The sequence below is a fragment of the Canis lupus genome, chromosome 10, assembly GCF_011100685.1.
Source record: "Canis lupus familiaris isolate Mischka breed German Shepherd chromosome 10, alternate assembly UU_Cfam_GSD_1.0, whole genome shotgun sequence".
NCBI classification, from domain to species: domain Eukaryota; kingdom Metazoa; phylum Chordata; class Mammalia; order Carnivora; family Canidae; genus Canis; species Canis lupus.
In genome coordinates this window covers 68,426,812-68,487,759 of record NC_049231.1, presented here as the reverse complement: position 1 = coordinate 68,487,759, position 60,948 = coordinate 68,426,812, and the positions used below count along the sequence as shown (strand labels likewise).

Sequence of the window (60,948 nt, the reverse complement as noted above, 5' to 3'; positions counted from 1 at the left end):
TAAGTTTAGGTCAAAGTGAAATGATTAGGTCTTTCAAGCAACCACTCGCAGGACTTGGACACTAAAGCTTTAAGAGATGGGAACTCAGCGGAACCACCGAGAAAAACAGGGTATATTCCTGCGGGTTCCATGAAGACCAGATCCAAGGGCGGCACCAAGATGGATACATCATCGTGTTTGAGAGGAGAGAGGAAGTTTGCAGAGCATTTCCATATAGAGGTTATAGCAGAAGACTGTGCTTACAGCTGGTGCTCAATAAATGAAATGCCAAGAATAAGGCCCTTAAAGGTTGTGTGAGGGCTTGATGTGAGCCGATATGTGAGGTTCTGGTGCTTTGCTGTAGCCGGTGGGTTCTCTGCGTAGTTCACGGAGCTCTGAGGATGACGACTTGGAGGTGGGGAGCGAGAAGTAGTGTGGACGGTCATGGCTTCTAGGTTATGCTTCTGAAACATCTGCTTATTTTTGTTGTTTCAAACTAGTGCTTTCAGTCCTGATACTTCCCATATGGCCCCGTTCTAGAGGGGTGGAGAATGTAGGGCAAAGTCAGGGAGTCTTTTCTACTGAAAATCTCCCCTTTCGCCCCTTGAAGAAGGTGAGGAACCTGAGTAGAGAGTGTGATGTCGGGGTTAAGACAGAGCAACCGCCATACATGACCGGTGAGGAAAAGTTTCAAATCCAAATATTTATTATGTAGTGAATACAATTATTTAAGGTCACAAGAACTTTACACTATTCTTTTTCTTTCTCCTTAAAAATGCCATTAAAATTTATGTATTTATTTATTTAAGAGAGAGAGAGAGAGAGAGAATGAGCATGAGCATGATGTGGGTGGGGTCAGGGAATCTCAAGTGAGATTTCAAGCAGATTCTACAGCAAGCACAGAACCCAACTGGGGCCTTGATCCTATGACCCTAAGGTCATGACCCCAGTCGAAATCATGAGTTGGATGCTCAACTGACCGAGCCACCCAGACGTCCCTTAAAAATGACATTTTGATTTGATCATGTAGCTATTAACTCTGAAAGAAGCTGATATTGGAAACATTGACTTGGAACTAGATTTTTCTGTTGCTTTTATTAAAAAAACAAAACAAAACAAAACAAAAAAAAACCAAAGGAATAGTGCAAAGAATCTCCAGTGTGAACTTCAGCCGTGAGATCTGAACCAACGATGCTCTAGGGAGCAAAGAAAAATGGAAATATCTTCACATCAATGTTGACTTAAATAGTAGTGATGGAGTCCTTTGCAAAGAAGCGAGACGCCCCAGCGTTTACTCAAGTGTGTCTGTTCTGTCCAAATCAGTTATGAGGGCAGTTATGGAGTTTCTTTAAAAATGTCCCTGCTTCTCAGTGGCCTTGATTCTCAGGGTGAAATCTTGCGGTGAAATCTTTTCCAGATCCTCTTCCCTGTAAGGGGCTGAGTGAGAGGAATCATGGAACGTGTTTGGAAATAGAGCTTCAGAACTCCTTCGGCCTCAGAGGACTTGCTCGGGGCAACATCTAACAAAACAAATTATGAAACACCCACTGCGGAAGAAGAAGAAGCGCTCCTTTAAGGTATGTTTAATTGAGCCAGTAACACACACGGAGGAACAGCCCAAAGCACTTGCGTTTCAATCTCCTGGCTCACTTCCTGGGCATACTGGGCATGTCCTAACAGCCTCATAAAACACAACCAATTGTCTCTTATTTCGTAATTAGCATCTTGTAAAGTTGACAGTGTGGTTATGATTGGATCGAGCCAGAAACGAATTCCCACTTTTACCTGCACAGAACATAGCCTCCTCACGGGAACTAAAGGAATAGCGTGCACAGGAGAGGAGGAGCTGCCCACTACGTGAAGACGAAGCATAAATGTTATCAGGAGCTCCTTAAAACCTTTAGAGAAGAAAATAACAAAAGTAAGCCGGATCTTAGCTCTATGCATGATTCCTTAGTCTGCTTAGTCAGCTGCCTCCTCCTTCACAGAAGACTGGCTGGGTACAAGCAGAGTCAGAAGAATCAAGTCCCAGGTGCAAGTTTACCTTCTTTTCATAGATTATTTCGTTTAATCCTACCAACCAACCACCAGGAAGATACGACGACCGTCTCCTTTTACGGGTGAGGGAAACGAAACACAGAGAGGGAACGTAGCTCGTCGGAGTTCACAAAGTCATTAAGTTCTGTGCTGGGGTTACAACCTGAAATTCTGACTTTGTGGTTGTGCTTCGTACCACTACACCACACTACACTGCCTTTTCTTCTGCTAAACTCTTTTTTTTTCTTTCTTTCTTTCTTTTAAGGAAGATTTCTGTCCAGTGTGGGGCTTGAACTCATGACCCCAAGATCAAGAGTTGCATGCCCTGCCAACTGAGCCAGCCGGGTGCCCCTCTGCTAAACCCTTAAAGCAATGTTTCTCAAGTTGGGCTCCAAAGACACATTTTCAGGGACTCTGGAATTCTGTGAGAATTAGCATTTTCTATGATCTTATCTTTTGTTTTAATCTGAAAAAAAAATTAACATAAGCATGTTTGCGGAATCACATCATAATTGGGTATGGGCCTATGTTGTAACTTCTTTTTGCCTATGTAAATTCCTGCCTCCTGTGAAGCCACAGACTTGGCGAGAGAAGGATTTAGTCATTAAGGTCACATGCCTCTGACGGTCTTATGATATACTCCACGGAAGGAAGAAAATCTCTAAATACAGTCTGTATCCCATGTTGGGGTCTTTTCCTTTTTTTCATTGGCTGTCAATTCTCAGTGGCTGTTTTGGTTCCCTAATTTTTTATGTATTTTCAGTGTAGGAGAAGTGGAGATATGGGATTCTCTGCCTTCCCAATATTATCTGTATTCCTACAGTTATGATGTTGAAAAATTACGAGGATTCCGTTGGGATAGGTGCTTTAAAAGAGAAAGTTTGTCTTAAGGCGCTAAGTGAGGCCCTTGGGAAAACTGGTACAGCCTTCATATGTTTCTGAACAAATGAATCTCTTTGTGGTTATGTTGTCAAAGTGAGAAAAGAATGTCATGTCATGCCACCTAAGTAATTTTGAAATAAACTTTTCATTTTGTAATATGTTAGATTTATAGAATAGCCACAACTATAGTAGAGTTCTTGTCTATTTCTTACCAGTTTCCACTAACGGCAATTCTCAACTTACACATTTGTCAAAACTAAGATATTGATACTTACACATTTTTTAAATTAATAATTAATTATTTATTTATTAATTTATTAAGATTTTATTTATTTATTCATGTCAGACACACAGAGAGAGGAAGAGACACAGGCAGAGGGAGAGGCAGGCTCCATGCAGGGAGCCCGATGCAGGACTCGATCCCGGGACCCGGGGATTATGACCTGAGCCAAAGGCAGATGCTCAATCACTCAGCCACCCAGGCAGCCCTTACACATTACTTTTAACTAAATTCCAGATTTTATACAGATTTCACCAATTTTTACCATTTTTTTTCTGTTCCAGGATCCAATTCAGGAGACCACACTGCATTTATCTTCTAATAATTGTGTCAGAAATATTAAATAATTATTTTAAAGATTTACTTATTTGTTTGAGAGAGAGAGTGTGCTTGAGCAGTGGGAGGGGCAGAGGGAGAGGAGAAGCAGACTCCCTACTGAGTGTGGAGCCTGACACAGGATTTGATCTCACAACCCGGAGATCATGACTTCGGCTGAAACCATGAGTTGGAAGCTTAAGCAACTGAGACACTCAGGTGCCCCTGTCAGAGGTATTTTAAACAAAAATCTCAACTAATATTTGATTCTTTCTTCATTCTAAGAATTAGTATGTTGCAGTTATACAACAAACGTTTTGTTAATATATCATGAAATAAATGTTTAATAATACCCTTTCTTCCAATTTTCAAATCGGAGTACAAATCAAAACATTTCTTACACAATTTACTACCAAATTTTACTTAAGTATGGAAATTTAATTTTAACTAGTCTTTTCCTCTTACTATGTTTAGATAACTAGTTGGATAGAGGGGTTTCTTTAAAATACATAAGACAAAAAAAATAAAATAAAAAAATAAAATACATAAGACAGGCTATTAGGATCTATAGATAAAAAGAGTAAGTTTGATGTCTGTATAACCAGAACTATGTACAATGTGCACATCCATTCTTTGAGCTAAAAATTAACAAATTGATAAAACAAAAATAGTTTTGATGCATTACAGAACCTTCAGATGAATACCTGGACAGTAAAGCACTGTCAGATGGTAATCACTCTCTGCCTGCCTCTTGATACACAAATGTATACCTTCAAACAGATATGCAGTGTTATGATAAAAAAAGTAAAGTTTCTTTTTTTTTTAAGATTTTATTTTATTTACTCATGAGAGATACAGAGCGAGAGAGAGAGAGAGAGGCAGAGACACAGGCAGAGGGAGAAGCAGGCCCCATGCAGGGAGCCCGACGTGGGACTCGATCCCCGGACTCCAGGATCACGCCCTGGGCCAAAGGCGGTGCTAAACTGCTGCGCCACCGGGGCTGCCCTAAAGTTTTCATTTATTTCAGCAGTATTATATTTCACCACTATCACCTTTATAATATTATGAAATAAACCTCACTGAATATGTAGCTTACATATCAGGGGTAAGGTACTTAATACAGTTTTTTTTTTTAACCTTTACATTTTTTTGGTTTAATAAATAACTTGTCATATCCAGGAAAATGAACACTTTCCAAGAAGCCGAACTCACTCCTCTTCCTCTTTATATATTTTTTACTGAACTGTGGCAGTTAGCTAGTGTACTATATGGCAGACAGCTCTATGCATTTATGTCTTTGCTGTCTGAAGAATTCAGCTAAGTTGGCCTACCTCCTGATCTTGACCTGAACTCACGTGTCTGGGCTCGGGCTATGAGGCAGCTGGTTTGGCTGGGCTTAGTGGGATAACTGGGTTCTGCTCCACATGACTCTCACTTTCCTCCTGGGCTAATGGACTAGCTGGGTCTATCCTCCTCATTTTGATGGTAGAAGCACAAAGCAAGCCCAGGTTTTCATGCTTCCTCTTGCATCACATACACTATTGCTCCATTGGCCAAAACAAAGCAAGTGGCCAAACTTCTAATCAAAGGGTGAGAAAAGATATCCTACATCCTGATGGGAGGAATAGCAAAGTCACCTGGAAAAAGGCACAGAGACAGAGACGGCTGCAAATGTATTGATCAACCACCAGCTTCTTTCAAGGATTTAGCCGTCTCGTAACGGGGGCCTATGTCACAATGTTGGAAACTCAGTACAGCCTGGGTTTGTAAGGAATACATACAGAAACATTTCAAAGCCTGAAATTGCAAAATACAGCACCTAACTTCTGTCATAAAGTTTAGCAAAAGCAATCAGTAGGGTGGAAATCATGATTTACAGGTTTTATAGACCCGGTTAGCACTTAACTGAATCACACATGCCCACATCACTGATGAGGACTGATTTCTCAGTCTTGGACCACCTAAGAATGCCCTTTCCTTTTATATCCTTGATCGTCATTCCGGAAAATTCAGGTTATTCTTCATGTGGGAATGGCAGGAGGCAGAGGGCTACATGCAATTCAGAGAATGGATTCATTCTGAGTAATAAACGTATTTATTTTCTTCATGCCTATAAACATTGACTTTTTTTGAAGGATGTTATTATGTGGCAAGGTTTCAGGGTATTTTTAAGAGGTATGACAGGAATCAATTTCTTAAATAAGCACTGAATTATCACAGCTACTTTTTTTCCAAATGGATAATTCTAGGGAGGTTTAAAAATCCTGTCTTTACTCCATTTTGTGATGTAAATAATTTAGGATAATAAAGCAGAGTGAGGTGAAGATGAGTGTTATGGTCTGAATTTTTGTGTCTTCCCCAATCATATGCTGAAATCCTAATGCCCAAGGTGATGGTGCTAGAAGCTGGGGCCTTTGGGAGGTGATGAGGTCATGATGGAGGAGTCCTTATGATGGGATTAGGACTTTTAAACAAGGTCTGAGAAAACTCCCTTCTGCCTTCCCCAAGTGAGAAGACAAGAAGTTGACAGCTTCACCCAACCTTACTGACACCCTGATCTCAGACTTTCAGATTCCATAATTGTGGGAAGTAGTTGTCCATTGTTTATAAGGCACCCAGTCTGTGGCATTTTGTTATGAGAGGACTAGGACAATACGGGAAAAAAAATGTAACTTTTCTGTGTACTTAGCATGACTTATGAGCTGACAACCTAGCTTAAATTTTCCCACCCCACCCGATGTTTCAAATGAATCAAGTACTCACAACACTCAGAAAACAAAACAACAGCAATAACGACCAAAAAAAAAAAAAAAAAAAAAAAGGGAAGAAAGAAAGAAAGCACAAAAAAATAGAAGAGGAAGCGGCTTATTTATTTGGGTTAATTAGACAAGCAGTAAAGATAGTGATGGCATCAATTGCTTATCACCTAGACTCTCCTACCCTTGGTTTCAAGATAGAATATTTTTACCATCTGGGCATTGTTCCTCAGGGTGTCATGAAAACACTAATGACTTCCCCTGAACTAGCCTAATTTGCTCCTAAATTCTTGTAATTTCTCTGTTTCTTAGAGCAGGAGTCAAATCAGGCAGAGTTAGATTGCAGATTGTCTTCTGAACTAGCAAGTCAGCCCCAAATGGGGCTGGGCTTACATGCGGGCATTTCCATCCCTCAGTACTTACCTGTCTGAGCACAGCTTACTCTCCATCAGTCCCTCTCCTGCAAGGCTGGAGGATGGAGTGGAGTTCTCAGGGAGCTGAGTGGTAAAGCTGCCTCACTTGCTTGTTTATTCTCAATATCCAGCCTGAGAAGTAGAGAGAGAGTGATTTAGCCACTTTTTGGCTCAATGACTAAGCTAGTCAATGAGATAATCAATTGATCCCATTGATTAACGAACGAGAACAAACTTCCAAACGCTGATGCGGACCCAGTTCACGGTTGTTTTTGTTTTTTTTATAATTTTTTTTAACTTTTATTTATTTATAATAGGCACACAGTGAGAGAGAGAGAGAGGCAGAGACACAGGCAGAGGGAGAAGCAGGCTCCATGCACGGGGAGCCTGACGTGGGATTCGATCCCGGGTCTCCAGGACCACGCCCTGGGCCAAAGGCAGGCGCCAAACTGCTGGGCCACCCAGGGATCCCTCACGGTTGTTTTTGAATTCATGATTTACGAAACAAAGAAACAAAGCTTGCTACTGGAATGTAAACCTTAGTATGGCCTGCACTTTACTTTTCAAAATTGAAGGAGGCGATGGGGATGGCACTGGGCGATATTCTGCACAGTAATATTTCATACGTATAGACCATAACCTGTGGTGTTTTTTTCATCCCGGGTCCTTAAAGGTCACAAACAAGACACGAGTCTTGTAAATAAACCACCCAGAAAGTGAAAGGGCTGCATTTCAGAGAAGGCTCTTCCTCTCTGGTCTCCCATCCATCATGCTTTTGTATCTCCCTCCCTTGCTTCTCCCTCCTTCTCTCTTTTTCTTTTCTAAATTTATAGACATGTTGCAAGAATAATACAATGAACTGTCTCGTATTGTTCACCTAGATTCACCGATTATAAACCAAACACTTGGGGCGCCTGGGTGGCTCAGCTGGTTAAGTGTTCGACTCTTGGTTTTGGCTCAGGTCACAATCTCATGGATCTTGAGATCAAGTCCCACGTTGGGCTCCATGCTCAGCGGGGAGTCAGCTTGAAGATTCTCTCTCTCTAACTCCACCCCCCACTCTCTCTCTCTCAAATGGATAAATCTTTTTTTTTTTTAATTTATTTATTTTTTTTATTTTTTATGATAGTCAGAGAGAGAGAGAGAGAGAGAGAGAGAGAGAGGCAGAGACACAGGCAGAGGGAGAAGCAGGCTCCATGCACCGGAAGCCCGATGTGGGATTCGACCCCGGGTCTCCAGGATTGTGCCCTGGGCCAAAGGCAGGCGCCAAACCGCTGCGCTACCCAGGGATCCCTCAAATGGATAAATCTTTAAAAAAAATAAACCAAACACTTTGCCACATCTGATATCTCTCTTCACATGTAATTACTATTATTATTACTATTACTATTTTTTCAGAACTCGTTTTTTTTTTTTTTTTTTTTCAGAACTCTTTGAGAGTAAATTGCAGACAATGTGGCTCTTTACCCCTAATCTAAATATTTTAGCACGCATCTCCTGGGAGTGACAACATTCTCTAACATAATCATAGTGCAATTATCAAATACAACAAACTTAACATAGATTTAATACTATTATTCGATATAAACTCTACATTCAATTTCACCAACTGCCCTGATAATATTCTTTGTAGAGGTCTTTTTTTTTCCTTCATTGATTCTGGATCCGATCCAGGATCACACATTGCCTTTTGCTGTCATGTCTCTCTAGTTTCTCTCTCTCTCTCTCTTTTTTCTTAAGATTTTATTTATTTAATCACGAGAGACACAGAGAGAGAGAGAGAGGGAGGCAGAGACACAGGCAGAGGGAGAAGCAGTCTCCACGTAGGGAGCCCGACGCGGGACTCGATCCCGGGTCTCCAGGATCACGGCCTGGGCCAAAGGTGGCACTAAACTGCTGAGCCACCCGGGCTGCCCTAGTTTCTCAATCTAGGACAGTTTTTTTTTTTTTTTCTTTCATGACAAACATTTCTGAAATAGAGCTTTTTTTTTTTTTTTTTTCCTTTTTCTTTTTTTTTAAGAATGTCCCTCACTTTGGGTGTGTTTGGTATTTCCTGAGGATCAGATTTCAGATAATACCCTTTCGGCAGGTATAATACATTAAATGATAGTGTGGTCTTAATGCATCATCAAAGAAGGCATGTGATGTCAGTTTGTCCCATTAGTGATGCTAAAATAGAACACTTGGTTTTATATCTACCAGATTTAGCCATTGTAAAATCATTTTTACTTTCATAATTAAAAAATAACCTGTGATGAGGTGTTTTAAGGTGGTATAGACGTCCTGCTCTCCATCAAACTTTCACCTAACAGTTTTTGCATCTACTGATGCATCTCACCTGAGTTTATTATTATTATGATGGCTATAAAAATGGTGACTCTTTTGTTATTATCCAGAAGATAGAAAAAAAATTCTATTTAATTATTAATTGGGAGCCTGATTTTGTTATATATAATTTGAATACTAAGACCTAAGAAGTTTCCTAAATTCCACATCAGAATTTTCTATTTCTGTCAACATTAGAATTTTCTAATTTCCTTTTTTTTTTTTTAGTGATAATACTGCATAGTGGTAATTCCTGTAATGAATAATTAATGTTTATTAAATGCTTATGTGCTGGGCACTATAGAAAGCACTTATGGTGGCTCATTTGTCTCACAGTTATTATTAGCTTTATTTTGCCAATGAGAATAGGAAGGATCATGAGAGGTTAAATACCTGGCCTAAGGTCGCATAGCTAGTTTGTCCCGAACAGCTAGTTTTGCATCACTCACCGTCGTTTGTGCTGTGAAGTAATCAAATGGGAAGGAATTGCTCTGCCCTGGGAATGTGGTCAGCGCCTTTGCTTCCAGTTCCAAGGCCAGCTCTACTGTTAAATATTGAGTCTCTTTCATTGCAGCCACGAGCTGGAGGATTCAACTAGCACGGAGGTCAATTCAGTCTCTGATGTGAAATAGCAGAACAGAAACTGTGATGTAGCACAAAGCAGTGGTTTTCAAATGCTACCAGGAGGCATTTTTTCCCCTTTTGTGACCAGAGGTTTTGGATGAGTTTCCTTTTTTCTTCTCCCCATTCCCCCACCCCCACCAGTTTTACTGAGATGGAGTTGGACCTGCAATACTGTATGCATTTAAGGCATACAGTACAATGGTTTCATATACGCACATCACATATCACAAGTTACAAACGTGAAAATGATGCTCTTCGTTGTTTACAGTAGCCCCCACCTTGTCCTTAGAGAATATGGTCCGAGGCCCAACACCCGCCCCCATGCCTGACACTGCAGATATGCAGTATGTACTGTTTTTTCCTATTCATACGCATCTAAGATAAAGTTTAATCTGGGGACGCCTGGGTGGCTCAGTGGTTGAGCGTCTCCCTTTGGCTCAGGTCGTGATCCCCGGGTCGGGGATCCAGCCTGCTTCTCCCTCTGCCTGTGTCTCTGCCTCTCTCTGTGTCTCTATGAATAAATAAATAAAATCTTTAAAAAGAAAAAAACAGTTCAATCTGTAAACTAGCCACACTAAGAGATTAGCAGCATTAGCACAATTATAATATTTTTAAATTAAAAAAAAGATTTTATTTATTTAATTGACAGAGAGCAAGAGAGCAGAAGCACGAGGAGTAGCAGAGGGAGAGGGAGAAGCAGGTTCCCTCGCTGAGCAGGGAGCCCAATGCGGGGCTCGATCCCATAACCACGTGGGGCTCAATCCCACCGATGCAGGGCTCGATCCCATAGAGGCGGGGCTCGATCCCATCGATGCAGGGCTCGATGCCATAACCACATGGGGCTCAATCCCATCGATGTGGGGCTCAATCCCATCAATGCGGGCTCGATCCCATGACCATACGGGGCTTGATCCCATAACCGTGGGATCATGACCTGAGCCCAAGGCAGATGCTTAACCCCCTGAGCCACCCGAGCCACCCGAGCCACCCGGGCGCCCTTATAACAATATATTGTAATGAAAGCTATGTAAATACGGTCTCTCAAAATACCCTACTGGGCTGCGCTGGCCCTTCTGGTGGCGCCACGAAATGGCAAAATGCCCGGGCAATGAGATGACGTGGCCTGAACGGCGGTAGGCACCTGCCGGCCTACGAATTCATCACAAGAAAGCAGGTGCTTGCAGACCGCGGCTGACCCCGGGTGACACCTGCTGACCCCGGGTGCTGACACCTGCTGACCCCGGGTGCTGACACCTGCTGACCCCGGGTGCCAACGCGTGCTGACTCCGGGTGACACCTGCTGACCCCGGGTAACACCTGCTGACCCCGGGTGACCCCTGCTGACCCCGGGCGCTGACACCTGCTGACCCTGGGTGCCAACGCGTGCTGACTCCGGGTGACACCTGCTGACCCCGGGTGCAGACGCTTGCTGACCCTGGGTGACACCTGCTGACCCCGGGTGACCCCTGCTGACCCCGGTGCCGAGGCCGACGCCGAGGCCGAGGCAGGCGAAGGCGCCGAGCGAGAGGCGAGGACAGCAGGTGGCTGCCGGCGAGCAGCGCTTCCCGCCGCAGCCCCACTGCGCGTGTCGAAGCCCGAGTTTTCGCGCAGGGACACGGTAAGGAAGGACCGAGGGCGCCTGCCGCGCTCTGCCTCGTCTCGGGGTCCTCGCCTCGCCGCGCGGCCCGAGCGGGAGTCGGCGCGGAGCCGCGAGCCCTCCCGGCCCCGGAAGGCGGGCTGCGGCCCACGGAGACCCGGCCCCGACGCGGTGCAGGCGGAGGCCGCGGGGGCAAACCGCGCGCGAACGGGGCCCGGCGGCTCACGCGGCTTCCTGCTGCCCGGGCCCGCCCCGCCCCCGCTGACCCCGCTGACCCCGCAGCCCCCGCAGCCCCCGCCCGCCGCCCGCAGGGGCGCCCCTGAGCCGGCGCGGGGCGGGGCGAGCCGCCTGACGTCACCACGCGGCGCCGCCCGCCCCGCCCCCGCCGCCCGCGCCGCCGGCGCCTCTTTGACGTCACCGCCGCCCGACTGCTCTTCCCGGAGGCCGGCGCCGGAGGCCCGCGAGGTACGGCCGTTCGGAGCTGGGGCGGGAGTTTCTCTCGTGTTTCTGCACAAGTTCGCCCCCTCGGGGAGCCCCCGCGGCTTTCACACGCCGGCTGGCCGCCAGGAGCGCCCGCACCCCCCCCCCCCCCGCTCACCTGGGCCCCTCACCGGCGCCCCCTCCCCGGGCTCACCTGGGCCCCTCCCCACTCTCCATCCAGCCTGCAGGTGGTTTGCTGGTTTGTCTGCCGTTTCTCCCTGGTCAGCTCCTCGGGCACCTCGGCAGGGGGAGGAGCCCTGAAGTGACGTCACAGCTGTCAGGGCCCCAGGGCCAGAGCGAACGCCGCGCCCGTGACGTCCACGAGGTCACCTGGTTGATGTATTTTCACGCCTCCGGAGGTCGAGGTGCCTCGGCCGAGGTTCAGGTGCCTTGAACGCGCCTCTGTTGGCCGCGACCCCGTGTCTGCGGGACGCAGGTGTCTGCCCCGCCAGCGAGCTCTGGGCGGCCTGATCCTGTGTCGGGCCGGGAGTCCCTGTGTCCTGACGACGCCGGGTCCCAGGAGTCGGGCAGGCATCTCCTGCTGAGACTCGGGAAGCCGCTTGCGGCTGCTGTTTGGTTGAAAGATGGAATAACGGGCGTGCGGGCGGGGCTGCATCCCGGGGCCCCATCGCGGGGCGCCCATCGCGGGGGCTCCATCACCGGGGCTCCGTCACCGGACTCCATCCCGGGGCTGCATCCCGGGGCTCCATCCTGGGACGCCCATCCCGGGGCTCCATTCCGGGGCTCCATCGTGGGGCTCCCATCCCGGGGCTGCATCCCGGGGCGCCCATCCCGGGGCTCCATCCCAGGGGCTCCATCACCGGGGCTCCGTCACGGACTCCATCCCGGGGCTGCATCCCGGGGCTCCATCCTGGGACGCCCATCCCGGGGCTCCATCGTGGGGCTCCCATCCCGGGGCTGCATCCCGGGGCGCCCATCCCGGGGCTCCATCCCAGGGGCTCCATCACCGGGGCTCCGTCACCGGACTCCATCCCGGGGCTGCATCCCGGGGCTCCATTCTGGGACGCCCATCCCGGGGCTCCATCCCGGGGCCCCATCGCGAGGTTCCATCACGGGGGCTGCGTCCCGGGGCTCCATCCCAGGGGCTCCATCGCGGGGCGCCCATCGCGGGGGCTCCATCCCGGGGCTCCATCGCGGGGCTCCATCACCGGGGCTCTGTCACCGGACTCCATCCTGGGACTCCCATCGCAGGGGCTCCATACCGGGGCTCCATCCCGGGGCTCCATCGCGGGGCTCCCCCAAGGTGCCACGGGATGCTGTAGCGGCCTTCAGGTGCTGGCGCTGTCTGCGTCCCACTCAGAGGACGCTCTCAAGCGGTTCCTTACAGTTGTCTCAGCCACCGATTCCAAGCACTTGGGCCTTCCATATGTTTTTTTTTTTTTTTTCAATATGGGTTTATTTATTTATTTATTCATTCATTCATTCATTCATGATAGAGAGAGAGGCAGAGACACAGGCAGAGGGAGAAGCAGGCTCCATGCAGGGAGCGGGAGGTGGGAGGTGGGACTGGATCCCGGGACCCAGGGGTCACGCCCTGGGACAAAGGCAGGCGCCCAACTGCTGAGCCACCCAGGGATCCCCACAATATGGTTTTGAATGGTCTACATTGGATCAGGATATTTGATCCTTTTCACTCTAGTAAATTAGTAAACTGTTGCTACCTGCAAATGTACTGACTGGTAATTGAGCCAAGCACTGTTCTAAAAGCTTTACCAATATTATTCATTTCACTTTTACGATAGCCCTATATACTGTTATTATTTTAGAGATGAGACTATTGTAGTAAGCAAATTCCCCGGTTCTGGAAGGTAGTTTTGCCGCTTCATAACTGTAATTTTGAAAACGCTTTGAGGTAAACACTAGCATTAATAATAGAAGTACATTCATTGTGTAATTTGATGTAGTTATTCATCTCAATTTTGAACGACCTTTTGTGATTTAGATCTTCTGTTATTGGACTTTGGGATAAATTTGGCTTTTTTGGAGGTCAGCACCTTTAAAAGGAAAAAGTCAATCTTAGGGATTTTACTGTAAGTTTGAAGGAGAATTATAGGTGGCATCGACACGGACTGTCTGCTAAAGGAGCAACATTATTGATAGACTGTTGTGTGTACTTTTCACCATTATTTTCTAAGATAATGCAGTACAAAGAGGTCATTATGGTAATAGAAATCTAGTGCAGCATCTGCAGATGTCCCTCTAGTTCCAAAAAAATTATAAATTGCATTGTTTTTCTGGCTTAGTTCATAATCATATGTAACTCTACTTAGCATAGGAGTGGAAGTAGCCCTAGAATGTACATTATGGTATATTTTTGTTTTGGATCTATGTGGTGACTTCCTAATATCTTTAAGTACAGACTGATCTCATATTAAGATTCCCCAAGGTTTGTCCCCAGTTTGCTTTCTTTGGTTTTGGACAGGTAGCAAACAGTTACATGTACCTAATATGTGGGAAGACCTTACATTAGTCATGTGCAGATGCAAATGTCATGCAGAGTAAGTCTTGCCTTGAAGGAACAGCATAGAGGATAAGTAACCAGTGGAATGCTCTGGGCAGAGGGGTGTCAGGACCTGATTTAGCTTTTTAACAGTATCACTTTGGCTGCTATGTTAAGAATAGATTGTTGGAGAGTGTGGTAGGCAAAAGCCAAGAGACTAAATAGGAAGGTGTTGTAATAATTCAGTGAGATTATACTGACTTCATAGGGTGAAAAGAAGTGAGCGCGGTGAGAGGCAGTTCAATTTTGGATGTATTTTGTCGGTAAAGGTAACAGATTTGTTTATGGATTGAACAAGGATTGTAAGAGTGAAATAATTGCCAGGATCTGGAGCTCGAGCAACTAGAAGGATGGAATTGCCATGAACTAAGGAGTGAAAAACTAAGGAGCCAGTTTGTGGGGGAAGATTAGAAGTTGCGTTATGACATGTTAGGTTTGAGATGACTGTAAGTCATCCAAGTGGAGATGTCGAGTTACCCAACCTGGAGTTCATTGTGGCGAGGGAGTTCATTGCTGGAAAAGAACATTTGGGAGTTGTCAGTGAACAGATGGTATTTAAAATAGGGAGACTGGAGATAATCACCAAAGAAGTGAATGTACAGAAAAGAAAAGTAGTACAAGACCTGAGTCCTTAGGCATCTTAGCCTTTATAGATTTGGGGAGATGAAGAACCAGGAAAGGAGACAGAATGAATGAATCACTGGTGAGAAACAAGGACTGTTTTGAGAGTCTAGTGTTGTAGGATTCAGGGCTGAATGAATAGTGTGATCATTTTTGTCGAATGCAATGAACAAATGGATCAAGTAAAATGAGGTTTGACACCATCGGATTTATCGAGATACATGAGAAGGAGTATGACTGATGAATATATAATAAGTCTGGAGAACCTTGGGAGCAAAGAAGAGATACTTTTGTTTGGGAGCTATGGAAGCCTTTTGATGCTGGTTTAAAGAATTGATGTTTCACTAGGCTCAGAATACAAGGGGTGCAGTGTGAGGATGGGGTACTCCAGCCAGAGGGAAAGGCCTTACTTTTTCCCTTCAAGGCCATACTTCCCAGTCAGTTGTTTTAAGGATGCTTTTGCAAGTCCTTGCTCAGCCATTCCCTCATTCTGGATAGCTATTCTTGCTCTAGGCCTACAGAACACTACTAAAGAAATTCACAGAAGACACGATTTAATGTTAGTTATCCTCAACCAGATCCTTGCTCCGTTCCCTGACAATTCTTTTATTTATCCCTATTCCTCCTAGCACATAATCTACAGTGCCATGTAAATGAATAATGTTTACTGAGCACTTACTACATGCTGGGCACTGAGGATTCTTTATTTAATAGATACTTATGTAGCATCTATGACATGCTGCTATGATACTTGGAATATACTAATGAGCAAAGACTTGCCCTGTACCAGGCTTACAGTCTAGCGTGGATGGTGGACAATCATCAGATAATCACAGAAATACAAAATTATAACAATGATAGGGAGAAACCAGGATGCCGCGAGACTCTGTAACATGTGGATATGACTTGATCTGAGTGATGAGCGAGCTGGGTTAAGTAGGCAAAAAATGGTGGTGACTGGGAGTCTTCACAATTCTAGGAGTTCTAAGAGAACAAGACTGTAGAGGCGTATGTACCACGAGAATAGGGAGAAAATGGCTAGAAAATTTATGTGTAGAAAAAGGAATCTATTCATATGGTTCTTTGAATATAATAGGGCTAAAGAATGTAAGTTTGAGGGGCACCTGGGTGGCTCAGTGGTTGAGTGTCTGCCTTTAGCTCAGGTTGTGGTCCTGGGATTGAGTCCTGCATCAGGCTCCCTGCAAGGAGCCTGCTTCTCCCTCTGCCTGTGTCTCTGCCTCTCTCTGTGTCTCTGATGAATAAATAAATAAAATCTTAAAAAAAAATAATATAGGTTTGATTTTAGCTGCTAAGTTGGGGGAAATGACACTTTATCTGGCATATTTGGGAATAAATTCAAAGTTTCAGATAATTGGAAAAATTATTAAATGTAAATATATATAATTATTATGTTGTATCTATTATTGTTTAAAAATCATAATTCTGAGAGTATGACATAAAATGTGCTCCCTTATCTTCCTGCTTTTTGGTTTCCCAGAAGTAGCCATAGTTAGCAGCTACTTTTATATCCTTTAAGACATTTACATGCATATCCAAATATGCCTCTATACTTTTTTTCTTAAAAACAAGTGGGTTGTATTAGATATGCTGTTCAGTTTTTGTTCACTTAATATATCTCAGGAATTTGTTCTCTACTTCATACTTTTTCACTGCCTCAGAGTATTTTATTGAATGTGACTATATCATAATTTATTTAACCAGTTCCTGTTAATAGGCATGCAGATTGTTCTCTGCTTTCAAGTTTCAGTATTTCAAAGTGTTTCCGTAGATGTCCTTGAACATTATCTTGTATGAAAACGTACTCTTTGGGAAGTAAAATTGCTGGGTCAAAGAATTTGAACATACATAATTTTGAAGCACAGTGCCAGATTCCCAGCAACCCCCTTACTTATTTTACACTCCAGTTAATAGTAAATGAGAGGCTGTTTCTCCTCACCTTTGCGCATATTAGATACTATCAATCTTTTTAATTTTTGCTTGTTAGATGAAAAGTGACATCTTGTTTTAGCAATTTATGTTTCTTTGATTATAAGATTGAGTAGCTTTATGTTTATTGGTCATCTGGATTCCTTTATATTTGAGCTCCTGATTTTCTTGTTTTTTTTTATTTTGGATTGTAGATATTCTTTTCATTGTTAATTGATTTGTTGAGGTTCCTTTTTATCTCTCTTTGTGTTGCAAACATTTTCCCTGGTTTTACATGTGACTTTCGACTTGTTTTGTTGGTTTATTTATTCATTTTTGCATGCACACATTTTTAGGAGGGCCAGATAAAGTATAGGGCATCAGAATTTTTTTTAGAACAAAATTTGTGACATTACTGAAATAATCAGACATTCTGAAATGTCAGCCTTTGTTGGAAATGTTAGTAATACAGACCTCATTTGAGGCCACAGTATCTGTTTTGTTTTTATAAGTATTGTTCAGTAACTTACAGATCTGATGAGTGCACTCAGTAACCTAGCTTCCCTTTACCTCCCAATTATACTTGGAATTGAAACGGGAGATAATAGAGCTGCTTAAGTATTCCAGACTGTACTTGATGTTTAGGTGTTACCCAGTTTATGAACTGAGTTAGTTCTAACTATTCTAAACATTAGTTTGTGAGTTAGATATGTAATTTCACTATAGAAATAATGTGCATAGGTTCTTTTTTAAAAAGCTTTATTATTTTGAGAGAGAGAGAGAGAGTGCATGAGCACAATGTGGGAGGAGGGGCAGAGGGAGAGAATCTTTTTAAGCAGACTTCCCGCTTAGAGAGGAGCCCAACTCAGGGCTCTGTCCCACAACCCATGAGATCATGACCTGAGCTGAAATCAAGAGTCAAGACGCTTAACCAGCTGAGCCACCCAGGTGCCCCTGTACATAGGTTCTTACCTCAGCCCTCAACAGTGTAATTAACTCACGAAGGCTAGCTTTCTTTAAAATGCAAATTCAAGATGTCCCATGATTTTGCCCCTATGTACTTAGTATGCATCCTTAGAGGATAGGGATATCATTATATAACTATAATGCCATTTTCATAGCTGAATTCTAATTTCATAGCAAAATTATCAATAATTCTTAATATCATCTAATATACCTGATCCATCTTCAGATTTCTTTGCCTCGAAATTCTTTTTATACTTGATTTGAATCAAGATACAAAGTCTACGTATTCTATTTGCTAGCTCTCCCAAATCTCCTTAATTTCTTCTTCCTCTGCTTCTCCCTTTTCTTAATTTTTCTTCATCCCATTTATTTGTTACAGAAACCAGGTCAATTGTCCAGTAGACTATTTCTCATTTGAGATTTGTCTGTTTGCTTTCTTGTGGTGTTAACTTGTTTCTCCATCCTCTGTATTTCCTATAAAATGGAAGTTAGCTTTAAAGGCTCAGTTAGATTCAGATTCAACTTTTTTTAGGAAGTTGGAAATGCTACAGAGATGGTGCTGTGTACCTCATTATTGCTTCACATCAGGAGATTCATGACATGTTTGTGTCCTATTTTCAGTGATGTGAAGGTTGATCCCTTGGCTTAAGTAGTGACAGTCCCACTCCTGTGTTGTCATCTTTCCATCACCCCTTTATCTGTCAGTGATTGTTGTCTGAATCTATAATTTCATTAGGGGTTGCAAAATAGTGATTTTTAAAAAAATTTATCATTCCTTCACATTTGTTAGCTGGAATTTTAAGTCTGATTTTATTACTTGGGGACCTGACAATCAGGAATAACAAGGCTATTGTGGGGGAAGTTCTATTGCATCAGAACAACTTGTAATGCCAGGAATATATCTTTTTTTTTTTTTCCCCTGTAGTTCTGGAGGCTTAAAGGAGCATGATGGTCTTTTTGATGTGACAGCTTGGCTAGGCTGCAGTGCCAGATATTCAGTCCAAAACCAATCTAGGTGTTGCTATAAAGGTGTTTGTAGATGTGATTAAAATCTACAAATTAGTTAACTTTAAGATAGGGGCTGTATTCTAGATAATCTGGATGGTTTTGATTCAGTCAGTTGAAAGGCTTTAGAAGCAGAGCTGAGGCTTCCCTGACAAAAAGAAAACTCCACCTGTGGGCAGCAACTTCAGCTTGGAGCTAAGAGTTGCAGTAAGCCCTTCCTTGATAGCCTGCCCTGCAGGGTTTGGAATTAGTCCCCACATTTGCTTAAACCTGTTTCTTACAATAAATCTCTTCATATATATCTCCTGCTGGTTTTGATGCCCCGGGTTAGCCCTGGCTGGTACCAGGAGCAACTCTCCTGATGCTTGTTTTCTAACAAAATGGGTTGGGGAGTGGTGGTAAGGGTCAGAGGACTTACATTGTTTAGGGTGACCATACGATTTATTGCTCAAAGTGGAGCTTCTGAAAGAGAAATGGGGAGCTGAGTAGATGGCCAGCTGAAACTGCAGGTACATCCTGGGATTGTCTTGGGCAGATTGAGACATAGTCATTCTATGTGCCAGGCGCTGGTAATAGAATCTCAGTGTGACACAGGCCCTTCAAGGAGCTTGTAGTCAAAGGCACATCAAGTACATCCACAGACAATACCAGATAGCGTTTTAAGTGATAGGACAGCTTGTAGTTGTGTTTATCCGAACAGAATGGGAGGGTGGCACTCAGAGAATTCTTCACTGGCTAAAGCAAAACGTGATCTTACGTCCAAAAATAAGCAGAGTTTGAACAAAGTTGAAAGAGTGGTTAACGTACAGAAAGCCATGTAGTGAAAGGTTAGAGAATGAGCATGGCATCTCTGGAAAACTGCCATGGTGGCTACAGCCATTGGACTGGAAGAGGGAGGGAATGAAGGAGGAGGTTAGACAAGGGCTACGTTATAACAGGCCTGTGTCCATACTGAGGGGGCGGGGAGCTATTGCAGGATTTTAAGCAGAGGTGTACGATGACTAGAGCATCTTTATAGAAAAATCATATCTTGAAACTTTCCAAAATTGAGAGTAGAAAAAATTGACAATAGGAAGACTACTCAAAGGCTCTTGAAATGATATAGTCAGTGAGAGTGGAGGAAAGCGTGTGATATAAGGACATTAAGGAGGCCAAATTGATGGGGCTGATTGGAAGGGGTGAGGGTAACCCCTGTGTTCCTGGCTGGATTGATCTCCTTGAAGTAAGAGAACTGAGGGCAGGAGGTAGGGACATGGCTTCTATTCTGCGTGTGATGTGCCCCCCTCCTTTTATGCCTGTATTATGGTTTTTATGACCAGTGAGAGGAGGGGAGTGGCAACAATATCCTGTAGGGCTTGCGAGCAGAGTCCTCCCATCTGTGCTTTAGTCTTAGCTTGACCATAGGGATGGAAGAGACAGATTTTCTCATGCGCTCTTCTACCCCCACCTTTGCTTGCTGGTACTTGAGAAGGAGCAGTTTGAAAGGTGAGAAGCACCTGTAGACCTTGGGAGGGGGTAAAGAGCAGAGGAGATGGAGTTCTTTTCTTCTTTCCCTTCTTTGGACATTTCACCATATGAAATAGGCAAGTTATTGAACCTCCAGTAAATGAGTACTTAGAATAGTGCCTGGCTCATAGGCAGTGATTTTCAAATGTTTGCTATTGCTGCTAATACCATACATTTCAGGGCTTTATCCTGGGATCTGAGTAGCAAAGGAACAGAGGTTTCTGCAGTTTTCTCCTTGTAGCTTTTCCTGTGAAAGGAACACATATTTAGGAACTATCTATATAAAATGTTAGAAAAAAATCATATGAATTGGAGGGAATTTCTAATAATAGAAGAACTATTATTTTGTAGTTTGCTTTGCCTTTATTTTTTTAGTTAGGAAAAAGGCAAGTGTTTCAGTTTGTATTTAATGAGGATAATTATTCTTACTGCTTTGCTTTCAGTGTTCACCCTAACCCATTTTAACAATAAATAACTACTTGTTTATTGGGGCTTAGGGACCAGGAATAATTGCAGGAAAAATCCCCATCATGATTCTGGGGAGGAAAAATATTTTCAAATAGAAAAGTTGATGAAAAAAATACACGTTTATATAAAGGCTTTACTATTTTTTTTATATTTGCAATATTTGTTAAAAGCCAAAATACATTGTTAAAATATGCTTTCATTTGAATTTAATGATTGTTTATTTTTTACTATGATTTTAGTACATGTTTTTTGAAATAATAAAATTTAGGGGTGCCTTGGTGGCTCAGTGATGATCTCAGGGTTGTGAGATCGAGTGTCACTTTGGCTCAGCGCTGGGTATGGAGCCTGCTTAAGATTCTCTCCCTCTCTCTCCCTCTGCCCCCATGTCCTGCTGGCCGTGCATGTTCTCTCTCTCTCTTAAAAAAAACAAAAACAAAAAACAGAATGAGTCTGCTTTGATCTTATTCCCTAATCCTTACCCGTTCTCAAAGAGAATGTCTCTTTTTTATATATCTCCCTCCAGGCTTTTTTCTACAGATCTTCATTTATACAGATTTTTAAAAACAGTGACATGTTAGATGCACATTGTTTTATACCCAATGTTCTATCAGTTTTTTCACCATTTCTCATTGTGTGTTACTACATAAAGATTTACTTGTTTTTAATATTTCGATGGATGTGTTGTAATTCATTTACCTGTTTCCCTATTGATGAATATTTAGATTAGTCTTTCCAGTATTTTGTTAGTTTTTTTCATTCAACAAATGTTTATTGACTGTCAGACAGTGCTAGGGAACAAAACACACAAATTTCTGCTCTCCTATGATTACATTCTTTTGGAGGTGGCCAGACAGTAAATGAATAAAATAAATATGTCAGGTGCTACTGAGCGCTGAGGCCATTTAGGTTATTGCAATAATCTGGGCAAGATACGGTGATAGCTTGGACTGGCTTGGACGAGGGTGGCAGCAATGGAGGTGATAGGACATGGTTGGATTCTAAATATGTCTTAAAGATGGGGTGAGAGAGAAGAGTCAAGGCCCATTCTGTAATTTCAGGTCTGAACGGTTGGAAAAGTGGAGTTGGAAAGACTATAGCAGGCAAGATTTTGGTGTGGGCACATTACATTTGAGAATCTATTAACAACCAGCCAGAGGTATTAAGTAAGTAAGCAGTTGGAAATGTGATTTGAAGTTCAATAGGGAGGTCGGGGTTGGAAATAAAGACTTGGGAGTCACGGAGGGAGTAAATTAGAGGGGAAAAAAGAATCAAGGAGAGCCCGTGGGCATATCAAGGATACGAGGCTGAGAATATGAGAACGATGGCACAAGAGACCAAGAAAGCAGCCATGAGGTAGGAGGGAAACTAAGAAAATGTGATGCCCTGGAAACTAAAGGAAGGGAGTGAACGATGTCAAGTGATGAGAACAGAATTGACCGTAGAATTTAATAGTGTAGCTGTGTGGGCGACCTTGACGAACAATTTTGAGTGAGGAGGAGGGGACCTGATTGTAGCCGGTTCAAGAAAAGATGGAGGGAGAATTGAGACTGTTAGTGTAAGCACTTCTTTCAAGGGTTGGAAAATGGGGCTTTCGCTGGAGGGAATATGAAGTCAAGATGTTTCTTTTGTTGTCAAAGATGGAGAAATAAAATGTGGTAAGCTTATGGTTAATGATAGAGCAGAGGGAAAAATTGATGCAAGAGAAAGTGGGAGAGATTGAGAGAAGAGTTCAAGTTGTCCATTTTAATAAATTTGTATGTATGTATACAAGGATTCCTGTAAGCTAGATTCTTTTTTTATGATAGTCACAGAGAGAGAGAGAGAGGCAGAGACACAGGCAGAGGGAGAAGCAGGCTCCATGCACCGGGAGCCCGACGCGGGATTCGATCCCGGGTCTCTAGGATCACGCCCTGGGCCAAAGGCAGGCGCCAAACCGCTGTGCCACCCAGGGATCCCCCTGTAAGCTAGATTCTTAAAAGGACTTCCTGAGTCAAAGAGTATGTAAATTTTAAGAAATCTGTATTCCACCTTCATTGTATACGCTTGCTGACATTGAACTTTAATAATCTTTATGAAATAGGTATCTCAGTTTTTCATCTTTTTCTGTGTTCTTAAACAATTAAATACTGTAAGAATTACCTGTTTCTTAAAGGTTTGAAAGAAATTACCTATATCTTCTAGGCTTGGAGCCTTTTTGGAGCATAGTTCTTTGACCTTAAATTTTTTGACCTAAAATTTTTTGTCTTTGGTTACTGAACTATTTGGTGTACGTACTTCTTTTTAGGTTAATTTTGGTAATTGTTTTTTTTCCCCCAGCACCTCATTCTTTTCGTCCAGATTTTCAAATTTATTGGCTTAAAATTCTACATAAAAAGAAGAAATACTAAATCTTCTCTGTGTTTGCAGTATATCCCTTGTACTTATACCTTTATCTGGGCAGCAGATGCTGGAGCGTTTCCAAAATCTAGAGATTTTGGTTTGACTGTTTTCAGCCTTCATAGCCCAGCTCTTAATGCCCTTCATCTTGGAGTTATTCATACATTCTCCTTCCCTTTGGGGGGATTGCAGGCTCCTTGGCTCTCTTTCCTATCACTCTGATCCCCTTTGCTCTTTAGCTTACAGAAATTTGTGCTGTCGAGGTCTGCCGATGGATACGTGCCCTTTTTGGTTTCCAACATTACTATGGCCTCTTTTTTTTTTTTTTTTTCAATTTCTTCTGTCATTTTGGAGAGATTTTGAGAGAGATGAGAGGCAAATACATACTCTTAGTTAGATTTTTGAAATAGAGAGTCACGGTTCTTCCTGTGTGGTTTTATCAGAGTCCTTTATTCAGTTGCTGGTTGCACAGTAGTTTGATAGTAATTTTACAGCCCAAGCAGTGATAGTCAGATGGACTTCACTATTTTTCCTTTTTTAAAATGAAACCAGATGTTTTAGCAGAATATACTTGTTGAATAGAAATGATACATTGTCAATAAATATTCCAGTAGTACTTTTTAAAGTTAAGTGACGTCATAACATTTAGAACTATAAGGGACTTTACAGATCATTAGACCAACTACCTTATTTTATGGATGAAATATTTGAGGCCCTGAGATTTTCAGTGATTGATCAGGTGACAAAGTCAGTGTGATCAAGCAAGACTTTCGAAAGTCCATGTCTCTTTCCTTCAATTCTACTATGGTATTTTATATATTCTTGGTTGTTCTACTTAGCTTTGAAATGAAAGAGGTATTTTCAGCTAATATTTGTTTTTCAAACCTACAGATGGTATATATGTATTGGCTTGGAATTGCTTCTGAAAATTTGGCCTTAGATATCATATTAAATATGTTACTGTGGATTTTGTTTTTTCTCACATAGACGTTAAGTATAATGATATAAGTGTGAATTTTAAAAGAATATGCTGTCAAGATACACTGTAGCCTAAATGAAAATCATATAGTTTACTTCTCCCCAGTTTCCTCTTTTCTGCTGGTAGACTTTGATTTGTGCACTCTCTGAATTTGTTATTAATATTTTAAAAGGGGCTTAAAGAATATATATAAATGTAAATAGAGCTTAAAAATCATTTTAGTGATAGTCATAAGCTGTTTCAGACCTAGGTTTTCTAATTTTTTTAGTTTAATATACCATGCTGCTAGATCAACACCTAAATTTAGAAGGGCCAGAATACATAAGTTTTTCAACAAAAGAACTTACTATTTTTTCAGCAATTATAGAGGATAGGATATACTCATACTTTCATACCTTTCTTGATCTTTTTGTTTTTTTAAAGATTTTATTTCTTCATTCATTCATTCATGAGAGACACAGAGAGAGAGGCAGAGACACAGACAGAGGGAGAAGCAGGCTCCATGCAGGGAGCCCAATGTGGGACTGGATCCCAGGACCCCAGGATCACTCCCTGGGCCGAATGCAGATGCTAAACCACTGAGCCACCTAGGGATCCCCCCCTTTGCTTAATCTTTAACTTCAACAAAAAGGATTTTCTTTTTGAAAGTTTTTTTAAATGTAAGATTTTTATTACTGATAATCCATATTTGGTCTTTTGTTCTTGAAAAACATTGAGGCTCTGATATGTGTCGCATTAGTGAATGGTGGGTTCTCTTCTTCCCCTACCACCTCAAACAGATTGAAGAGGGGAGGTTTGAATATAGTTGCTCTAGAATTATATTCTAAGATTTGTTTAATTATCTTCAGGTTTTAACTCTTTTATAACTTTTTAATACATGATATAACTTGTTGATTTTGTTTTTGTAAACTTAAAGAGAAGTCTGTCTCCCACAAATTCTAAGAATTTAATTTTTTTCCAGTTGGTTAATAATGGCAAGTGAAGAAATTAATGAAGACTATCCAGTAGAAATTCATGAGTATTTATCAACATTTGAGAATTCCATTGGTGCTGTGGATGAGATGCTGAAGACCATGATGTCTGTTTCTAGAAATGAGTTGTTGCAGAAGGTATTTTAAAAATGCAGTTTCTAAAAATGTAATTTGTAAAACAGTGCTGTGTTATGAAAATATACAGAAGAAGACATAGTTTAATGACATACGCTCCTTTCCCCCTTAATTTCAATTTTATAAGTGGGTATTTTTAGGGGGTGAAAAACAAACAACTCTAACTATATTTTGACTGGTTTTTGAGAAAAAAGGAGCACTCACAACATTCTTTTTGACGGATTCTATCTTTGACCTTCTAAATATTACAATGATGTTATCAGGGTTTCTGGAAACCCTATAGGACAAAAAGAGTAAATTGACTTTGACAGTCTAAAACAAATCTCATTATGTTTCTTCTGTCTTTGGTATTGCCTAAGCATTTTAGCCTGCCTCTTATACATAAATGCATCATGTACAATGTTTATATTGATAAATTACTTTTGACATACAAAGCCCAGATCGTAACTCCTGAAATTAAAATAATTGAAGAGAATTTTTCTTGGGTTATACACATTCCTTGTCTAACTAAAGATGATACCCTGAAGTGAAAATTTGTGGGCAAAATTCACCCGTTAACAAAACTACTTCTTTTTGCAAATTATTTCAACATCACTTGGTTATTGGATTTTAGGACGTGAAAGAAACGTCTCTTTGATGTATTGGTAAAGTTTAAAATAATGTGATGGTGCTCAAAGTTTGTGTGTATTTTCTTTCTCTCTCTCTCTCTCTCTCTCTCTCTCTCTTTTTTAAATAGTTGGACCCTCTTGAACAAGCCAAAGTGGATTTAGTTTCTGCTTACACATTGAATTCAATGTTTTGGGGTATGTATGTTCATTTGGAGTTAATTAGAAAGCATATTATTTATTGTGTCAAAGGTAATTTATTTTTTAAATGCTAGCAATTTATATTTAGTTATACATTATGGCAATTTTAATAGTTATTTATTTCTTTTAAGTGAGAATACCAGATGTCCATGAGCCACATAAACATTTAATATTACACAGAAGTTGAATAATTTAAGATTTAAGAAATCAGTTTTTTGGTGATATTTCTTTTTTTATAACTAGAGTTTCTTTATTTAATGCTCTTAATTAATATATATGCCATTTTATTCCATGAAATCTTTGTCTTGTAGTTTATTTGGCAACTCAGGGAGTTAATCCTAAGGAACATCCAGTAAAGCAGGAATTGGTAAGATTGCAGTGGATTTCTTTTTATTTGACTATCTGTTTGTTGTGGTATTCCTGAAGTCAGAGTCACAGTACCTTTATCATACTAGTTATGGAGAACAGCATTATTTAGAGTCCAAATTAGGAAAGTGAGCCAGATTTCATCATGTCTTTAGTTTTTCTTTTCCTTTGTCAGAGAAATGGTGTTCCATATATTATAAAAATCTCTGGATGGGAAAATGTTACAATTCAAGTAATTATTTATAACTTCCATATTATTTTTTCTATAAATTCTTGAAATCCTGTTCATCCCTACAACTGCCTTTTTTTTTAAAAAAAAAAACTCTTACACAATTCTTAAAAGTATATTCTAGTTGATTTACTAGCAAAGACGGGAAAGTTTCTCCCCCACCTTTTCAATTCTTCCATTAATTCATTTTCTCAGCAGTAAAGAATCCAGTTCAGCAACAAAGCTAAAAGCTTTTTTGGCACCAGTTGTATGTGTACTGTCCAGTAATTCTGCATTAGTGACATATTTACAACCTGTAATAAATCTTCTAGGTTTGTCTTTGTATTCCATTTAGATGTATAAGTACAGTATATAAGGTCTAGTATCTTGGAGTTTTTGCTGACTTCAAAAATTAAATCATTCAATATGAAGGAAAAAATTAGAAATCTAACTTATGGTTACCTTCTTGACTTGGCCTTATGAATAAGAATATTAATAAATTCTTTGTTTATAAGATATAAGGTAAATATGTGAAATATGCTTGACATTGTAGTAGTGTTCTCAAGTCTTATGGTGGCTGATATGTATGTTATTTAAATTTAGTAGAATATTTGGTCATTTATTTACAAAAAAATGAGTAAACCAGTTTTATAAATATATGGATTAAGGCATTTTCTTCTTTGAAAGCTCTTGGGGGAAAACAAATTTATTTTTAAATACAGAAATTGTAAAAAATACTTCAAGCAAAAATGTAAAACAACATGAGGCACAGATCTTGATTGACCAGTGATACTGACTTTAAAACCTTAAGAAGTGTGCCCTGTATCATCTGTTTTAAACTTTCTAATATGGACTTTACATTTATAAAGTTTCTCATTTTTCCTTTAATACAAAGTTATTTGGAGTTTCTTAACACTTGATTCTGTCATTGGAAATGGATAAAATCATCATCTGTCTTTTTTCTGTGTCAGAACCCACTTTATAGAGGAGTACATTCGTATTCTGGATTATGGTTGGCACATAAAAAGCACATATAAACCTATTCCCCTTTTCTGACCTTGACAGACATCACTAATTGATCACAGAGTTACTGTGTGAGAGGAAATCTATTTATCATATATATTATGAGTGGGGAAAGGCATTGAAAATAGTTTATTTATTCGACAAATAATTGAATGCCTATTAGAAGCTGGGCATTATATCCAAGTGAGATGATTCCTCTGTGAATAAAGCTGATAAATACTGCTGCCCTTGTGGCAGATGCCAGGCTACCTAGTGGAGGGAGACAAGCAATTAACATAAACAAATAATAAATGTATATAGATGTATAGTATGTTAGAAAGTTATATGTTATGGGAAAAAAATAGCATAGGATGAGAGGGGTTGGAGTGCTTGAGTAGGATTGCCATTTTAAGTGGTAAAGGCAGGACCTATGAACAAGGTTAACGTTTGAGCCAACTGGCAGGGAAAGAGGGAGTGGCTGTGGAGATATTTGAGGAAGATCATTCCAAGCAAGGCTGGTGGGGGTAGGGGGGGAGGTTGTGTTGGAAGGACTCGGGCTTTTACTCTAAGGGAAGTAGAAAGCCATGAGTGGATTTTGAGCAGAGCTGTCAGCCTTTCACAATTAAGTTCTATGGGTCTGCATTTTTCTGTGTATTTTTCTGTAACTATTTTGATTATTTTAATGAAACTTGCTTTTGTCAGTGATCAATCATTTACTATGCTATTTTATGGCTCTCATCCCTTTTATTTCTCTAGTCAAAGTATAAAAAAGCCCTTTATTTTGATTAATGGTCTCAGAAGATTTGAAGTGGTATGGCAACCTATTATGTTTCTCACCCAAAGGCTGATTAGAACTGTATATTTCATTAGAAAGTATCATGTGCTTATCGATCAAAACTATGAAGTTCAAAAAAAAATCTTGTATTTTCATTTTGCTTATTTTAATTGTGATACTAGAAGGTAAAATTTAAAAAATAGTTAAGTGCTACTACTTCCATTTCCTGTTTAGAAAAATTCCAAGAGTTTAATTTGTATGTTGCATACAAGTATACGAAAGCTCTAGTTTAGATTATCGACTTCAGATACAGAAGAGTTAACTATGTGGACTTAGGTTAATGTTAAAATAAAAAATGTATAACCACATGTAAACAATTCAGTGTTTATCTGTATAGTGATGTCTTAGTATTGTTCTTCCTCTTTTGAAATACTCCAAACACTTCTGAAATGACTTTTTAATGTCTATTCCCCCCAGACTATGAGCTCCAGGAGAGCATGGAGCATGTTTATCCTGTTCACTAGCACCACTCAATAGGCAATAAATATCTATCTGTTGAATTTAACTGAGGTATAGTATAATAAAACTTAGTGGTGGTGAACGGCTTAGTAAATCTGTTGCTTTTTTTTTTTTTTATCTTTAAGGAAAGAATCAGAGTATACATGAACAGAGTCAAGGAAATAACAGACAAGAAAAAGGCCGGCAAGCTGGACAAAGGTGCAGCTTCAAGATTTGTGAAAAATGCCCTTTGGGAACCAAAGCCTAAAAATTCATCCAAAGTTGCCAATAAAGGAAAAAGTAAAAATTAACCTTTTGGTTTTGATGTACACATATTGAAAAAGTACATCATTTTTATTGTTTTCCACACAATAGATGACTCTGTGGCAATGCAAGGTTTAAATGTATTCCTTATTGAATTCATATGTAAAATTTACATTTTAAATTTGTAATGCTAAATATTCTTTTCCCTAGAAAGATTAAGTTATCTTTATTGATTTTCCTGTGGAGCACTATGAGGTTTTTAACACTGTGATATATTTTATATTTATAGTTTATCATCTCTCTTGACAAGATTCTTATTTCCTTATACAGGTCAATCTTTCAAGTACCATTTTATAAGCAACTATGAAATTTAAGTTAAATGTTCTTTGTAAACATTTGTCTATTTTAAATGAATAATGACTTTATGAAGTATGCTATTTGAAGGCTAAAGTTATAAATACATCTGTTTTCACTATATAATATTAAGAAAGAAATGACTTAAATGTCCATTTTTTTCTAAGTAGCTACTTCATCATGTTTTCATGATTTGGGGAATTATTGCTTTTTTTGATATTCAAAGTGTGAAATTAAGACTTTAGGGTTATATTTTAGTTCTTGGCAATTTGCCTCTATGTCCCATTTAAAGTAAAATATATTCTCATTAGCTTTAGATGGGAAACGAGGCTGTATATTGATGACTGAATTTTGGCTTCATATACCCTGTCAATAAAGACTGTAAAGGTTGTATAGCTGACTGTTTATTTTTCTCCTTTGTGTAAATTTGCTCTTGAAATTAGGAAGTTAGTTTTTAGAAATCATTAGGAATAGAGAAATTCATGAGTTTTTGTTGCTTATGCATCATTCCCATAGACCTCTTGGTCTAATCTTTTCAGATCTTTTGATTACATATTTTTGAGGTGATATCAAGTACATACAAGTTTTTTGAAATAACTTTCTATGTTTATGTAATGCCAACCACTTAAGGAGAGGACAAGTCCAGAGGATATCATATTGTGTTTATATTCTTATTTTTCTGGAATATTTGTTCCAGAGAATTCTGTGTGTCAGAAAATTTTTTTAGTGTCTGAGTCCTTGAATTTTAATTATATGCTTTTAATGCTTTCAGTCTTTGAATCCACATCATTATGTATAGGAATGCCAACTACAGTAAAGTACTTTAATTTTTGAAAAAGAAGTTGTTAAAATTTTCTGTGTGATTAATTCTTCATAAGTAACCTTGAATAAATGGATTTCTTGATTTATGGTAGAAGATATTGGAAATGGTCTTAAAATGTAATGGATTTTGTAAAGCACGTTGAACTCTTTTTATGACACATGAAGAGGAAGTCACTGATAGATGCAGAGAGTCTTCTGGCTCAGATGTCAGACCATTTTTGAAGTAGAAGAACGTTTATAATTATTTCATTCCTTTTTTCAGCCTCATCCTCTCAAATTTCTAGCTTTTTTAAAAAGTAACTTCATGAGACAAATAAAGGTTGTTATGAGCAAGTGTAGTGTACATGTGTTATTTATTACAAAGAAACTTAATAACTTGCATTTCTGTATATTTTCTTATTTCATGAAAAAAAAAATGAGAAAGGTCCTACAGCTGCAGAAAATCATTAGCCAAAGTTACCGGTTTACGAAAATCCAACTCTAAATTCTGTTAAATTTAAGTTTCTTAGTGAATAATTAGTAGAAATTTCAGTGTTTTATTAGTAGAAATTTAAAAATAGTTTGAGTGCATTCCATTTTATAATGTAAGATTTGAAATACTTATTACCTGGCACATAAAAAGGAGTTGAATGGTGGTAGTGCAGTGGGCGCTTATTTTTTATTGTTGTTTGTTTATTTCACAAATATTTAATGACATTTACATTTGCAAATACTATGCAGGTTCCAAGGAAGACAACTCCAGTCTTTATTCTATTTTTATAAAGTGTTAGGAAAAAAGTAGTCTTTTTGTTCAATTCACTTTTTCAGTGTTACTAGAAAATTGATGATAAATTGTGCTCATTAACCTTAGTCAGAACCATAAAGGGTGATGGGTTGATCTATTTGACTAGAGTGTAGTTATTGTTAACATAGTTTTTTCCAAATGACAGTCTGCTCTAAGTTTAGATGTTAATCACATCTTTTATTAATCTCTTTGGGAATTAACAAGTTGGAGAGGTTATAGCTGTAGATATTTTTAAGATTGGAATTATAGACTATTAATCTAATACTAAATAATGAGATTTTGTCTTTTAATATTATTTTAAGTACAATTTTCTTGTTCATAGTTGCAAGATGGGAATTCATTTTAGTAAAGTAGAATATGTTAAGAGGAAAATTGAAGGTTGAATTATGGTTTACATTCCTGGAATTAGGAGGTTATGTCAAGTTGATTGGTTTTTAAGATACCCTGCAGATTAAAAAATTGGCCTACTAGCTATTAGAAATGGATTGGTATTATTTCTAAATAAGGCTTTTAAAATTGACTAGAGATGTAGGAAATGCTTCAAAAATGGACAAGGTATTGAATATAGATACTTCTTAAGTAGGTCATTGGAGAAAAAGATGCTCTAGGACTCACTCAGTTTATGATATAGTTAAACGATAATTTTATGCAATAAATTATCAGAAATTCTGGCTTTTCAAAGTGACATTAACTGAGAAAGATTTGAACAGTGATTCTGACCCTCATGTAATAGCTAAGTCTGGTATGTAAAGGGAAGAAAAAGAAGCACTGGCGTCTCATTTTCTTCCCTCATAGCATCGTTCATAAATTTGCCCTTGCCCAAATATATTCACTGGCTCTTTTACCAAATGACCTTGATAGCAACCTATTTTATATAAATGTGATCTGAATGTACTTTACTAATAAAAAGCATTTCCTTTTCCTTTTATCCTGGTCTAAAACACTTCAGTTTTGGAAACACAAACCACATTTTACTTATTTTGTATACTAGCATTTTACAGTTGTCATTAACAATTATGCTGGGGGAAAAATCTATAGGACTTCATAGTAGAATTCTGTTGATTGTTTCTACTTGGTTAATTTGCTATTAAGTTACTTGTGAGCAGGATTTCAAGCAAATGCTTTTTGAATGTTTTTGGTTTGCAGATACGTTTTCCCGTCAGAGTGAGCTGTCCTAGAGTACTCTGGAGCAGCCACCCTCTGACCTGATGTGCCTTTTAAAAGTGTTTATTTTGTGGCATAATTTTTTTTTTTAATTTTTTTTTTGTGGCATAATTTTTAATACAGCCAGGAAGAATTCGTAAAGTTATCTAGCAGATGCCTATAGTGATATCTACTGGCAGTTGAGGTTTAATTTTAATTCTGCCCTCCTACCCCCAAAAGGCCAGAAATCAAAACCAGTCTAGCTCTGTATTATTCTTATTCTTCTGTTCATAAAAGGTTGAGAAAAGATGCTAGCTCCTCCCCCCCCAACCCCATAAACCTTGAAGTCAAGCAAGTGTATTGTAGCAGAATTACTGCATGCAAGATGTCACTTTTGCAAAGTGATATATTTCAGACAGTGCACAAAATTTGATGGTGGGGGAAACAAGCTTTTATAAATGAAACATTTAGGAGACTTTTTTTTTTTTATTATTTGCTTTCAGTTCAGTGTTGCATTTTAGGTGCAGCCTTTCAGTTTGGCAGCTACAATAAATGACTGAAGGGAATTGAAGATGATAATTCAACATTTCGAGATGCTTCTGCTGAAATGAATATAGACCTATTCAGGGCTTGAATTTAAAAGTTTACAGTAATACAGTTTTGTTTGTTTGTTTTAAAGCCAAGTACCCAGGAAATGATATGATTTGAATGAGATGATTAGGAGAAACAGAAAACAATACCTTCAGCCCCTTGTTACGGGGGGCGGGGGGTATTATCTGTTGAGAGTCTGTGTTGAAAATATTAGTGTAAAAAGAATAGAGGCTGGGCAGCCCGGGTGGCTCAGCGGTTTAGCGCCGCCTTCGGCCCCGGGGATGACCCTGGAGACCCGGAATCGAGTCCCACGTCGGGCTCCCTGCATGGAGCCTGCTCCTCCCTCTGCCTGTCTCTGCCCTTCTCTCTCTCTCTCTCTCCCTCTCTCTGTTTCTCATTAATAAATAAATAAAATCTTTAAAAAAGAAAAAATAGAGGCTTGTTATGTACAATTTACTGGAGCGTGTACAATTCATCTTGGACCTTGTCCAAAGAGGTTTAGTTATTAAAATAGCAGAAGAGTTACTGTAACAAGGACTCACGGACATCAAGGGATTACCTGTAAACCGTGCTAAAATTGTTCATTTAGTGACCCTTGCTCTCTCTAATAACGCATCCCATGACTTACTTAAATCGAGATCATTTACTACCCTCTTTCTGATACTGTCTTTTCTACTATCTTTCCTTAAGAAAGAATTCATTTAAGAATATGTATAACAGTTGCTAGGTTGGGCAGCCCGGGTGGCTCAGCTGTTTAACACCGCCTTCGGCCTTGAGCGTGATCCTGGGGTCCCGAGATCGAGTCCCACGTCGGGCTCCCTACATGGAGCCTGCTTCTCCCTCTGCCTGTGTCTCTCATGAATAAATAAATAAAATCTTTAAAAAAAATAGTTGCTAGGTTTTATAGGTTTTAACATTCTTTAGTTCTAACATTTGTGATTTTGACTATTCACGAGTGACCTCACAGGTCCATGGGGTATATGGCATTTTGCAATTTTGCCAAGGCATAGTCCTAATTCCCATTAAATGCCATGCAGAATGGCATCGCTCAGCTGGTGGTGTGGCCTAGCAAATGTCTCCGCAGCCACAGGTTCTTCCCTCAGGGTCTCATGCATTTATTCACCCATTCATTCCACAAATATTTATAGAGCCTCTCCTGTGTGCCAGGTTCTGTTGTAGGCATGGGAAGTCGAGCAGTTATTCAGACAGTATGTAGTGACTGGAAGATGTCAGACTTTTATTACGTGAGAAGGGCTGCTGTGGGCTGAAGGGTGCTCCCCCAAAATGGGTACGTTGAAGTCCTGACTCCCAGCATGGTTTCTCATAATGAAACCCAGAAATCAGGTCATTGCAGGTGTAGGTAATGAAGATGACGTCCTTGGGGCGGCCCTAATCCAAGGACAGGTGTCCTTAGAAAAAGGGGCAAATCTGAACATAGACACGGACAAGAAGATGAAAGCTGAGATCCAGGTAATGACTAGACAAGCCTGGGAGCGCCGAAGATTGCCCGCAAACCACCAAAAGCGGAGTGAGCGGCCCACGACAGATTGTCACGACCCTTGGAAGGAACAACCGGGCCAGCACTGCGATGCTGGATTCGTAGCCTCCAGAGCTGAGAGCGCAGGCCTCGTTGCACAAGGCCCGGCAGGCCAATACGAGGCCCTCCCATGAGGGGGGTTAGGTCAATAGTTCGCATGTGAAAGTGGGTGTAGGAACCTTTAGGACACAAGGTGGAAGTGTAATTCTGAAGAGAAAACCGGGAACCTGTATAGATTCATTCAGGAGTATTTTTCAACTTGGGCAGAGATCTCAGGGCTTAGGCTCTGAAAAGTCAAGGGTCTGTGACACTCCTGAAGCCTGGGCGCTCAGACTTTCCTGGCAGGCCTTGTCGGTTCTGATGGCGTGTGCCGTCTTTTAAACTTGGTTTGAAGAAACTCATTTCCCTGAAGGAAGGAAAACCCCGTCAGGTTTCGGAGGAGAGGATATTTTCCCGGGCCTACTATGTGCTGTGTGGTCTTCCCTAATGCGATGCAGCAGTCAGCTTCAAGTAGTGAAAATAAATACTTAGAACATCGTACCCAAGTTGTGCTCATCCAAGAACACAAACCACTTAAATCTCCTATTGAATTCAGTTTGATAGAGTGTTTTTTAAAAAGACATTATTATTTTTTCAAATTCTAAACTGCATGATGTGCAATTCAGTTTTCTTTCTTTAAAGAACTTAATGCTTACTGGTTTGGGCCCGGTTTAATATTTTTTAATATATTTTTTTAAGATTTTATTTACTTATTCATGAAAGCAGAGAGGCAGAGGCAGGAAGAGCAGACTCCATGCAAGGAGCCGACATGGGACTCGATCCCAGGACCTCGGGGTCACACCTGAGCCGAAGGCAGATACTCAACCACTGAGCCACCCAGGCGTCCCAATATTTTTCAATATTTTAAATGCTGTGTATTGATTTTCAGCTTTTAGAATCAATCAGTAGGTCAAACACGGAAGACAAGAATGTAAAAATCTGCCTTGACAAAAAGTAAAAGTCAAAGCACATAGAATAAAAGTGAGTTTGAAATGGGGAGAAGAGGACATCATACGGGGAACAATCCAGATGCTGCACAACACGGGTGGATGAATATCGCTTTGCGTTTATTTCAGGAGTAAAGGTAATAGCTCTGCTATTCTTTTTAAATTCTTAAATGAAAAACTGGAAGGAGTAAGGAGGAGTGGTATAAATTAAATCCTTATTTTTAGGATGGGGAGCCAGATGAGGTCCCATGAAAATTAGTAGTGTAGATGTACATTATGAAGGTAATCACCAGAATTAAAGACAGAAATGATTTGAAAGTGATAATTCCTCACTTGGAGATGAAGTGAGAGTATGGCTTTTTTGTTTTGTTTTGTTTTGTTTTACATGGTTTGGTAAAAAGATGTGAGAAAGTCGTACTGATGAGCAAAACATTTGTTCAAAGCAGCAGCATAACAGTTGGATAACCCAATGAATGGTAGTTTAGTTTTTGAAACGTTAGGCAATAAATAAATACATCAGTGAAATGATACCAGAATGCCTAAGTGTGCATGCATATATTTCATTGTCTTTAAAAAAAACAAACCCTTAAATACTTGTATATAAAAATGTCCGTAGGCATTTAAATTTTTTCCTACATTTGAACTCAGTTTATTTTTAATTTTCATTTTAGACAAGTTTCATTCCAGATATAGCTAGAAAATAAGAATCTTTACATTGAAGTGGCTCTCCTAGCATGCCTTCCCTGGTCTTTCTCAATTTCTGAGTGTTATTCAAGGTAACATTAGCACAACCGTAGGGTTATAAGTAAGTGATGGTGTGATCTTTGCTCAAATGTTTTAATAATGCTCAATCGAAAGGGGGGTTTTCTTGTGCCTAATTTTCTTTTTTTTTTTAAGTTTTTATTTATTTATTCATGAGAGACACACAGAGAGAGAGAGAGAGGCAGAGACACAGGCAGAGGGAGAAGCAGGCTCCCTGCGGGGAGCCCGATGTGGGACTCGATCCCGGGACCCCAGGATCACGCCCTGGGCCGAAGGCAGACGCTCAACCCCTGAGCCACCCGGGTGTCCCTCTTGTGCCTAATTTCCACTAAAAAAATGAAACTTCAGGAGAAATGCCCTTATAGATTTTTTTTTCAAGACCTTATTTCACGCTATAGTCTCACTAAATATATGGAAATTGATTGTTCAATAACAGAAGTTATACATGTCAGAAGTGTAGCAAAGCATAAAATCTTTTTAGGATTTGTCCTAACAACAATTAGGGTTTAAGGAATTGGAATGGCTAGATTTTATCTACCACTTTTAAAATTTGTAGAAAACACTAATAATAAAGACTAACCTAACAGTGGTTTTCTTTTTTTTAATTTTTAATTTTTAATTATATATTTTGAACTTTTAATTTTTAATGTTTAAATTTATTTATTTATTTATTTATTTATTTATTTATTTATTTGTTTGTTTAACAGTGGTTTTCTTAATTATTGATGCTACTTACAACTTTAGCACAAGTTGATATTCAAAGTTACCTCCCTATATCACCTAAATACATACCATTAGAAATAACCCATGATTAAATTTCATGCTCTCAATTATCTAGGCATTTAAGGTAACAAAATAATTTAAATATAGAACGTTGAAAAGAAATGTTCAAAGCAACTTGTGGAAATAGTGTTAGTTAATGTGTATTTTAATCCCCTGAAGGGAAGTGCTATGTACCCTTAATACATGCCTTCTTAGACTATGACTTGTTAAGCTTAACTCTTCTGTTCTGCCTTGAAATTTATAGAAATATTGCAATAATCGTCGTAAGCTGTAGTTGTGTGTGATCACTCATGGCCTGTATTGCTCTACCCCCCGCTTAGATGTGATCTTAAATCAACTGATAAGCTTTATTTTCTACGGCAGTTTTAGATTCACAGTGGAAAGTGTGGAGTTCCACATACCCTCTGCCCCCCAGCGTGTAAACCCCCAGCACTACCGACATCCCCCATTCGTTCTCACTGGTGAACCTACACAGACACATCCCGTAGCACCCAGAGTCCATCGTTCACGTTAGAGTTCACGCTGGGTGCCGGACAGGCTACGGATTTGGACAACTATACGAGGGCAGGTATGTGTCATTACAGCAGCACACAGAATAGTTTCACGGCCCTAGAATCCTCTCTGCTCCGCTCACTCATCCCTTCCTCCCTCCCTCCGTCCCCAGAACCTCTGGCAACCACCGATCCTTTTCCTGGCTCCCTAGCTGTGTCTTTCTAGAATGCCACCTAGTTGGGATCACACAGTTACGTGGCTTCTTCCAATTGGCTTCTTTCGCTTGTAACATGGTTGTCTCCTCCACGTCTTCGTGGCTTGACAGCTGCTTTCAGGTGCGAGTGACATCCCATTGTCTGCATGTACCGACGCTATTTATCCACTCACCGTCCTGGATGCTTCTAAGTTTTAGCATTTATGTTTAAAGCTGCTATACACATCCATGTGCAGGTTTTCCCATGGACGGGTTCTCAACTCCTTTGGTCTAGTGAAGACCAGCACATGCGATTGCTGGGGGATGCGTAAGGGTATGTTTGGGGTCGTGAGGAACTGCTCACTGTCCCAAAGTAGCTATACTGTGCCCAGTGAATAAGGTTCTCGTTGGCCCACGTCCTGCTATTCCACAATTGCTGGTGTTGTGATTTATTTTTAAAGCTTTTATTTGCAGATTTTGCCATACATTTTTGTTGTGGTTCAAAAAAAAAAAAAGTGATCAAAGGAGATGTAGAAAACCTTAAATTTCTTTCTTTTTTTTTTTTTTTAAAGATTTTATTTATTTATTAGAAACAGAGAGAGAGGCAGAGACCCAGGCAGAGGGAGAAGCAGGCTCCATGCAGGGAGCCCCACGTGGGACTCGATCTTGGGACTCCAGGATCGCGCCCTGGGCTGAAGGCGGCGCTAAACCGCTGAGCCATCGGGCCGCCCGGTATCTTAAATTTCTTAATGATAAAACTGGAACTGAGCTAGGATCTACATCCTGAAAAGCTGGCGACTAGAAGATTTCATTCAGGATGAGACCTGGGCTCTAATTTAAAGGGCATCTTTAAAATTCCTTAAATTTCTTGACTTACTGAAGAGCATTTTCAACATATTCAAACCCATACAAGACAAAGTGTTGTGAATGAATAATATGAATGAATAAGTGAATGTAATCTTAAAGTATGTGAGTTGGGGAATACAATTGAATTTATTATGTCTTTGTTTTTAATGGCATCTTTACCAATTGTTTTAAATCTTGCTGTTATCAAGATAGACTGATTACTGGATTGTCATTTTCGCGCCTGGAACTCGGGCTCAGTGTTCACTTTTTTTGTACTAGTACCTGTAACCAAAGCGTAGGTATTCAATTCATTATTTTTTTTTATTTTTAAAAGGCCTTATTGATTTATTCATGAGAGAGAGAGAGAGAGGCAGAGACCCAGGCAGAGGGAGAAGCAGGCTCCACGCAGGGAGCCCCACCCAGGACTCCATCCCAGGACCCGGGGTCACGCCCTAGGCCGCGGGCAGCCCGAAGGTCATTCAATGTAAAAAACGCTCACAGATGAATAGGAAGGATCCGGAGTCCGTCCTTCCCGAAGGGCTGTCGTGCGGGTGTCTCCCCCCCCCCACCCCGTGTGCCCGTGGGGCCGTGAGCCCAGGTGCTGCGGATGCTGCAGGTCAGGCCTCAGGTCCCGTGTCCCGCATCCGAGGCGGCCGCGGGCCTGGTTGCTCGCGAGGGACCTGAGGGAGCGGCGCGGGGCCTCCACCCGGGGTCCAGGCGGCGGGAGGCCCACGAGGCCCGGTGGGCACCGGCAGGTGGATGCGGCTGCGCGGCCTGCACGGGATGGGGGGGCGTGGAGGGTGCGTGTGGGTGCAGAGGTGGGTGCAGGCGCGGGGGGTGGGCGCGGAGGGTGGGTGCAGGTGCGGAGTGTGGGTGTAGGTGCAGAGGGTGGGTGCAGGTGCGGGGGGGGGGCGGTGGGCGCGGAGGGCTGGGAGGGCGCGGGGTGCTGAGCGCGGCCGCATCCCTGCGTGTCCCCCCGCCTCCTGGAGCCGCGGACCGTGTCGGGGGCGCGCAGCCCGTGTTCCTGCGCGAGGATGGGGCCGGGCGGGGGACACCCGGGGGGACCTGAAGTCGCGAGGCCGGGCCGGGGTGCTCGGGACCCCGGCACCTGCCCCTGCGGCCCGGGCCCCTCCCGGGGCACCTGCCGTCGTAGGGCACCCCACCCGGGATGGGGGGACCCGCTCGGGGGCGGCGGCTGGAGCCGAGGCTCGGGTGGGGCGGGGCTCAGCGCGGGCTCCCGCGGGCCCTTGTTCTGGAAGCGCCGCCCAGGGGGTTGCAGCTCCTGCGGGGCCGGGCCGGGCGGTGACCGGGACACCACTTGGACCTCTTCCCGCTTCTAAGGGCGGCCCCCGCGGGCACCTGCAAGGAGGTCCTGGAGGGGAGGGATGCGCCCCCCGCGGGCACCTGCAAGGAGGTCCTGGAGGGGAGGGGTGCGCCCCCCGCGGGCACCTGCAAGGAGGTCCTGGGGGAGGGATGCGCCCCCCGCGGGCACCTGCAAGGAGGTCCTGGAGGGGAGGGATGCGCCCCCCGCGGGCACCTGCAAGGAGGTCCTGGAGGGGAGGGGTGCGCCCCCCGCGGGCACCTGCAAGGAGGTCCTGGGGGAGGGGTGCGCCCCCCGCGGGCACCTGCAAGGAGGTCCTGGGGGAGGGGTGCGCCCCCCGCGGGCACCTGCCCAGGTGGGACGAGCGGCCCCGGAGCTGAGAGCACCGCAGGCTAGTCCCGGAGCCCCCACGGCTACACCTGGCCTATGCCTCAAAAATAATTCTTTCCTTAAATTAACTGATTTAACCCATCGAATCCCCCCTCTGGCCGTGTAAAACATGCTCTTTATAGAAATTAAAGAGAGATTTCACCCCTTCCCTGGCCGAGAAATAATTGGCTAACATTTAAAATATTTTCTTGCAGCCTGTTATCCCTTTACATTCAGCTGCGAATAGTTTTTGAGTCATGTTTTTATTCTATCTCTTGATATAAGACTTTTTTGTTTTTTGGATAAGAATTTTAATGGGGGGCCCCTGGGTGGCTCAGTCGGTTGGGCGTCTGCCTTTGGTTCAGGTCGTGATCCCAGGATGCTGGGATGGAGCCCGGTGTAGGGCTCCTTGCTCAGTGTCTCCCTCTCCCTCTCCACCCTGCTCATACTCTCTGTCAAATAAATACATAGGTACACATTTTTTTTTTAAAAAAAAGGATTTTAACGAAACAATTAAAAAAATGTAACCGGTTTTTAAAAAAATAAAGATGTGGTTGGTTGAGATTAACAGGTGTTTATTGGGTGCCTGCTACGTACGCTGCGGCCCAACCAGCCAAGTGCCCCCACTCTTGCTTGAATTTCCATAGTAGGTGAGGTTTCCCTTCAATATTCATGCAACACGATGGAATGCTTTAACTGCCCTCCTGAAAATGTATCTCTGTTAATAATTTGGATTTTCATGCCTTTGAGAATTTTCTGAGATGTGCTTCTGTCTCCACAGTTGTCATCGTTGCGTTGGCCGGTCAGAACCACTGGGTGGCAGCAAAAGAACATAGAAGATTTTCTATCTTGCTTTTGTGTGCACAGAAATCCAGTGAAAGCTGTTCTTTGAGTTTCATGGGTGATGGGGAGAGAAATAGGTGATTAAAACTTGACGTGTAACCAAGGCAGGCGACGCACCAGCACACCTCACCACGAAACGTATGTTACTGTAGGTAGAAAATATTAAATATGTGCTTCCTGCTACCAAAGCCACGTTATAAAATCCTCCTTTCAGTTCCCTTTAGTCATGAGCATATCTTTCAAGATTCCTATGCAGTTACTTTTCTATTTATAAAGGCGAAGAGGAAAAACCCAAGCCAGATACTAAGAAAAACTTGTTTTGTGAGAAACTTGTGAACAGAGATTTCGAATGTCAAACAACAATGGGAAGGAGTCATTTTCTTGACAGTGTGTTTTAAAGAACATTCTTGGAAGAAGACTAATTGAATTTGGAGTCCTTGCTCATAGACAAGAGTTTGTTTTACCTCTTCTTTTCAAAAAAAGGGAAAAAAATCACTTAGAAAGCAGCTTTTAAGTAGTAGTTCTGGTCTCTTTGGACGATTTCGTCCTTTCCTATAAAGTTACAAATGGCTCAGGTCCAAGCTGAGCACACCTTACGTATGATGCAAAGCCTCCAGCTAAAAATGTGAGATGGTCCCGAGGCAGGGGCAAGGGAACAAACACTTGTTTTATTTTCATTTTTATACGTATACTTGAAATCTGTTTAGGTGAAAAACACGGCTTCCCTTTTCTCCCCAAAGTTTTAAGGCAAAATACTTTAAAAAGAATCTTGTTCTTTGAATTTTAGACAAAAATATGCTTAGCTTATCTGAAAGCTTCTCCATGAGTTATGCAAAACATTAAGTGCAGAATGAAAAGTTTGCTTTTGTCCAGAGGGCTGGGTATTGAGCAAGACGGGGTGTCATTCTGGGGCTTATTCCCAGAGGGTCTTGGAAGAACAGTGTGTACGTTTCTTCCCGTTGAGCTTCGGATCTTCCGGTTGTGCTTGGAGCCTGAGCCATGCTCGATCTTATTTCTTGTTGGCAACATGACCATTGCCTCTTGGTGTGTGTATGACATAGATCAGTGAAGCTTATGCTAGCTGACCCTTAGTGGAAATGAAGTTTAGGAAAAATAGGAACGTTTTCCCCACACTGAGTATAGGGCCACCAGAGTCTTGATGTTCACTTTTCCTTTAACATGACTCAAAGGAGGGGTTAAAAGAAATTTGCGGTTATTTGTGGGTGCTGAAATCCCAATCTGAAACTATAGGTGATAACGCTCCTGGGCTTGGACTCTGGCCATCAGTGTCTGCCGTGGACCCAGAACAAGGACCGAGAAATAATTATTTTCACTGTTTCCTCCCCTTGGAGCAGATTTGTTGTTGTTGCTGGAGGGGAGTGTGGGAGTAGGGAAGGGGAAGCATTTATATTGTCCCAATGCAAGATAGGTTTGTGTGAGATGTACTTAGTTTCTTCTTTAGAAATTATGTAGAGTCACTATGATGAGAGAGTCCTTTGCTATTTCTTATAGTCCGCAGTATTCGAGGGCCAGAGGGTCGTAAATCCTCTTGGGAAATTTCTGGGAAAGAAAGTTCTATACACTTGCTCAGTAATAATCGGCCATAAATTTCTTCTTATATATAAAATGTATAAATTTATAATCATGTTCTTCAATATACTAAGGGCAATTATGAATATGATGAAAGAAAGTTTGTTTTGAAAGTAAGAGATGGTAAAAGTAAAGGCTGAAGCGAAACATAATTTGTAGTTGTGTTTACAGACTATAGAGACCCTCTCTTTCAGTTTTCGGGATTTGTATTGTTCCAGGTTTAGTATTTGTACGGCTGTTTTACATTTTGTGGAATTTGATAATCCAGTGTTAAATCACCAATTCTTAAAATTGAAGTAAATATCTGAATAGAATATTTTTTTAGTGTGAATTGAAGAACATCAAAAGGAATATTATAACACAGCTTCAATTTCTTGATTCTGTCACTGACAGTTGACTTTGAATAAATCACTAAAATTATGCATATAAATCTCCATGTACAAGGTGGGCACAGCCATACCCATCTTTTCTCATCAACTATACAAATCCAAATGACAAGGATTCAGGTTTTTGGAAGATAATGCTATTTAAAATGCTACATGGGCAGCACTAAAATTATGATGACATTTTACAACAAAACCGGGCAGATTTGACGGAGAGTTTCTCTTCTAGTCTGTTCTCTATTTTCTTTGTACCAATAAGGTTTCTAAATGAATAGTTGAAGAGGTCATTTGGGGAGGTTAGGGCTCTAAGACTTTGCACTTGCCAGCTTCTTTGCTTGAAGCCTGACCCTGGAGTCTTACGCACTCTGGAGACTTAAGATTTTACTAGGTTGTTTGAGAATATGGGCCAATCCTTAGAGTCAGGTATTGAGGAATTTCTAACAAAGGAAAAGGCAGTGTATTATATGAGAAAGTGTCAGTCCTTCCTCTAATTCATTTGAAGAAAGGCCACACCACAAGGAAGAGATTCTCCCTATATTTGTTACAAATGAAAATTGTTCCTTTTGACTTGAGCAATGTCTAGAGTCAGCTACTCTCAGCACTGGCTCCTCATGGGCATCATTCTTGAAGCTAAAAAAAAAAAAAAAAAAAAAAATCCCCACCTTGGACTCAGGCCCCACCAGAGATGAACAAATCAGGCCTTTTGGGCATGGGGCCCAGGCATTAGTATTGTCTGAAGCTCCTCAGGATGTATCATGACCATGCAAGGTTTAGAAGGACTGATCTAGACACTGTAATGGAAAGTAGCAATTTTGCAAACGTCGTAAATGAGACGACAGTCTTCAACATCCACTCCTTTGTTCTTGCTTTTATTATCTCACTTTTTCAAAGCAAACGTATAATTTGAAGACAAACAAAAATATATAACAAAAAAGTGCTCGGAGTCCACACATCTTGTCAGTTAACTGTGGTCCTTCGTGGGACAATTCCAACTTGGCTCTGCCACCTGTGAGGGATGGGGCGATTCCTTCCATCCTACCCTTCACCATGCCATTGAAAGGAGCTTAAAAACGAACATAAAATTCATCTGAGTTGTCTGACACTGCTAAAGTTCTTAGGTATTGACATAAAATGAAAGAAATCTTTTGCCCAACTTGAACATGAACCCATTCAGTAATTGCCACAGGTTTGAACAAATTGGTGGTTTTTCTATTCTGAAATGATCAAAAAAAGAAAAAAAAAGAAAATAAGAAAAGAAATGAAAATAAACCCTCCTCAAAACATTCAAATAATGATTTTTGTATATATACACAAACAAAAACACATTTGCAGGATATCTGTTGTAGAATCTAGTCTCTCATTATGTGGACATGGGGGATAGACAGGGATTCTGGACTTGGGTTGGCCGTGGTTAGCTGGGACCCTAAACATTTCTTTTATCCTCACGTAGCTTCAGCTTCCTTATTTATAAAATGGGGTTGCACCTATGATTCTGACAAGTTGGGAGATCTTATTTGCTGCTTCTACAATCCTTATCCACTTCTGAAATCAACCCTGCTGTAAAGAGATTTGAAGTTCCAATGAACTATAGCCTTGTTTCAGAAAAATCCTAACCACAGGTGATAATATTTGCTGGGTGAGTAGAAAAGAAGATTGATGTCATTTACTACCAATTGCATTTGTCCCTTTTTATGAGGAAGATAATGCAGACATTGGATTGAATTTCAAGACTGTCTTAGACACATTACACAGAGAGCTGGGAAATATTCTTTTCACTGATTATATTATAGACACTAATGTTTAATATGACACATAAATCAGTAAAGTACATGAGCAAGAGTCTGACATACTTTAAAAAAGAATGTAGCAATATACTTATATATTTGATATATAGTTGGTACCCAACAAATATTTGTTAAATGTGAGTGAATTTGAAAGGTTAAAAGCAATTTCTCAGTCTCAAATGCTCATTTGAAGAGGTTTTAAAAGAGGTGTTTTTTGGTCATAAAATATGTTTTCGACTTGGATTTTCTTAAATGGTTGAAATTTGAGTACGGTGAAATCGGGCAAACATCATGGGGCAGAAATGGGAATTTTTAATTAGATAGTGCCTGGGCTAATAACTTACAATAATCATTTTGAAAAGTTTGCAAAAGTTACAGCAAGCTTTAGAATATCTTTAAACCATTTTATTAAAACTGTACTCTCAATGAAGAACTCCAAGTTTGTTCTTCCTATGGAGTGTCCATCTAGTTATTCCTGTAGTTATATCAACTGTGATAAACTTTGTGGCTATGAAGCACAGTTTTATTTAGATTTTGAAGAAAATGGAAGTCACATTAATAATATTCTGATGTAACCATTTGCTTAAATTAATACTTTTAAAAGACATTATTTTTAAAAACATAAATAAAAGACATTATTTTGGTCAAGTGAGTTTGTGGTTATTTTGGATTAAATGATTATAAATTGAGGAACCACTTGGGAATAGGAGGAATTAGCAAGCTTTTTGTTTTCCTAGCTCCTCTTATTTAAGACTAAAAAGAAAAGGAAATTATGTTTAAATGTCTTCTATTTTAATAATGGTGGGCAGAGTCATTCGGACTGACCTTTCTGCTGAGTCCAACCTGAAAATTTGGATCCAAACCAGCAAACAAACAGACAAAAACTGTGTTACAATCCCAGAAAGTGAACAAAATAGCAAAGATTATCAATGCCAGAATCTAGAGATAGGGTAAGACTCAGAGGGTGGTCTTGGAGCTGAGTCTGCTTTTCTCCCAGTTCTTGGAGATAGGAGGCCAAGAGGTCAGGGGTCATGCAGTAGTTTGATGCCCTATGAAGTTAATGCTGCAGTGATTGGTGTCCAAGGCCCATCAAGGTTGAGAAAGAGTTCTAGTGCCTCCTGCCCCACATTGATTTGGGACTACAAAGGGTTGTACTCTAGGAGCAGAAAAGGGTGAATGGGAAGTCGGCCCAGGGTGCTAGTATTTCTAGGCACCCAGTGAAGAAAATATAAATCCATCCTGGAGAAACAATATCATTATCCAATGCCTCAAATTACTTCTAAAAGGAATTTTGCAAAAACGGTATTTAAGGCATAATAAAAAATATACAGACAGGAGACGTGAATGAAAGCCAACAGAAACAACACTATGGAAATAGACTCACAAGGGTGCCAGATGTTAGAATTTTCAGATATAGAATTCAAAATAAACATACCTACTTTGGAGAAGGTGGTAAAGGACACAATGGAGAAGTTAGGCAGATGTGGAACCTATACGAGAAAAGACCAAATAGAAAATCTGGAACAGAAAATTTAATAATGAATTTGGAATATCTCAGTTGATTGACACAACTGATGAGAGAATTAGTGAGCTGCCTGAGGGGTTAAAGTCAGTCTCTAGAGTGAAATTGGTAGAAACGAAAAGAATGGAAAATTGGAATAGTGGATAGAAGACACGGAGGATGAAGTGAAAAGCTCTAACTTATGAGTAATTATAGTTCAATAAGGAGAGAAGAAAGAGAATGGAGTAGAAGCAAATCTGAATAAACTAGATGTAAGAATTTCCCATAGCTGATGAAATTCATCAGCCCACAACGGTTGCCTACAACTCTGAAACAAGACATATTATGATAATATTACTGAAACCAAGGGTAAAAAAGGAAAGCAAGGTTAAAAAAAGATAAATTGTCTTCAAAGAAACAACAATTAAACTGATGGCTGACAAATGATGGAAACTAGAAGACAAAATCACCATATTTTAAAGTGCTAGAAAAAAACCCATTAGTAACCTAGAATTCTAAGCCTTTTGAAAAGATCACTGATGAATAAAAATATAGAGAATCTAGGCAAGAACTAAATTTAGAGAATTTGTCAGCAGATTCATGCAGAAAGAAATTCTAAACGGTTTTCTTTCGGCAGAAGAAAATTAATTCAGATGGAAGTTTGGGAAGAATGAAGACTATTCCTCCCAAAAGAAAGTATATTGGTAAATATAAATGAATACTAATGGCATAAAACAATAATAAAAAATTTTAAAAATAAAACAATAATTAAATGGTATTATGGAGTTTTAAATAAATAAGTTAATTAAATAAACCATATAAAATACATGACAAATTGGCATGTAAGTTGTTAAGGGAAGAAACATGGAATTAAAGTATTCTAAGGTATTTTGTCCATCAGAGGGTGAGAGCAGCAATTAGTATTAGAGTTTGGTAAGTCAAAGGATGCAGGTTGCTATCTAGAGTCACACTAAAAGAGTACATAACTTCTGAACTAATGGGCAAGGATTTGGAATAATTAAAAATATTTTAAAAGATTGAATCTGAAAGGAAAGAAGAAAAAAAGAAGCACAGAACAGGCAGGACAAGTAAAGAATCCTTAGTAAGATAGTAGACTTAATAGGAAAGAATCGGTCATTGCATCAAATATAAATGGACTAAAATTATCAGTTGTATAAAAATTTTGAGAGATCCATCTAAAACATAAGGAACAGAAAAGTTAAGTAAAAGGATGATAAAATGTTTGATGTATGGGAAAGATGTAAGAATTCTCATTTCATGTGTAACAATATAATATCAAATACATGAAGCAAAAGTTGACAGATTAAAAGTAATAGGGAAACTGACACTCTTAGTTCCTGATGGTCACATACTTTTGCCAGTAATTGATAGAATAAGCAGAAAAACAATTGTAAAGGAGTAGAAATTTTGAATGATGTAATTAATAAACTTGACCTAATTGACGTATAGAACACTGAATATCCATAGAATTCTTTTCAAACCCACATGGAACCTTTTTTTTGAATTGATTATAGACCATAAAGCAAATTTCAGTAAATTTCAAATACTTGAAATTAAATAAAATCTATTCTCTGATCACAACATAAACTTGAAAGGTAACTAGATAATTAACTAGAGAAAGATTACTAGAAGTTTCCCATGTCCTTGAAAATTAAGAATTATACTTCTAAGTAATCAGTGAGCCAAAGAAGAAATCATAAGGAAAATCAGGAAACATTCCAAACTGAATGAAGATGTGATATAATGTATGGAATGCAGCTAACATAATAGATAGAAGGAAACTTGTCGCCTTATGTATTTCTATTAAAAGAGAAGAAAATCTGAGCCAGTAATCTGTTACCTCAAGAAGCTGGTAAAAAAAATTAAATCATATCAGAGAAGAAGATAAAAAGAAATAATAAAGAGTAGAAATCTATGAAATAAGAGACAAATGTGTAATAGAGAAAAATCAATGAAGCTAAAAATTAATAAAATCATTGGTAATAAAGACCAAGGAAAAAACAGGCAAAGTACAGATAATCAATGCCAGGAATGGAAAAGGGGACATTACCATAGATCATCTCAGTAGATGCAGCATAAACATCTGACGAAATTTTAGCATCGATTCATGATAAAATCTGTGGGTGAACTAAGGACCGATGGGCACATCCTCAGTCTGAAAAGAGTGATTACTAAGAGCCTGCTGCAAAGTTTGGGGAAAAAGTTAAGAAAAAAGTAAAGGTGTAAGGACTGAAAAATAAGAAAAACTGCCTTTATTTGAAGATGGCAGGATTATGCACATAGAAGATTGGAAGAAATCTACAAATAAATGTATTTCGCAAATCACTTAAAAATACCAGTTACTGGTAATAAATGCAGAAAACTCGCTGCAAGTCCTATTCTGGACTGGATGTTTGTGTCTCCCCCTCCACCCCTCCCTCCCCGCCTGCCAAATTCCTGTTGAAATTCCTCTGCTCCCTAGCCCCAGGGCTGTATTTGGAGATAGGGCCTCTAAGGAAGTAATTAAGGTTAAATGAAGCCACAGGGGTGGAGCCCTGATCCCATAGGATTAGTGTCCTTCTGAGAAAAGATGCCAGGGAGCTCTCTCGTTGCTGGCTCTCTCTGCTCTTCCTCAGAGGAGAGGCTGTGTGAGGTCACAGGGTTGTCGTCTGCAAGCTGGGAGGAGATTCCCACTAGGAACCGAATTGGCTACCCCTTGATCTTGGCCTTCCAACCTCCAGAATTGTGCAAACATGAATTTCTGTTGTGAAGCCACCCAGTCTATGGGATTTCAGTATGGGCAGCCCCTGCTGCACAGTACAGCCTCTCTTTAGAAAACTGTACAGAATTATTGAGAGCCTTTAGGGTAGACTTAAATAAACGTACTATAGCAGTTCATGGTTTGGAAGATAATCTCTTCCAAAGTGTTCTACAAACGTACTTCTCAAACTTTACTGTGCACACCAATTATCAAGGGATCTTGGCTTAATGAGGTCTCTGATTGAGGGAGTCTGGCACAGGGCTGAGACTCAGCCTTCCTGAGTGGCTGGAAGGTGATGCTGATGCTGCAGGGCCCTGAACCACGCTGACTACCAAGGAGGTGTAGATCCACTGAAATCCCACTTTTTTTGTGTGTCCAGGTGGTCTCCCCCGTTCCCTCTCCGTTCTATCAGCTAGCCAAGTGACTTCTCCAGTTCTCAGCATATGGTCTACTTCTTTTCCTCTGTGGATCCCCTCCTTCTTGCAATGGACGTAAAATTAGAGATCGTATCACATCACCTCTAAATACTCGGTAGAAATCTTTGTAAGGAGTAACTATCGTGTAGTTGTCACATCTAAAAAAAAATTTTTTTTGACGTTATTTCTCAAAAGTCATCAAGTATGTAGAAAGGTTTCAAATCTCCTTGTTTTCTCATAATTTATCAATAAACTGATATTCTTTTCCTCGATGATGTGGTTTAATATGTTCCTCTGTAAAATAGTAATTGATCTAGATGAGGCTTCATGAGATTGGGCTCCAACTCTATTTTTTTTCAGGGACACTTCGTAGGGGGTGGTGTATGTGTCCCCTGGCACCCAACAGAAGACACACGACATCTGTTTCTATTTTCATGACATTAAGATGGATCAGTTGTTCACCTAAGGGTCTTCGCAGCCATTGGATATAACTGCCCACGTACATGATTTCACTAGGGGTTACAAGATGGTCATATTCTAATTTTATTATTCCTTATTTATTTATTAGGTGGCATTCCTCTTTTCCTGAACAGGAATTTTCTCTCGTCAGCTATCATTACCCGGAGGTATATAGTCTGTATAGAAAGGCAGAAGAAATACTGGATTCCTTTCCTTTGTCAGCCTTTAGAATAATGAGTTGATTCTCAAGCATTTTTAAGAGGCAACTAATTTATTAAAAAGTATCACTATCAACTCTGGATTCTTTTTACTTTTACTGTGCTTCCGTTTTTTGTAGGTATTACTCTTCTTGAATGTCCAGTTGTTCCGTCTTTGGCCAGTGGGAGCCTTTCTGGGGTTTCTGCTGCCTACTTGTGACGTGACCTCAATAAGTCTGCAGCTTCAGCCCAGTTCACTGCTTAGCGTTTATATTCTTGTCTGGTCCACAGAGATATTTTTTTTTTTTGGGGGGGTGGGTGGGTGTTTAAACCCAAATTTATACTCGTGTTTCTCTGTCTTTACACTTTATCATTGCTTTCATTATGGAAGAGGGTGGCGAATCAAAGCATCACCTCCCTGCACTCCCTTGAGTAAAAAGTCCAAAAAGAAGCTTCGAAATGACCATCCATCCATTCATAAGATGCCCTAAACAAATAAACTGACATTTCAGATAATAGGACAAAAGTTTTGTGATCATGAGACACACATAAGGAGATGAAGGGTCCAGAAAGGGCCAGGCTGAAGACTTGGGGTCTTGACCACAGTGGTGGGAGGAGGAACCGGACACCAGAATTCCGTGTTTGCCCTGTACATTTCGCCCCTGGTCACTTGTAGAAAAATATTTGTCAGCCTCATCCTAGAAGGTGAGTTTTAACCATTCTCAGCAAGTTGTATTTTGCCCTCTTTGAGTTTTAGCTTAAAGGACTCTTTCTGGTGATGTTTACCCATAGATTCTTGGATGAGGTAACCCATATATCTGGTGTTGGGAGCAAGCCAAGGCGCAACAACTGTCCTCTGAGGCTTATTTTTGTTGGAATGTGCTTTTTTACTCTGCAGTGACATAGCCGATATTTTAAGCTCTTGAGCTGACACTGTAGAAACAATCTACTCATGTTCTAATTTTTAAGAAACTCCTTTATTTAGTTTTCATTAATTATTGAATAGCTAATATTTCAAAAAGATGGGTGTTTCTAGTTAAAATGATACATATTTTATGCTGAATGATAGGGCCTGAAATATGTTTATTAATTTAAAAAGACACGTGTGTGTGTGTGTGTGTGTGTGTAAAGTTTTGTTTTGGGTTTTACTACTATCATCCTTACCTAGCATCACAAAGATCTCTGCACTTTTCTCCTTTCCAAATGTTCATGATTGACCTTTCAAACAGGACTAAGGAGTAAATAAATGAATGTGTACATCGATAAATCATAATTGCCTTTGAGGTGCTTTTGAAATCTGAAAAATGGACTGGGTGACGGGCACTGAGGTGGGCACTTGACAGGATGAGCGCTGACAGGATGAGCTACATGTTGGCAAACTGAACACCAATAAAAAATAAATTTATTAAAAAAAAAGAAATCTGAGAAATGTCTTTAAATTATTTTTATTAAGTTTAGAATAACTGATAACTCCCTTACGGTAGGAAAGATGCTACAGTTAATCCTACCGTGCTGCCTCATTTTCCTGAATCGTATTATAATTTAAATCCGCTCACCTGTGTTAATTAATGCAATTGAAACAAGTTCAGTTTCTCTTGTGAGTATTAGTGGAGGTTCAGACTAGTGGGCATAAAAAAGTAACGCGGAAAAAAAAAAGGTGACAAAGTATTTGATGGTTGATAAGGCTCAGAGTTCCCATTATGTTGTATATGAGTCCACAAGACTCCAGACTTAGGGAAGTGAGATCTCGCCAAAGGGACTGGGCAGCTTTAGTGCCCCAGTGATGACTGAACTCAATTTCCACGTAACGTTCTTGTCTCTGCTTGAGTTACTCTGCTAATAGATTTTTTCGAAAATTGAAGCTTGGGTAATACTTGTTATAAGTTTGACTTTTCAAGTTTTATAGACAGGTGATCCAAAGCCAGGCAGGAAGTTTAGGAAACCGGGATCTCTGCCTCGGCGTCCTCATCCTGTCCAGTCCAGGAGCTTGCTGCAGTCACTAGGGAAGCCCCCGAGAGGACCCTCTGATTTGGACCTCTGTGGCACGTGGGAGGACAGATCCGCGAGGATGGTGCTACCGACACTGCAAGGTAGATCGTCTCTATCTCGTGTTGGGGTGAAATACGATTTTGAACTGCCTTGTTCAAGTCAGATAGCATCATTGCAATCAAAAGCTACATTTAATCCTAATTTTTTGATTACACTTTTTGCATTTCCCTCCGGTATCGTAGGTTTCTGAGTGTTTTATTCTCGCTACTGATGGCGTAAGTCCTCACTGTAAATATTCAAACGTGAGAGAGATACAAGGTAGAGAAGGAGCACACCTACCAATCCCGCTGCAGTAGAGGCAGCCTTAGCCACGTAGGCCCATCAGTTCCACGCGCAACTTTCAACTGTCAGCACCTGAGAGCCTTGCGTGAGGCTTTTGCTTACGGGCTTAGCGGACCTGCGTTTGGGCCAACTGCAAGTGCTGGGGGATCAGTTGCCCTTGGGAGCTCTCAACCCTGACTGACAGGATATGTGAGTAAATAGCGCTGCTTCCTTCCCCCTTTGGGACAATGTTCTAGAGTTTTCTCAGCATTCCCTGGTGGGATTAAGCTTCCATTGTCTACACTGGTAAATTAGCTTGATAACATCACCCTCCCATGGCTTCCTCCGCTTCCTGTCTGCTCCACGGCCCTACTCATTTTCCCTGGGATTACCTCCCAAATGAAGCATCCCTTCTGGGAGGACCTAACGTAAGGTACCCATCTTCCAAGGATGATGCCAGGACTTCAAATTCTCATGCTTGTCATGTGCAAGTGAAGGATCAGTGCTGTTCTAGGGGCTTTCTTGAGTGCTGTCAGGGTGGAAATTTAGCGAGAGATTCTCCTGTTCATAGGAGAACCTGTTACCATCCTGTTCATAGGACCTGAGTCTTTGGGAGTCGGGTTGTCCATTCCCTCTGGTCAGTCATCTATCAGGGTTTCTCCGACTTGGCACCATTGACATTTGGAGTAATACTTTGTTATGGGGGCTGACTTATGCTTTTTCAATGTTTAGTGGCATCCTTGGTTTCTATCCACTAGATGTCAGGAGCATCCCTCACCCTCACATCTCTGAACATCGCCAAATGTCGCTGGGGGCCAGAGTTGCCCCCAGTTGAGGACCGTTGAGTTAGAGCAAGTGCATATGGGTCGAATGTGGCCAGTTTATTTGCTGTACTTGAAGGTTTTCTGATCACCTAACAGGAAGGAAAACACAGATTGAAGATGACCTGAAAAGAATCTTTAGAGTTACTCTTTTGTGTCGGAGTTACCTCTTTCCAATAAAGTAGGAATAAAAGGAATATATTAGAAGAAGTCTTGTATGGGAAGGAGGGTTCGTTGGTGGTGGTACTGGGTCTGGGGAAAGCGAGCATCTTTCGAGAAAGTGGTGGCTGGCTCGTGTCCTGATGGAAACTGGGAAGTTGCCACTGAGATTCTTCAAAAAGAGGGATCTCATGAAGACCCTGGTCCTGGATTGCAAACTGACTAAAGGGTCTTAAACTCTCTAGTTATGCCTTTGTATTTAAGGCTGTGGGTTCAAACTTCCCTGGGAAAGGAAGACACCAAACCACCGTCAACCATAGCATAGGCGTAGGCAACAGCCTGGTCTCCCATAAAGAACAAGTAAAGATTAAGTTCTTGGGGTGTCTAAGAAACATGTGGGCACGGCCCGGTGTAGCTCAGAGAAATGGTATCGACTAGGAGGGGAGCAGTAAACCTGCATCCCAGGGCAAGCCTGGGTGGAGGTGGAGGGGCAAGGATCTGGGAATACGGGGAACAACAGGAATTCCCTGGGGATTGCCTCCAGGGCCGTGCAGGTGGATAAAAAGTGGATGTTTCTACCTGCTGCGTTTCCAGCTTGGTGCAGTGGGAAACTCAAAACCAGACCCAGACAGGAAACTAAGAATTCTTTGCACAAACAAGAGTCAATCAAATTATTTCCTAGAGCAACGTAAGGGTGGGAATTGAACAAGTGTTTGACATACTTGGTTTTCACACCAGGTGTCAGAGATAAGATAAGACTGTCCAAAGTCAGAGAAAATGCTGGGGGGAAAAGGGATAGATTATCATCCGGTTGATAGTATAGAATTCCGACCCCTCCCGCCATTCTAGTTCTCAAAAGCTTGACAATTCCCTTCCTACACCCTGGGAACATATCCTAAACTTGTCTGAGCTGTACTTTTACTCACCTAAATTCTAATGAGATATCACTTCTCCTTTTTTTTTTTTCCCTTTCACTTCTCCTTTTCAAAGTGACTCCACCTTTTCCTCCATTGAAAACTGCGGTGGCTGATTTTATTCTCAACTTGGAATCTTGGGGGAAGGCATAGAGGTGTTACTGGAATGTCAGTCTTTTATAAAATTATTGGACCGTCGTAGGAAATAAGCTACTGCGGCTTCCGTTTCCTGGTCTATGTCAGTGCTTCTCAAAGTGGAGTTTCACAGCCAGCAGCATCACCTTCCTCTGGAAACTACGGTTAGAAATGCAAATTCTCAGGACCATCCCCGACCTGCTGCGTGATAGACTCTGGAGGAGGGGGGGGCCCAGCAATCTCAGTTTTATCGAGCTCTCCCGGGGATTCTGGTTTACATTCCAGTTTGAGAACCATTGGTCCACGTTATGGAGGAAAAGACAAAGTGAGGATGCCTCACCCTGTAGTCCCAGGCTCCTGCCGAGACTCTTCTACCAGGCGGGGTCCTTGTCTTTACCTGACACCAGGCCCTGGCGAAGAGTGCCCCTCCCGGTAATTCTGACCTCCGCGTGGCACCTGTGACGTGGATGTGGGGAATGTGGGCTCCTGGGACCAAGGAGCGAGGCCTGGCCACCCTCCAGCAAAAGACAACAAGGTCCCTTGTTGGGAATGCCATCGTAAGGGCCTGCCAAACACAGCCCTGCGTGAACAGTGGTGCTGGCTTATGGAAATCCTTCCTCTGATCACTCCCCAAAACAGATCAGGATGAGAAAAACGGTCATGGTTACTGAGTTCCAGGACACGCCAGACACGGTTAGTCCTGTGTGTAAACGACAGGGAGTCAGCACAGCTCCCCGCGGTAGGCACTTGCTCTGCCCTGAGTGTTCAGGTCTCCTCCCAATTTGTATGGTGAATCTGTAACCAGACTCAAGGGCTTGGGCTCCATCGAAGGGAATAGAACCCAAGGAGATGTCGGAAGCGAAGAACTTCTCAATACTTGTTACAAGTCGAGAGGCAGGGAGGTAGCTGTCGAAGGCTGTGTCCCAGGGGTGGTGCGGGCAGCTTTCCCTGGGCGTGTGGCGGAGCTGGCTTGGGCATGCGGGGTCAGGCGGCACACCTAGCGCGTCAGCAGATGTTCGATGTTCAGCAGATGGTCAGATGTTCAAGAAGTGATGGAAAGCTCTGCCCACAGGAGCAGATCTTAGAATTATAATGAGCTGAAGGTAGCCTGAGGATGACTGCAGGGGGCCCCTGCACAGGGCCTCAGCTCCCGTCCGGCTCAAACTGGCTCAAGTAAGGGGCTCCCAGGGGAGACACCTGCCTGGGCATCTCCTTGGCTGGAACCGTGGACTCTGCACAATAGAACACACTTCCATCCCCACTTTCGTCCCTTCCCCGCCTTCCTTCTGCTGATGGCTTTCAGTCCTCTTATCTGAGTAACTCTCTGTTGCAAGCTGGTTAACAAATCCCGAACCCACCATGCGATGGTTTGGGAGGTGAGCCCTTTCCAGATGATGAGGCTTAGATGAGAGAGGCCTTGAGGTTGGATCCCCCGTGGAGGGACTAGTGTCCTTATGAGACAGGGAAAGACCCTCACCGTGCCAGGACGTGTGGACGTGGCCAATTACGAGCCAGGAAGAGGCCCCTCCCAGAACCTGACCGGGCCATCGCCCTGATCTTAACTTTCAGCCTCCAGGACTGTGAGAAATGAGCTTCTGTTAAGCTTCTCTGTCTGTGGTGTTTTGCGACGGCAGCCAGAGCTAACGCAGGACTATTATCATCCCATTTTATAAATGAGAAAATAGGTTCAAAAAGGCGAAGTAATCAGCCCTGATTAACCCAACCGTTGAGCGGCAGGTGGATCAGGCTTACGGCCTGTGTGAGTCTGTCCTTGTCAACCCGAAGATCTTAGATTTCTCGGGCAGCTGAGAGTGTAAATCCCTGCTTTGGGTTGGAACCTTAGCGGTGTGGCCTTCTTGTCTCATCAGACTGCTGGACTTTGGACCTTTCTCAGTATCCAGGCCTCCGTTTCCCTGGACACTACCTCCTGACTCCACCAAGCTCCCCCTCACTTTAGGGAGCAGCTATGTTACCTTGCTCAAGTGCAAATGCACCGTGAGGCTCCTGCACAGGTCTCAGTTCTCTCCTTTCTTGGCCCAACCCCGGGATCCTACTCTCTCTCCTCAAGACTCGAGGTGCCACATTGCAGTTCTCTACCTTCAAGACTGTGTTCTCCCCATCGCAAGGCTGCTTTTATTCACTTTAAGCAGACAGTTTAAATCCCCTAAGAGGTGGGCTGCTATTTCTTTGCATGTGTGTAGTTTGTGTTTGCCTTGCTTCTCTGGTGATCGCGTCCCCTTGAGGAGCAAGGGCAACCCTGGAAACCCCATGTATTGCAACTCGGTGAGACTAAAACAGAATTGTGAAGAGAAGGGTCCAACTGGCCAGCTTTGTGACTGAGGGAAGGCCGATGTGCGTGTGTGTCTGGTGGCGGGGGTGGGGATGCTCACTGTTGGCAGAGAGGGAGCCCTGCTATTCTGGATGTATCCGTGTTTGTGTTGACATTTCATGTTTGCAAAAACCTCACAGCTTGATGTGTTGATCCAATAAAATCATCAAGGGAGGGAAATGAAAACACCCAGAAGATCGGTGGACAGGGGGGCCGACTGTGTGAAAGGCACCAGAAAACTCTTCTTGACACACAAAGCATTGCTCGAAGGGGAAAAAAAAAAGGCAGTCAAGGAAAAAAGGTCCAGCAGGCAATAAGGTGATGGCAGGTGCTCTGCGTTTGCCTTGGGTCTCTAATGATAGGCTTGTATCCTATTAGGGCTTGACTGACACAGAACTTATTAACAAATTAAGAAGTGTTCGTTCCTTGAAATATTTTGGACGTTATACCGACTTTTTCTAGTGGGTTGTTGAAAGGACTCTATTATGTCAGTTTGGCGTGGAACCCAGGAAATGAGCTGGCACTCTTCAAAGTTAATAAAACATCATTTGTCATAGGATTTGCAGGTGTGACTCAGTTCCTGTATTAAAATATACAGTAAAAACCGAGGGCTGAGGGGCCAGCCCTTTGCCAAGCCTATCGAGTCTTCTGTAACTGGCCTGCTCCGAGCTATCTGGAGTCTTCCGTGTGCTATCGAGGTTTGATGCGTTTTGTTTGTATGAGGATCGGGCCTGGTACCCTCACCCCCACGTGATCCCTTCTTGCCAGGGGCTGAGTTCAAGTCATCCCTTGCTGTCCTGGGGTGCTGATTGGAGCTCTGGCATCGTGTGACTTCGGTTGCTGTGAAGATGGGGATTTTGTTGAATTTGTTTGTTCATCCATTTGGACGTGCTCGTGGCAGGGGCAGTGGCCTCACAGTGGTCAAAACCAGAGTCTTTCTCCAGGTGAAGTGGGTTCCAGAGGTGACTGGACATGTCAGTGCAGAGTGCGGCTGTGTTCAGGCTCTCACCTTCCCAAGCCGTTCATTGCTTATGGGATCCTTCCTCCCAGGGGCCCAGAGTAGGGTGATGTCCCCAGGATGAAGGGCTCCCACCCCAGCGTAGTTCCGCCCTTTCCCTGTGGCTAAAATTCCCTTTGAGGATGATGAAGAATTCATATTTCAGGTAGAAGAGCATTTTTCAATCGTTTTGGTTGCAGGGTCCCTTTACACTTATAAATTAGTGAGAACTCCAAAGAGCTTTTAAGTCAGTTGTATCTATCGATATTTATCATACACGACAGGAGTCAGCAAATTATGGCCCATGGGCCACATCTAGTCCAGGATTATTATTATTATTATTAATTATTATTATTATTATTTTTTATTTTTTTGTAAAGTGCTACAATGGCAGAGCTGGTCAGTTGCAGCAGAGACTGTAGGATCCGTGAAGCCCAACATGTTTATTATACCTCTACCTTTACAGAAAAGTTTGCCAGTCCCTGACATAAAAATTAAAATGAGAAATGTTTAAAATATTTATCAATTCATTTAGAAATATCAATAAGACCATGGTAAGAAAACAGATTACATTTTTTGTTTTTTTTAAATTGAAAAACATGTCTATACTTTCCAAAACAGGCAAAACAAAACAAAAAAGTGCTTGCTCGGTAAGACTCAGAATGGCATCGTTTTATACTTTTGCCAATTTCTTTGATGTCTGGCTTAATAGGAGCGAGTGGACTCTCATCTGCCTCCGCATTTGATCTGCTGTGGTACGTTGCTTCTAGTTGAAGCGGGTGAAGAAAATCCAACTTGTGGAAGTATGTCGTTAGAAAAGGGAGGAGTATTTTAATAGTCATTTCAGATATTTACGGATGTTCTTCTTTAACACTACAACAAATCTTGACAAGTGGTAACTTCTAGGAGGTTGCATATAGAATCTGAAACCGTGCAATGCAAATTTCATACTCGGTTACGTTTAAATACACGGGTCTAAACTGCACTTTGGTTGGATCTTACACCCATGTAAGATTTTATAACAGCATGCATTAATTATTTTGAAAATATCAGTTCACTGAGTTATTCAGATCTCCCAAATGTTGACATATTTCATTTTGCACCGTATCAAAATATCACATTTATTAATGTCACCATCAAGCTCCTTTAAAGAGTCCTTAAGCTGTCAAACTCATGGTGGTACATGCAAGTTCTCCAAAATTCTAATTTTTCTTGAAAGCTCACATTTTATAATTGACATCAAACACTGTCAGTTGTTTGCCCTGTCGAGATACGCTCATTTCGTTCTTTTTCAAGAAAATGTCTGCCAAATACCCAAATCTGTATAACCGTAGTTTGTCTGTCAGTCAGATGGAATGATGTCTCATAAAAAAAAAAAGACAAATTCAGCTGGAGACTCAAAAACAGTTGCATGAGAGCATTTCCTAGAGACAGCCATCGTACTCGGTACGCGGAGGTGCTCTACGTATATTTCTCATTTATTTACACAACGTGTTTAAAATACGTATACTCAATGGTTGTGATTTGATAAAATTCATGCTTTTCTATGTTTATCAAGGACATTCTAAAGCAAAACTGTTTTTTCTTTCTTGGAAAAAAAAACGGTGGTCAGGAGTATGATGGTCACGAGCACGGTTTCCGGCCCCTGCCTGGCCATATGCGAAGGCACCGTGTTTCACCCTCTCCATCACTATCCGTGCCTGTGTCTACACAGTGAAGACAAATATCATCTTGCTGTGATTATGAATAGAGTTTTGACTTCATGGCCTCTTAAAAATGTGTCCGTGGACTCTACTTTGGAAACCCACCGAAGTGGCAAGGTAACAAACTAAATTCCGTTGGTTCTGGGAGATGTTCTGGGGTAAAGGGTTTTATGATTAAGTCATGTTGAGAAAATATCGTATACTGCATCACACTGTGGGGATTTTCCAGTACTCATTGGGTTTTAAAAGCTCTGAGAAGTCCTCAAAAATCAAAACAACAGCATCTTTTAAAAAAAAGATTTTATTTTAAAAAAGAGAATCACTACATCCAGTGTGGGGCCCAAACTTTAAACCCCAAGATGGAGAATCACATGTTCTAGGGACTGAGCCAACTGGTCGCCCTAAGAATAAACATCTTTTAACTTTGGATTTCCCAAAACCATTGGGGGAGGGGGGACATCCCTTTTCCTTTTTTTTTTGATGTATGTGACTTCCCTCTGGGAAACCATCAATGTGGCTCTTGGGATCCCACCCGAGGGTGGGCAGAAGTGCTGTCAGGGGACGGTTTTCTTTCTTTCTTTCTTTCTTTTTTTTTTTTTAAGATTGTATTTATTTATTAATGAGAGACACAGAGAGAGAGAGAGAGAGGCAGAGACACAGGCAGAGGGAGAAGCAGGCTCCACACAGGGAGCCCAACGTGGCACTCGATCCCGGGTCTCCAGGATCATGCCCTGGGCCGAAGGTGGCGCTAAACTGCTGAGCCACCAGGGCTGCCCAAGGGAATTGATTCAACACCACGTTTCCCAAATGTGGGCCATTGAGAAGCCTAAGACCCCGTAGTGTGTCCCGACTGTCCTGGGGCTTGTGGACTTGAATACATAACGTCTTGTGCACGTGCAATGATCTTCCCCTTGTGTCTAGAAGCGGCCACCACTCACAGAATGTGGCTCCTCCTGGAGGCTCCGGAGTTGGTGGTGGCCGCGAATGGCAAACATAGTAGAGACTAATGTTTATTAAGCGTCCGCTGGGTGTGAATGCCAGTAAGGGCTCGTCTCAGGTCGGATTTCCAGATCTGGAGAAGAGGATTTGTGTGCAGGGGACCCCTATAGGATCACTCTGAGAATTGGAGGAATCAGAAGAGAGGAGAAGAAATGAAGCCAGGGTGTAATTTCGGGTGAAGTCCCAGCCTCAGCCTGGTCATATGGGGGGGACGGGCGGGGGGCAGGCTCTGCAGTAGAAGGTGGTGGAGTGCGACCTCACTCATGGCAAAGGCAGCGGGCCTTCATACTTCCGCCCCCCTCGGTTGCTGGCTATGAGCCACCCCAGCAGGTGATGGTGGTGTCGGGGGACATGAGCCCCCAGGTGTTCTCTGGCTTTTTCTGGGCCTCACCACAAAGCAGTTTGGGCAGCCTTCAAACAGTTCTCTGACAAGAATCACAGGTAGTAAGAAGACGAAGGAAAAAAAAAAACACCCCAAACTCCTCCCTACAGGAGGCAGGTGCCCAGGGACCATGAGGGTGCTCCCGGGCAGTGCAGTGGGCTGGGGACCTCCGCCAGCACCCGCCACAGAGCTCACTAGCTC

The 60,948-nt window shown here is 41.5% G+C and overlaps 1 protein-coding gene and 1 long non-coding RNA gene across 9 annotated transcripts; one reads left to right on the top strand and one right to left on the bottom strand.

The window, feature by feature from the left end:
• Positions 1-667: 667 nt before the first annotated feature.
• LOC106559437 lies at positions 668-11,984 on the bottom strand. 8 transcript variants are annotated; one of them, XR_005366202.1, is made up of 4 exons: positions 11,843-11,984; positions 9,437-9,605; positions 6,673-6,794; positions 668-1,877 (listed from the first exon to the last, which is right to left on the bottom strand). It is a non-coding gene; the product is annotated as an uncharacterized LOC106559437 (long non-coding RNA). The 8 variants fall into 8 exon arrangements; XR_005366206.1 differs by lacking the exon at positions 11,843-11,984 and adding an exon at positions 11,086-11,339; XR_005366204.1 differs by lacking the exon at positions 11,843-11,984 and adding an exon at positions 10,980-11,338.
• C1D (C1D nuclear receptor corepressor) lies at positions 11,578-30,590 on the top strand. The gene is made up of 5 exons (XM_038551471.1): positions 11,578-11,673; positions 25,018-25,165; positions 25,899-25,965; positions 26,280-26,335; positions 28,964-30,590. The coding sequence occupies exons 2-5, from the start codon at positions 25,028-25,030 to the stop codon at positions 29,126-29,128; spliced, it is 426 nt and encodes a 141-aa protein (XP_038407399.1). The 5' UTR covers positions 11,578-11,673; positions 25,018-25,027; the 3' UTR covers positions 29,129-30,590.
• Positions 30,591-60,948: the final 30,358 nt, after the last annotated feature.

Bases quoted from the DNA above. Each gene is read 5' to 3' on its own strand.
- C1D (XM_038551471.1), top strand. From the start codon at position 25,028: ATGGCAAGTGAAGAAATTAATGAAGACTATCCAGTAGAAATTCATGAG. The intron at 25,166-25,898 runs GTATTTTAAAAA...TTTTTTAAATAG, and splicing joins GAAATGAGTTGTTGCAGAAG to TTGGACCCTCTTGAACAAGC. The intron at 26,336-28,963 runs GTAAGATTGCAG...TTTATCTTTAAG, and splicing joins ATCCAGTAAAGCAGGAATTG to GAAAGAATCAGAGTATACAT.